Source organism: Humulus lupulus, chromosome 1, assembly GCF_963169125.1.
Source record: "Humulus lupulus chromosome 1, drHumLupu1.1, whole genome shotgun sequence".
Lineage (NCBI taxonomy): Eukaryota > Viridiplantae > Streptophyta > Magnoliopsida > Rosales > Cannabaceae > Humulus > Humulus lupulus.
In genome coordinates this window covers 276,398,600-276,470,688 of record NC_084793.1, presented here as the reverse complement: position 1 = coordinate 276,470,688, position 72,089 = coordinate 276,398,600, and the positions used below count along the sequence as shown (strand labels likewise).

Below are 72,089 nucleotides of genomic sequence, written 5' to 3'. Positions count from 1 at the left end.
AAACACTAAGAAATAACCAAAAAAACCCACTTCTAGAAACAGCGTAGCGCTACAGCGCCACTAAGTGGGCGCTATAGCGCTACAAAAAGAGCCAAAAGCGCCTAGACAGCCCAGGTCTAGCGCTATAGCTCCCAAAGGTTAGCACTACAACGCTAGTCATAAAACCTTCAGCACTCTGATTTTCTTCCTTCGATTTTCCCCAAACCAAACCTCTATAGAACCCCTCCAAACCTCAACCATACACCAATTTTAGCCTACCTTCATCTACATCTCACCTCACACAACCCAACAACCTAAAACTTAACCACATGCATCATCAAACACAGAAATAAAGAATTGAACTCAAAACTCATAAACTCGTCAGCAAAATCCAGAACTAACCCAGCAACTAAGAGGATCAAGCTTAGAATTTTCTTACCTTTGATGGGGAATTCAACCCTAGGCTATCCTCCAAACCTTCTCAGCTTTCAACTCCTCAATTATTCAAGCTTAGTTCCCTCAACTTCCACCAAAAACCATGTTTTAGAAATCCATTCCAACAAAACTCAAGAACAACCTTAAAACCTTACCTTAATTGGGTGAGTAACTCCTGCTAAATCCTCAAGCTTTATCAAGGACCCTAGCCCCAAGCTCCAGCCCAAGTTCTCTCTGAGTTACAGCTCTAAAACTCCTCAAGAAATGGAGAAGAAAGACCTAACCGAGAGAGAGAAAAGACTCCTTGTTTTCCCTTCTTTCTTTCCTCCTCCTTTTCTTTCTTTTTGCTTTCCTTCAGCTTCTCAAACATTCTACATATTCCACTAAGGCTAAAAAAAAAAAAAACTCTTATCCCTTATTAAACCAAATGATCATTTTGCCTCCCATTAAAATCTAAACCTTAAAACATTCTAAGGGCATTTTGGTCATTGCTCCCAATTCCTGCTAATTCCTCGAGTGTCCCTAATAATTGCCGCTGCATCCCAACACCTAGCTAATCAACACTTATTTTCCTCAATGTCAAATAGCCTCTAACATATTTCCCAGATTCCCAGAAATACCCCAGGCTCCCCCCCAGCCGGGTATAAATCCCCGCCGTGACTTTTCCGCTAGACCGCTCACTAAGATCGCCTCGAGTCACAAGCTACAAATATATCCTAATAATAATGTGGTCTCAACAATTTATCACAAATATTTACATTTATGCCATCAACGGGCCAAAATTACGAATATACCCTTTATAACTTAATCAGGGCCTACATGCATACTAATACTCATAATCATGCATCTCATATATCCAAATAGTTATATAAGCATGCTTATCACATAATCATTCATTTAATCATTTAAATCACACATAATCTAGTAATGCCCTCCCGACACACTAATCAAGGCCCTTAAGCCTTATTAGTAATTTTAGGTCGTTACAGTGGCAGTGTCCAACTGCTACAAATGCTAATTCTCGGTCAACGACGTCAGTCAAATGCGTTGACTGACACAAAATGAGTATTTTGGTGTAGTGAAACGTCGACAACAATTATTGATTATGATAATAATTGAATCTGAGCTTAACTAAGATATTTCCGAGCTCACTCTCCAAGAATGAATATTCTATTCCTGGAAACAGGGAATAAAAATGTTAAATAATAATAAAAATATTCTGAATACTAAGAGTACTTATAATTTTTGGGATGTAAATATAACTTTATTTTTTGGTAAAAATATTTTCAGTTTTGACCAAAATAAGCTTTTACTAAAAATTGGTGAATTGTGTTATTTTTTATTATTTAAAATAACAAAAGATTAATTTTAGCTTTTTTTTAAAAAAAAAACTTTGAGTTAATCTTTGAGCTAAAATCGAGACAAAATGGTACTTTAAAAATATATATTAATATTTTTTGACAAAAATATATATATATATATATTAATATTTAGTACTTTAATTAATATGTTTTAAATCTAAAAAAAATAGTATTTTTTTGTTCATGGTAAAAAATATTATCACCAAAACTATAGAAAATATAATTTAAAAATAATTTATCATATCTAATGATATTAATCAAATAGTATATTTTTCAAAGAAACATAATGTTAATGAAGCCAAAATAGAAAGGTGAGAATGAACATTTTGACAAAATAATATATATATATATATATATATGGACACTAGCTGCACGTCAATTTAAAATTGATGATCAAGTGTCCAAACATACTACTGATTAATTAATGTACTAATTACTTGAGACATAATAATGCCATCTTTTGAATCAGCTTATTCTCTGAGAGACCATTATTAATAGTAAATCACGTGTATCAGGTGAAGTTGCTAGCTGCTACCTCTTTTTTCTTCACTAACTCTCCCAGTTATAATACATACTTTTATGAAGGGAACAGTTTAATTAGTATTAACGTCAAAAGCACGCATTAATAAGATCATATGTTTATTCATTATATCACTGCATAATTAATCAAGTGCCCAATTAATTTGAAGTAAAAATCCAAGTTTGAATTTCTTTTTCAATGTTTCCATTTGTTTACCACTTGTCGGGTACTTCGGAAATCAATAGTTTATAATCCTTGACTTTAGACTATATATTATATTTATACAAATATATATAATATTCTTAAAACTAGGCCTATTTGCAGTGTTCTTACATTTGAAACTCTACAATCATTACCATTTACTTTGAAATGAAAAAGATGAACGCGATGCTGTCAACGTTATAGTTATAAATAATTATAACAATTAGATCTTCATAATCTTGTTATTTGGCATTTGCCGGCAATCGAAAGCTACACTTGACATATACAAAACAAAAATAATAGTCATAACATATAAATATACAATACATATAAATAATTAGTTGCAAAGGCAGTAGTTGAATTTAGAGGAAACACACCATATAAATTTCAGCAAAATTAACAATAAAAAATATATAATTCTCATTAAATGATTAAATCATTTTGGATCTTCTATGGGCTAAATTTTTATTTGGATTATTTATTTTAAAATATATTTTTTATAAATCAAAATAATCTCTTGAACTCGATTTTGAGTTAAAAATTAAAAATAAAATTGTGATTGACTTTTTTTATTGTTCAATTTTTATTTTATTTTAATTGACAATTGTAAAAAATATTTATTTTTTTTATAAACAATAAATATTTATAGGGATTGAATTGATTTTTAATTTACTATTATAGGGTAATTTTATACAAACATTTTTTTTTAGAATGTGTATGATATTTTTTTAGAAAAAATATAGGACGTTTAATTAGAAAGAGTGAGAAGAGAACGAAAGAAAGGTTGTATGTATTTTAAAAAATCTATTTTCACCAATTATTAATTCTATATTATTAGATTTTTCTATATAAAAATAAAATAATTATGCATATTATTTATTAAAAATTAGAAATTAAAGTTTTTAAATAATAAATGTGAATTTTTTTTATAATAAAATCAATAAAATATGAATGTTTAATACAATTTTAAATATAAATTTGTGAAAAATTAATAAAAAAAATTCAACAAATTGAAACGTAGAAATTTTTTATATCTTATGATTATTCCAATGATAAAATTTATTATTGTGTTATATAACTTTTAGAGATTAGAAAATTTTAATTCAAATGATGATAAAAATTAGGATGTGTTAATAAGGCTAAGGTTTTAAAAATTTAAAATAATTTTGGTCATTTTACTTAAGAAATAATATAAATATATATATATTAATGTGTATTTTTTTAAAACTTATGAGGTGTAAATATAACTCATTTTCTTAATTGGTGGACAAATACAATTTTAAACTTATTTATTATATACGAAATATTAAAATGGTATCAATTAAACAATAGATTATTAAGTTAGGTTTCAAGACAAACAACATGATTCTAAATTAAATAGTATATTCTGTGATGTACCTCTCGAAATGAAGTATTTGTAATCTTCATGCGCAATATACAACAATATTCATGCGTAAATAGCCAAAAAGAAAAAGGCATTATTGGAATTGGTGCAATTATTCAAGGCTTTGAGAGATTTCCATTAGATGTTTTGTCAAGCACAACTACTAGGACTACTATCTCCTAAAGAGGCTGAAGTTTTGGCACTGTCTTATAGTTTATTATAGTAATGCGTAGAGCTTAACTTTCATATTGCTTTTGTAGAAAGTGATTTAGAATTGGTTGTTCATTCTACTCTTTCTCCTGTCTATATGTTGTATTACAATGAGGTTGTATTCTTAGGAACATTAAATCATTGTTATTTGTCTTTCTAGTTGTTTGCATGTCTCATATGTATTGCATATTTATTATATTGTTTCAAATATGCACTACAGATAGAAAATGATGTTACATGGTTGAAAGAAATATCACTATGTATTATGAATTGTGCACTTAAAGATTCAAATCAATGAGTAATGAGTTTTTGTCAAAAAGAGAAAGGAAAAAGTGGTAGATGATAATGATAAAAGACAGCCAGTCTAAACAAAGTACTTATTTTAAAATTTGACGTTTAATCCACATATACCACATTAATTATGTATAAAAGTAGTATTAGAAAAAACACAAAGAAAAACGCAAAGAAGCCTAGAGGTTTATAAATTTTGTTGAAAGTTTTCTTTTACGGGTGACCCATGACATTTTTAAAGTTTTAAGTCACCTGTGTTGTTTTACTTATTACCAAAAAATAAAGTTAATATTGTCATTATATGCTATTACTTTTTTTTAGTTTTGTTTTAACATAAAACTGAAATCTATTCAAATAGAGTACTTCGTATTGAATATATTATAAGAAAGAAATCTAATAATTAAAGAAGTTGATGTTAATACATCTCAAATTCAAATTACATGTTCAAAAGTGTACATTATTAAATGTTCTTCCTCAAAGTACAAAAAGAACAGTATTTATTTTCTTAAATTCATATTATTACGTGAATAATATATATATAAGGAGCGACTACAACACATCTTATTTTTTTATAATATCATTGCATCATTTTTCTATTTTCAGCACCTGGATAAATATAATTACAATTTTTTTATATGACGGTATACATTAAAGCTATCTAGAACATACTACAAATTTTTTAAGAAATTCCGAATAAATTATAGTACCGAAAACAGGGTCTAAACTATCTGTTGCACGCTTGCATGTTTTTTGTGTACACGTGTATAATTTGACAGTTTGAACCATTTTTCGACTTCGTAAACTATTCAGAATGTTTTGAAAATTTGCAGGATATTCTAAATATCTACAATCTACATCGTCATATAAAAAAATTTGGGATTATATTTATACAGGTGCCGAAAATAAAAAGAGAATGCACCGGTATTACAAAAAAATGGAATGTGTTGTAGTCATTCCCTATATATTAGTTTTTTCAAATACACATTAAATTGATTTTAGATCTTATTTAAGTGTTGTTTGTGCATATTGAAAATGATTAAAATCTTAACGAAGTTTTTTTTGTTCTACGATATTTTGTAATTTGGAAGCCCTTAATAGTAGAATCAATTAATGTTAAAAAAATTGGAAAAAATTCATCAATTGCTTGGTGTCGTTGATTGTCTTATAATTTGAACTTGGTGACAAGAGCTACATTAAATATGTAGTTGATGAGCTATAAGGTTCTTTCTCTATTATGAAGCAAGTTGGCGATGAACTACGAATAAAAGGTTATGGAGAAATATATATATATATATATATATAGTGACAAAATCGTTGTCATACATAATTGATTTATACTTAATTATAAGCACGTTTTATTGTAATAACAAGTGAAAAAAAAAATACATAGAAATTGGAATTGTGCGGTGTAGTCTGATAGTTATGTGCTGTATTTCACCAGTTGTAGTTGAGAGAAAATATTAGTATAATATATTATAATAAGTCATACAGAAATTTTGGATTTAAGATGTAAATTAAAATAGAATTAAGTCATATGTATAACTCTAATTATAATTATAATTTATATTATTTATGAATAAAATTATTTATAACGTGTCATGAGACTTAATTTGGAGGACTACATCTTATCTTTCATAAATACATATAAAAAGAAAGAATTATATCTTAAATTGTTCTTTTTGTTTATAGTTGTGATCGATTGATCAGTTGTAAGCGCATATAACCTGATCCTTTTTCTATAGTTCTTAAATAGTTGTCCTCTATTTCTTCGTCAATGTTAGCATCAATAATATGCAGAATTTATTGATAAATTAACAGAAGGGTCATATATAATCTTAGTGGCCTTCTTTAGTGGCCGGGTCGACGTGTCTTATATATAACTATATATATATTTATATATATGAGTTATTTATATGAGATGTCATAGTTTAAATCTACTTAATCAACTCTTCAGCTGTTATAAGATTATATATATAATCCAATCAGGTATAAGCACCTTAAAATTTTCATTAATTAAAAAATAGAGCGTTAATATTTGACATTTTAAAGTGTCCAACATCATATGAGGTAACACCATATGATTGGTTAATGATACTGCATAATATTTATTAAATTCAAATAAGTGCAATATAATATTGGATTGCATCAATAACAGTATGTCACCTTCTTGTGGTATTGGTGACCGACGGTCCTTAGCAATTCTCTTAAAAATATATGATTGGTGTGTCACATGGATATAGTGGATTAATATATATATATATATATAAATGTTTCGTAATATTTAATAGATGTTTCCATTGCTTTATCAATACAATATTTCTAGACCCAGAAAAATCAGATTATGTTCCCAGAATCCATACAATCCTGATGTGCATTCGGAATGGATCAAGTTGAACTTTGTTGTTTTGTCACAATCTTCAACAAAGAACAACGTGAACTCTATGGAAAAAATAAATAAAAAAATGTGAAAGAAAAAAAAATAAAAACAAAAGGAAGAGACCATAAATTAAAATATTAAGGAAAAGAAAACAATAAATTATTTTCAAAGCATAAGCCGAAGGCACATATTATAAAGAGGAAAAGTTAAAACCAAAAGAAAAGCAGAGAATATATATAGTAGTGATCTGCATTTGTATTTTCTTCATACTCGATTAAAAATACCATTTTAACTCGACAGGAACAACGATAGATGAGTAATTTGAAGAGACCCTCAAAACCCTGCCCACTTCGGAAATGATAGCACGTTGGTAATTGAATGTGGTCAAAGGGTCAACTTAAAAACAAGAGGGAAAATTCCAAAAAATAAAATAACAAAACTAGGAAATTTGACTATTGATGCATGATATAAAGCTAAAAAAAAAAAGCATGGCATTGTTATTTTAATATTTTCCTAGATTCCTAAAATATCGCTATTATAAAATTTTCTCTATTTTTCTCCTATTGTCTTCTCCCTCTCTATATCTCTCACGTTTTCCCTCTCTATCTATCAAGCTCTCATACAAAAAAAACAAAAAAAAACAAGGTAGCCATCATTATCTTAATCTATACTAATTTTCGAGCTTGGATTTCAGGGGCAAGTTGTGAATCTTTTCAAGGCAAGAACTTCATTTTGGATTTCAGATATATATATATATATGTATAGGGGCGAAAATCGAATGGGTAAGTATATATTTGTTATATGTAGTGAGGAAACTTGTTTATCTACATTGTTTTTGCTATTTCGAACAGAACTGTGTATGCCTTCATGTTTTATTGTAATTTTTCACTGTCGGAATGAATTTTCGTTCATTTCTTGGTTTTTTTCTGAGTTTTTGTCTGCTTCGATGAGACTCGATGTTCTTCGATGGACCTCGATAAAACCCTCATATGTTTATATTAATTGGCTACCTCGATATGCCTCAATGAGACTCAATGGTCCTTGATGGACCTCGATAAAACCCTCACGCATGTAGGGAAAATGACTACCTCGATGAGACTCGATGGACCTCGATAAAACCCTCACACATTTAGGGAAAATGGCTACCTCGATGATACTCGACAATCCTCGATAGAGGCATGGAACTTAATGTATGTAGTATATGCCTCGATTGGCCTCGATGGGGCTCGATGGGTTCATAAGAAATTTGTTGGGCATTCTGCCTCGATGTACCTCGATTGTACTCGATAGGTCTCGATAGGTTGACCTCGATAGAAATCAATTTTTTGTTGTTTTATGTTATAGTTTTAATTTTTGACCCCTTTTTTTTATATACAAATTCGACTGTTTCCATATTTGTTATATTCAATGGTGTTTGGGAACTGGAAAATAGGGATTGGATTTTCAGGGATGCTGAAAATCAAGTTTTAACTTTGGAGAAGGGTGTGACATATGAGCAACTGCTTGACATTCTGTACGATGAGCTTGAAGTGGATAAATGTGTGCGTGACTTGAAAATTGAGGTACTGTCACGGGCTGGCTATTTGGGGATTCCAACTAGACGGAACGTGCGGCACTTGCAGACTCTTCAAGCTAGCAAGTCAGCCTACAACACACACCCACAGGCAAACAAACTCAGCGGTTAGCCACATACACATCTCGGACATGCAACGGGCAATAACGAAGTATGAGCAAGCACAAAGCAAGTCATTCCTAGGAACGTCCACACAACACAAAGCACACAACAAGGCAAGTGGCACACAAAGGCCCAACGAAGGTAACAAAAAAGTAACACATAAGCAACAAGGAAGTACACAGGGGCAAGTATGGATAAATGTTATTTCATTAGTATATAGCCTTGATAGGGCAAGGGAGTACACAGCTTTGGCCCCTATCTGCTGATGGCCATGGTGCTTCCCTAAGTCACCAGGTCACCTCCCCCTAAGGAGCCTTCTAGGGAAATAAAGTCTTCCCAGGAACATATATGATTTTTGTCTGGGAGACATATGCAATATTACAAAACTGCCACTACCCTATCCCATGAGGTTGCTTGGTGCAAGACTTGACTAATGATCAAGCACCAAGGCATGCTCATTACAAAATGGCCCCATGTGGGTGTGCCAAAGGGGCAGCACGCCACACTCTCCCCCACTTAATATTTCGGCGCCCTCGACGAAGTAGCTTGTAGATCTTCAATCTTCTGCGTGAGCTTCTTCAAGTCTTCCGCCCTTTCCCAGCTGATTTCGTCATCAGCGAGCCCCTTCCATTTTACCAGATATTCCTTATGCTTTTTACGGTCAGTGGTGACCGTTCTTTCCGCCAGGATTTCTTCAGGTTGACGCTTGCTCCTTGGCTGAACACTGACTCCTCCTCTGGTTGACTGGTTGCGCTCTGGATTGGCTGGATCTTCATGATACGGCTTCAAGTTGCTGACGTGAAGGACCGGGTGTATCTTCATCCAAGCGGGTAGGTCGACTTTGTATGAAGTTAGGCCAACTTTTGAGATGACTGAGACTGGACCCTCGTACTTGCGGACGAGTCTGATGTCTTTGTCCCCTCGGAATCTCAACTGTTCAGGCCGCAGCTTGATTAACACTAAGTCACCTGCTTTGAACTCCAGTGGTCTGCGCTTCTGATCTGCCCACTTCTTCATTCTTCTTGAGGCTTTCTCTAGATAAGCTCGGGCAATCTCTGTTGTCTTCTTCCAGTCTTTGGTGAAGTGAAAGGCTCGCGGGTTCCGACCGCGATATTCGTCCACTGTGTGGGGTAACAGTGGTTGCTGTCCATTAACAACTTCAAAAGGGCTCTTATTCGACGAAGAACTCTTTTGAGAGTTGAAACAAAATTGAGCTACATCGAGTAGTTGCGGCCAATTCTTCTGATTGGCATTGACAAAGTGGCGCAAGTACTCTTCCAACATCTCGTTGAATCTTTCTGTCTGCCCATCTGTCTGCGGATGGTAGCTCGAGGAAATATTCAGTTGTGACCCCAAGAGATTGAATAATTCGGACCAAAACGTCCCCGTGAATCTTCCATCTCGGTCACTGACTATGTTCTGGGGCACTCCCCAATATTTGACAATATGTTTGAAAAATTGTCTGGCTGTCTCTTCTGCCGAACAGTACTTCGACACTGGGATGAATGTTGCATACTTCGAGAATCTATCCACGACCACCAAGATCGCACTTAAATCTCCTGTCTTCGGAAGACTGGTGATAAAGTCAAGCGACACGCTCTCCCACGGTCGGCTTGGGACTCGCAAAGGCTCTAACAACCCAGGTGTCTTGTTCCTATCGACCTTGTCTTGCTGGCAGACCAGACATGTCTTGGTGTACTCCACTACATCGTCCCGCATTTGTGGCCAGTAGTATCCCTGCTTCAAGAGGGCATGGGTTCTCTGCCACCCTGGATGACCTGCCCACAGAGTTTCATGACACTCGCTTAGTAATGTCCTTCGCAAATCTCCAGCTTTTGGAACATACAAGCGTCCCCCTTTAGCCCACAGAAGGTCATCCTCCACCCAGAACTGGCGAGTCTTGCCTTCTTTTACGAGCTTCAGGATGGTCCTGACAACTGGGTCTTTTTCTAGGTTTTCTTTAATGCGTTCCTTGAGTGGAGTGTTCACCACGCTAGCCGATAAACTAGCCATGATCTTTAGAGTCGCCAACTCCACTTTACGACTCAAGGCGTCAGCTGCCTGGTTCAAGCGTCCTGCCCTGTGCTCAAAACGGAAGTCGAATTTCGCCACAAACTCCTGCCATCGAGCCTGCTTAGGGGTCAGCTTCGGCTGAGTAAGGAAATGACTCACAGCTGCATTATCCGTCTTCACCACGAACTTTGACCCCAGCAAGTAATGCCTCCACACTCGCAAGCAATGTATAACTGCGAGGAGCTCCTTCTCCTGGGCAGTATACCTCCTCTCAGCTTCAGACAGCTTGCGACTTTCGTATGCGACTGGGTGGTCCTCTTGTACTAGTACCCCTCCCAGAGCATAATCTGATGCATCTGTCTGTACTTCGAAGGGCTTGCTAATAGTTGGCAAGGCAAGAACAGGATCCTTCATCATGGCTTCTTTCAAACTTCTGAACGCTTCAGCACACTTGTCAGTCCACGCCCAAATCACACCCTTTTTCAGAAGCTCGGTCAAGGGTGTCGCCCTTCTTGAGTAGCCGTCCACAAATCTTCTATAGTAGTTAGCTAGGCCCAAGAAGGAGCGGAGTTCTTTCATGTTTGTGGGGGCTTTCCATTCCTGGATTGCCCTCACCTTCTCCAGATCCATACGAATACGGCCACGTTCCACCACGTGGCCTAAGAACTTGATGCTCTCCTGTGCAAACGAGCATTTCTCTCGCTTCACATATAGCTGGTTCTCTCTCAACTTCTGAAACACTTGAGCCAAGTGTTCTTGATGCTCTTCTATCGTGGCGCTATAAACCACGATGTCATCCAAGTACACCACCACGAACTTATCTAGATACTCGTGGAATACTTGGTTCATTAGTGTACAGAAGGTAGCAGGTGCATTTGTCAACCCAAACGGCATTACTCGAAACTCAAATGCTCTGTATCGAGTAACACACGTAGTCTTTGGTTCATCCCCATCTGCAATCCTCACCTGATAATAGCCCGATCTCAAGTCCAACTTTGTGAAGTATTTAGCTCCACTTAGCTGGTCGAACAAATTAGCGATTAGAGGAATGGGGTATGTGTTGCGAACTGTCACCTTATTGAGAGCCCTATAGTCGATGCACAGTCTCATGCTCCCATCGTGCTTCTTCTGGAATAGCACCGGTGCGCCATATGGCGCCTTCAACGGTCTGATGAAGCCTGCCTCCAATAGCTCTTTTAATTGCTTCCTCAATTCTTCTAGCTCAGGGGGTGCCATTCTGTATGGCGCTTTTGTTGGAGGTTTCGCTCCAGGCACCAGTTCTATCTGGTGATCAATCCCCCTCTTTGGTGGCAAGGCTTTGGGGAGTTTCTCTGGCATCACATCCCCATACACCTTCAAGACCCTCGTAATTTCTAGTGGAACAATTTCTTCCACTACTTCTTCGAACACGGTGGGCACAGCTACATAAGTTGGCTCCTGCTTCCTCACACCCTTCTTGAACTGTAAAGCTGATAGAAGCTTCACAGTAGGGGGTGGCTTCACCTTTGCAGGTACCATTGAAGGAGTCTCTCCCATTATGAGTAAGCTTCCAGTGGCAGGAATTGGAATGGCACCTTTCTCGGTTAGAAAGTCCATTCCCAAAACTACATCGAAGTCGTCCATATGGACGACCACCAAATCAGTCTGCCCTTCCCACGTGTCGATCTTCACTTTTACCCCTTTAGCCACGCCAGATGTGGCCAAGGCTTTGGAGTTGACCGCCTTCATGCGGCCTGCATCTTTCTCCAGCTTTAGTCCCAGTCGCTTTGCTTCGAGTTCAGAGATGAAGTTGTGGGTGGCGCCAGTATCAATCATCACGCTTTTGGCAGGCTTGCCATTGATAGCGGCATCCACGAACATTAGCCCTTTCCCCAGGGTCTTCTTCCCTTTCTCGCCATGCTTCTTGAGAGCGTTCAACAGGCGGACAGCGCCCATGTGCGCGTACTCTTCTTCTTCTTCCTCTTCTCCTTCACCTTGTTGTTCTTGGCCAATGAGGGCATTTATCTGGCCCCGGAATTTGCATACTGCCGACTTGTGTGGGCCTTTGCAAATCCAACAAGCTAGCGGCTTCTTCCCTACAGCAGCATCTGTCCCACTGGAAGAATTGGACTCAGCTGTCCTCTTCTCTCCCCCACTCTTGCCCTGCCAGGACTTCCCAAACTTCTTACTCCCGACGCTACTTGAGCTGGCTGGAGGGGTAGCCTTTTTCGGCAGGCTACTCTCCGGAGTGTAGTCTGTTAAGCGTTCGGCAGCAGCTTGAGCGGTGGCTAGATCAGTCACCCGCTGTCTTTGAAGTTCTTGCTTGGCCCACGGTTTCAGTCCCTCGAGGAAGCAGAAGAGCCTGTCCACTTCGGACATGTCTTTAATATCGAGCATCAGTCCCGAAAATCTCTTTACATACTCTCGGACTGTCCCGACTTGTTTAAGCTCTCGTAACTGGTGACGAGCTATGTAAGCTACATTTTCTGGCAGAAACTGCGTCTTTAATTCCCTCTTCAGGTCCGCCCAAGATGTGATGGTACACCTGCCATTCTCTATATCATCATATTTGGTCCTCCACCACACTTTGGCATCCCCCGACAAATACATGGTAGCCATGGCGACCTTTCCATCTTCCGAATCGGCCCGCACGACTCTAAAGTAATGTTCCATGTCAAAGAGGAAATTCTCCAAATCCTTTGCATCTCTGGCCCCATTATAGGGCCTCGGCTCGGGTACTTTGGCTCGGCCATATTCCATACCTATCGGCCCTATTGCAGGGGCATTCCCAACCGCTCGCATGGTCAGGTTTACCTTGGCAGTTAGCTCAGCCATTTCTTCTCTGAGCACACCGACTGCCTCCCTGCAATCTTCCGTTGTGTCATTTATTGAAACTTCTTGTTCCCTTAGCATGCGCTCCAATGCCGTGATGCGCTCTTCCCACCGAGGGGAAACAGAAGTACTTGTTGGAGTGTTTCTTTTCTCCAACGCGATAATTCTGGATAGAAGAACATCATTCTCCTTCTCCAACGCAGCTATGCGATTGTATGCATCAGACGAACCCGAGTCCTGACTTGCAGAGGAAAGATCCCTGACCCTCTCGTCCAGGCCATCTAGTTCCCTTACTCGCTTCTCAAGAGCTTCGATCCTCTGAGTGTTGCTCACCATAGTGTGTTTTTGCCAAGCGCTTTCTAACTTGGCTCTGATACCAACTGTCACGGGCCGGCTATTTGGGGATTCCAACTAGACGGAACGTGCGGCACTTGCAGACTCTTCAAGCTAGCAAGTCAGCCTACAACACACACCTACAGGCAAACAAACTCAGCGGTTAGCCACATACACATCTCGGACATGCAACGGGCAATAACGAAGTATGAGCAAGCACAAAGCAAGTCATTCCTAGGAACGTCCACACAACACAAAGCACACAACAAGGCAAGTGGCACACAAAGGCCCAACGAAGGTAACAAACAAGTAACACATAAGCAACAAGGAAGTACACAGGGGCAAGTATGGATAAATGTTATTTCATTAGTATATAGCCTTGATAGGGCAAGGGAGTACACAGCTTTGGCCCCTATCTGCTGATGGCCATGGTGCTTCCCTAAGTCACCAGGTCACCTCCCCCTAAGGAGCCTTCTAGGGAAATAAAGTCTTCCCAGGAACATATATGATTTTTGTCTGAGAGACATATGCAATATTACAAAACTGCCACTACCCTATCCCATGAGGTTGCTTGGTGCAAGACTTGACTAATGATCAAGCACCAAGGCATGCTCATTACAAAATGGCCCCATGTGGGTGTGCCAAAGGGGCAGCACGCCACACCGTACACATGCCTCACACAATATGTCAAACCTATCGTTATAAAAAATGATACGCATGTGCCTGCATTCATTGGGTTAGCATCGAAATCTGTAGAGAAACTGATTCCTCTATGTGTGACATTGGTTAAGAAGGGAGGTATAAGAAATGCATCAGCCTCTCCCAGTGTTAATAAAGAAGTTCGATTTGAAGAGAATATTTCTCTCCCATGTCATGGTTTGAAAGGAACTCAAAGTGAGTTTGGGACATTTGTTCCCGAGACAAATCCAGACGTTATAGTCCATGATGATATCCCCGTTACAGATCCGCCATATTTTCATGACACAATAGAGTACAATCCCTATGGCTATGATACTTATGTCAAAGACGATCCTGTTGCTGATGCAACAGATCTTGGTGGGCCAGATTTTATGGCAGATTTACCAACATAGAGTTAAGATGTTATGGTAGTTGAGGAGTGCATAATAGAAGATCGGCAAACACTTGGGACCAGCAGTAGTCGTCCAGGTCCAAGTAGAACTAATGATAGTTTTAGATGGAGTTCTCCATTGGACTTAGGTGAAGATCGTAGAACATGGAGTGCTCCCATGTTCACCAAAGAGGATATAGATGCCTCACATCAACAACATTCCTCAACCGGCAAAGCTTCAGGAGAATTGAACCTTGGCAAATTCTTTCAAAACAAGGTTGAATTGAAAACCAAAGTATCCATATTTGCGATGAAGAATAATTTTGAGTTTATGGTGAATAAATACGAGATTGATGTGTGGTAGATTACCTACAAGGATCCTGATTGTGGTTGGAGTTTGACGGGTAAGAAAAAAACGTGATCTAAAATGTTCGATATTACTGTATACAATGAAGTACACACTTGCTCACAAGAAATTCAAGATAAGGACCACCGTCAAGCATCACCATGGGTTGTTGGCCACCTAATCAAGAGGAAATTTGCTAACGATGGTACTCGGTACATGGCAAACAACATAAGGGAGGACATGAAGCACCATTTTGGGGTCGAAATGAGTTACGAGAAGGCATGGAGATGTAGAGAAAAGGCTCTTATGTATGTCAGAGGGACACCTGAGGAATCATACTCCAAGTTACCTGGATACCTGTGTTAGTTGGAGCATAAGAACCCAAGTACAATTACTGATTTTGTAGCAGAAGATGGTTGTTTCTTGTATTGCCCTCTTTTCCCTCGGTGTTTCATGGCGTGGATTCTAGTACTATTGTCTTGTCATTTGTGTGGATGACACATTCTTGAAGAATAAGTATGGTGGCCACATGCTCTATGCTATTGCGTTGGATGCAAACAACCATGTGTTTCCAATTGCGTTTGCATTGGTGGACAGTGAGAACCATAACTCTTGGACTTATTTCATGAGAAAATTGAAGGAAGCCATAGGGGACGTTGACAACCTAGCTTTTGTATCAGACATGCATAAAAGCATTAATCATGCTTTGGAGCTTATGTTCCCAGATGCCTATCATGGTGCATGTTACCACCACATTTGTATGAATATAGTGTCAAAATTCAAAAACGGACCACTATCAAGACATCATGGGGTATGTAGCGTATGAATTTCGAAGAACAGTCACAAGTTCTTTGACAAGATTAAGGTGATTGATCCCCTCATTGCTCAATATCTTCAGGGAATTGGTTTAAAAGGTGGAGTAGCGCTTATTTTCCTGGAAACCGATACAATATCATGACGAGTAACTACGCAAAAAGCTTTAACAATAAAACCAGGGGGGGGGGAGCTTTCCAATTGCCACTTTCCTTGAATTCATAAGATTCACTCTCCAATCTTGGTTTGCCGATAGACGTGAAAGAGCTGCAAAAGCAACAACTGTGTGTATCACCTGAGATGGGAAAGGATGTGAAGTAAATAGGTGAGAAAGTGATTTTACTGGATGTCCAAGTCCTTGGTCATCATGAATTTCTTGTGGTCGATGGTAATGGTGATGGTGAGGTGAACTTGGCCACAAAATCATGCTTTTGTTGCATGTTCCAAACCATTGGGATACCCTGTGTACTTGTTTTTTGCTACAATCAGAAAAAGAAGCATAAGCATTTACTCAATGTGTTCCCCTTACTATAGAATCGAGGCATTGAGGGACACTTATAAGGAAACTATTTACCCTGTTGGGAATGATGATGAATGGGTAATCCCTTATCACATCAGAGATATGGTTGTTGGCTTCCCCGTTGAGAAAACCCCTATCGGAAGGCCCAGGAAGCAGAAAGTGGGTAGGCGAAAGACAAACCGCTATGCTTCACACGGTGAAAATATCGTCAAGCCGCGTAAGTGTAGCAGATGTGGTGGTAGTGGGCATAACAGGAAGTCATGTAATAATTCAATTGATTTTGTTGCATTTATTATATGCAAGTACCTCTCCTAATACTTTGTTGGTTTTGATATAAATAAGTAGTCTTTACAAAACTTTTCCTGACTGCCATGATAGGATTCGAATGGCCTCGATTGGCCTCCAACACAGTAGTCAGTCTGCCTCGATAGGCCTTAATCTGGACCCATCGAGACCTATCGAGTCCTATCGAGGCCTATCGAGGCAGATTTGGTCCATTATTATTCTTGACCTGTTGTGGCCAATCGAGTCCTATCGAGGCATATATCGCTATGTATTATTCCGGACCTATCGAGGCTGGTTTGTTTAAGTATTATTTTACCTATCGATGCCAATCGAATCCTATCGAGGCTAATTTGGTTAAGTATTCTTTTTTACCTATCGAGGCAGTTCGTTTGACCCATTGATTTTTGTCGAGGTAGACATATTCTGTGAATTTAGTAGTTTTTTATTTAATAACTTTATCAAAAAATGATGTTCGATAAAAAAACCATATACAAAGCTAACTATATACTATACTATACAAGAGGTGTATCAAGAAAATGTAAAGAGCATCAAGGTGAATACAAGAAAAAAATAACTTTAACATTCATATTTTAAAAAATACTAATTAAATAGGGAAATACATTGTCTTAGTCTGAGGACACTCCTCAAGAGAAATACGACAATACGAGAAAGGCTTTGCTTTCTGCTCAGGATATGTCTGGAGCTCATCATGGTTGTCAAACATGCTAGAACACCACAACAACGAAGGCAACAATAAACACCAAGGCTTGATCACTTCCTCCAATAGAGTCAAACTAAGCATGCTATGGTTAGAATCATAAATGTTGATGCACCACAATGGAATGGAGACTTCAATGGTGATCCAATTTGCAACTTGCTCAACGTGCAAGGCAAAATATACTTCACTCACATTGTGCTAGGATGCGAGGAACTGATTATCATCGCCCTTCAGCATTTTCAGCACATTGTCGTCCATGTATACTTAGTGTCGATCTCTTTAAAATGATTCCAATGGCCTACGCACACTTGAGGGAAGGTGGTTTTCATGATCGCAGCATCTTGCAGAAATGTGACATGATAAAAGTGGCGCCGGCGGCGTAGCATGTGCAGAGCGGCATCAATAGGCTGTAAAAACATGAAAATTCGTTAGTACCATCAACATATTTTATGATTGAATTGGAAACATAAATGTAATTTACATACCGAATCCCAAAGCCAAGTTTGAACCATTTGCAACTGCAAGAACCATGCCACACCGTGCGTCCTAGTATGGACGTTCTAATCCCTCTTGTTGTCGATCTTCTCCATCATCCACTTTTGGAAGCTTTTCTCTTGCTGCGGATCACACTTCCTCAAAGGTTCAGTAACTAGCCCTTGTTTGTCTACTCTCATCCTCTTCGTTGGGTCGGTGAAGTCATCAAAACGCTTGGGCCTACGTTTCTTCCTGACAATCTCAAGGTCAGCTGCCTCCTCAGGCTGTAGTACTCGTACACTAGGACTGACAGTGTAAGTGGCAACAAGAGATGTTTGGGCCTATGGAATGGAGGGTGGATCACCGGGCTCGTAGTCCTTGGGCAAGATATCAGACTCTGTATCTGATTTTAAATGGGTGCATCAACCTGAGACCACTGAAATCAGTTGCGCCAACTGAGCCATGATCGTAGTCTAATTCTGAAGTAAGGTTGACAGGCCCTCTTCAACCCTCTTGAGCCTTTGCATCAACTGCTCATAATCAGGCTGAGCAACCTGACTATAAGAAGGTGCACAGGCCTGTGAAGTGCCCTTCTCAACCCCCGGGACATCCTTCTTAAAAATAACAGCTTCCTTTGCATCCTTTGTCAGCTTCTCTACCTTCTTCTTAGGCACTACTTCCTCCACTGCAGTCCCAGCCTCCACTACAGTTGAATCCAACTCAGGGAATAACCTGGAATCAACGTCTGAGAGACTATTGCAGTAGACTTCCTCACTGAGACGTGGCTTCAGCATGGAAAATACCACTAACTACATGGTCGAATAACATGTGTCAAATTTTTTTTAATAAAATAAATTATTGATCAATTAATTTATGACATTTAACAAGATAAAGTGGAACTTACACAACGCTTGGGGAACATAGGAACCAACTAAACTATCAAAAGAGTGATATCGGTCTTCGTAGCCCAGCTAAGCATCCTAGGAATCTGGTTCCCACTATTCTCACCATACTTACTCCCGATAGCTGGCATGGCCTCAAAAGCCCAGTACAGAAGTGCGGGGGCATAGCCATATATACTTCGACTCCTTCTGTTTTTTTCTTGAACCCTCCTTCTTCTTCTCCTCAGAATGCTTCAATTACTTATGCATGTCCTTTTGAACTCCTTTAATAACCATCTTGAATGACAACTTCCCCCGTGGATATTTGAAAAAGAATTCAAGATCCTCAACCATCTTCAAGGAATCACTCTATATCTATGTTGTTTTCTCTAGAGCATTCAGTACCCTCTCTATCAAATAGCACAAACCCAGTTTAATGCATCTTCTGGGTTTGTCGAGGCCTTCGAAGCATCTTTCAACTAGCTGAAACTCACCTTGGAATAACCATTAAAGTATTCTTGGATGACCCGATCACTTGAAAGATGCTCTCTCAACTCATCCGGGGATGGGGTGTTCCCAAAATTTAGCCCGGTGACTAGGGCAAACTCTGCAATCCCAAATCTGCAAAGAGTGTTGCCCAAGTAGATTTGACCCTCTTCAACCTTCTTTCTTTCCACCTTCCGCAACATAAGTTGATGTAGTATAACCCCATAAAAACTAAAGAGCTTAGCCTTGAAGAATTATCCCGATGGGCATGCCTCTGCCCATTCAATTAGCTCATGCCTCTTAAACTGATCTATAAGGGTTGCCAAGTAAGCACTACCCCTATAGGTGACACGACCAGGAAAGTGCTTCTCCAATGGGAAAATGAAATGAGGCATCTGAAATAAAACAAAAAAACATGTTAAAAATACAATTTTAAACAATCTGGTAACTATCGAGGACCATCGGGCCATGTTGAGGCCCTTGAGGTTTAAATAAATAAAACAACATATAAACTATCGAGGCCTATCGAGGCATGTCGAGGTAGCACACAATATTGATGTTGACCATTACTGTCGAGGCCTGTCGAGGTCTATCGAGGCATAGGTAAAATCAGAAAATACCCAATTCCATCGAGGCATATCGAGGCCTATCAATGCCCATGAAAAATCATAAAATGCATAGTTTTATCGAGGCCAATGAAAATCATAAAAATGCATAATTCTATCGAGTCCTATCGAGGCCTAAAAAATATTGATGTTAGGCACCATTGTCGAGGTTTATCAAGGCAATGCAAAATCATAATCTATCTAACTCTGTCAAGGCCTATCGAGGCACATGCTAAATCAGAAATATGACTTATTCTATCAAGGTCTATTGAGGCCAGAATCTAACAGATACTACCGAGGCCTATCGATTTCTATCGAGGTGAATAAAATTTAGAAAAAAAACCTAGATTTCTTCATACCCCATCCCCGATCTATCCTATAAACAAAAAATTAACAAATAAATCAGGCCCAGACAATTTATTGCGGAAAAAATAAGTAAATCCCTCACCTTTGCCTATTTCGGGTTGTTTAGTCGATCTTGTGGGTTTTCTCCCCTACCCGCCTACTCTGGCAATGGTTTGTTGCCACTTTCTGTGCTACCGTCGTCGTGGAAGACAAAGCCACAATGAATGCGTGAAAGACTGTGCGAAAGGAGTGAGAGTTTATGGAGATTTTTGTTTCGGGACCGAGAATAGAGAGAGTCTAGATAGTGGAGAGAGAAAGTGAGGAACAAATGAGAGAGGTATTTTTGGAATTAATGTAAATACTAGGATCAAATGCATGTGTATACAGTGGGTAAGGTATTTTTGCTATGGTACCCCATTTAATGCATCAATAGTCAAATTTCCCTATGCTAATTAAAGAGTACCCTAGGGTCTTTCATATAGTATTATGTTTATTATTGGCTTTTATTAAAATATTATATATTTATAATAAATACAAGTTAATACTAAATATTGTATTATATAAAAATATGCTATAATACACAATTAATTTATAATACAATACATTACAATACAATACGACATTATACGACTATCAAACGCACCCACCATGTTATGTTGAATCCCAATTTCACAATAAAATCCTCAAATTGTGCACTGTCCACCAATAAAGATACTTTTGGCGACGACATATTTGAACTTTGCTAATTCTCGTAACTTGAAGGCCTCTACTTCTTTGAACACATGAGAATCAGTAATTGTGACAGTTCCAAGCCAATGATTATTTTTTTTTTCATTTAATTTTTTCAAGATCGTGAAAGTAAGGAATATGTAATCCTATGAGGTCGATCTATGAGTCTGTGACCCATAATTCACACAAATGTGAAACGTTTTTTTTTGTGGGATATACAAATGTGAAACTTATAGGTGAATATATAAAATGATATCTAGTTAGCATATATATATATATTATATATTTGTTTTAATAAGATGTCTTAAAGGATTCTCATTTCGTTCGGAGTCATCAATTATAAATTTATGTTTAAATTTTATGATTGCGGTTAATTAGTTAAATTGTTTCTAATGAATCTAGTTATCGATAGGCTGGCCGGTCTCTTGTGGTTACAAATGGAGGAGTATCCTAATTAAAGATAACAGTCTAAGCACTACAACAAAAAGTATTTTTAGGGGCGACGCGTGTCGGCCATAATAACCATAAAAGTCACTCCTGATGTGATAACCTTGATGTGTCGCCCTTAATAAAATGCGTCTAATGGTGTACATTAGGGACGACTAATGGGTCGCCCCCAATATTACAATATCAGGAGTGACTGTGTCGTCTCTAAAAGTTGAGATGTTGCTCCAAATTTTTTCACATGTGGCATAACTTTTGGTCGATGTGTTGCCCTTGTATGTCAATAGTCACTCCTGATACTTTTTTATTAGGGGCGACACCATCGCTCCTAATAGTCGCCCCTATTACTTTTTTTATTTATAAAAAATAATTAATTAAAATATAGATTATTAATTAAAATTTAAATAATTAAAAATAGATATATTAAAAATAAAAATATTATATTAAATGTTAAAATTAGTTAATTAAGATAACAAATATCCATATTATTAATATAATGTAACAATAACTAACAATAATATAAACCTAGTCTCCTAAATTAGCTACCTCGTCCTCCATATTGTCTTCTTGTTGCAGTTGTGATGGCTACGGCGGCGGCATCGGCCAGGGATATTTGGAAGGTAATGTGGACGATCCTGCTCCATACAGGTAGGAATACGACGACTGCGACGACAGTGGAATCGGCCATGGATAATGTGATGGTGTTGCTCCGTACATGTGTGGAGGTGCCATAGGTTGAGACGGGGCTGCCACATACATGGAAGGATAGGTTAAAGCTGGAGGTTGAGAAGACGAAGCTCCTGAAATATTGTCAATATCAGGCATAGGCGGCATTTGAATGTTTGGTGGACGAAATGAAGGTGGAAAAAATTGAGACAAGAAATTAACTTGGTTAGTCAAATTCTTTAGCTTATTCTCCAAATTTTCTATATGTTCTGATGAATGTTGAGGAGGAGCTTGAGATTCACTTGAGTGAGAGTGTTGGGTAGATAATGACCCCGATCCCTTCAATTTGCGGCCCACTCCTCGCTCATGTCCATGCCTTTGGCCCAATACTTTTTGTAGCACCTCCACCTTATCAACTATTGTCGAACCACATTATTGGAAGCAGCAACGGATGTTTGCTGAGTTTGTAACTCAAAACCAGCCTTCAGTTTTTCCTGTTTTCATAAAACGTTAGACACTAACAATAAATATAACTCTATGAATATTAAAAACATAATCTTTGCGAGCATCGTCGTTCACAAAATCATTTGTTGTTTTCTTCCCGTGGTATTCCTTCCATGACTCACACTACAAAAATGGAAGATTTTGCTAGCGCAAATTTGTGCTGGCAAAATTACCCATATTGCACCGGAAAAGGTCAAAAATATTCTTCCGACACAGTTCAGCGCTGGAAAAAGTTGCCAGTGAAAGTTGTGTTATCCCCAAAATTTGAATACGATGACGTGGCAAAAAAGGTGACAAGTGGCAATAAATGGCTGGGTCAAAAGTTTGAGATTAATCTTGTGATATTACTGACATGAAAATTATTTATCTGGTATGGAAGTGATCTGACCGACCTGATAGAATTTCTGTCCGACTGGTAAAGATTTTTGACTGACCAGTCATCTGTTTTGATCGACCAGTCAGTTGTTTTGGCCGACCAATCATCTGTTTTGGCCGACCACTCAGTTGTTTTGGCCGACCAGTTAGTCGTTTTGGCCGACCAGTCATCTGTTTTCACTGACCAGTCAGTTGTTTTGGCCGACCAGTCATCTTGGAGTCAAGTGTATCCGGTCAGTTAAAAGTTTTACCTAACCGGAAGGGTGTTTTGGCCGACCAGTCCCACTTCAAGGACTGAAGCTGGCCGACCAGACAAATCATCATTATGCATCGGGATTTCAGTAATGACTTCAGCTAGAACTAGTCATACCCACAATGGGAATCTCTCAGATTATCCCAAGGAAATTACATATTGTTGTATTTTAAAATTTATTATTATTTAAATATTGGTGAGACCAACTGAAATATCCTGATTATGTGGGATTTCGATTTGTACGATCCTGAGCCTATAAATAAAGAGCACATGGTATCATTGAAAGGATTTATATTTTGATTTTCCTGAGAGAGTATTTGTATTCTGAGAGAAATATTGTATTATTTTCATTTACACTTAAGAAACTCAGTTGACATAGGTTTATCTGATCTGAGTGTAGATCCATAAATCACAACTCTAAGTGGATCAGGCTATTACCAACATATTGGGGCTGAACCACTATAAAAATTATCAGTGTCGTTCTTTCTCTTGAAGGTTTATTGTAGTTTTGACGTTTGCTCGTCATTGGCCAAAATCGTGGTCAACATTTTTGGTGCTTTCATTGAGAGCCTGAAGAGAAGAAACACACGACTATCATATCAAGATGGCACCCAAGAATACCAATGTGGCATCCAAAAAGTCAGGCGCGTCAAAAGAGCCTGCCATATCAGAAGGTCCTGGACCGCAGAACCCAGAGACTGAGCCCTGGATCTTTCTCGAGGAGACCACTCCAGAAGTTGAACAACTCTAGGAAGTAATAGGCGCTTTCCAAGAGGAGATGATGCAATTCAATGCTTGGTAGGAGTCTTTTGCTGAAGAGATGGCCAGGCAGAGAGCTGTGTTAGAGCAGCAAAGGCACGATATGGAGGCCAGAAGCGAAGAGCTCAGACAGCGATAGGAGGAAGGCGACTAGAGACATCGTGAAGCAGCACTTGCTCTAGAAGCGGCTACCCAATTGGCCCAAGCCAATGCTCAAGCCGCGGCATAAGCAGCCACCCAGGGAGCAAGAAATAATAATGTTGGTCGGAGGACCACTGACAGAGCCAATTCTTGGGGACGGGACAGAAGTAGAAGTAACCCCCCTAGTCAGGAAGATAATGGGGTCCAATCCGAAACTGCCTCGATGCAAAGGGAGAACTCTAGAACCCCCTCCAGGAGCCACCGATCAGAAACTTCTAGATCAGGGAGTCACCGATCGGGCATTAAAAAGACTCCACCCAGGCAGGATCAGACCAGGACTCCTCGAGATAAAAGGACTTCACAGTTTAAAGATGGTCATGGTCGTGATGAGGCTGATAGTCATCACACCGATCAGTCAAAGGACAAAGAAGACAACAACCCACAAGGAGGAAAATATTATCCGGGACGTACCGAAAAGCCTCCACTGCACCCCAGCCAGCAGCATAGTTGGAGAGAGCAAGTCCCGCATAGTAAGCCCTCTGAAAAATCAAAAAGTACGGTGTTCGATCGGGCAGGAGAGCATGCCTCCCGAAAGGATCTAAGGGACGTTATCACCAACAAGAGGAGGACCGTCCCAGTCGATGGGAAAAATCTGAACCGCCCTGCCAATCAAGTAGAAATACTTGACGACACTGCACCAGATGGTATTGCCCGACCAGGCGGTCAAGACCTTGGAACTTCGTCAGTTGCACCAGCCATCTAAGCCCAACTTGACATGCTAACTGCTGTAGTGCAAGGCTTGTCAAAACGACCTTCTGGGATGGATGCGATAGACCACCAGAGTGGCAGCCCATTTTGTGCCTGGATTGGAGTAGCCTAGACGCCGGCAAAATATAAAGCACCGGTGCTGCCACTGTATACAGAAAAGGCAGATCCCATTAGGCACGTTGGGAAATTTTAGGACCAAATGGAGCTGCTCGGTGTAAGTGACGATTACTAGTGTAGAGTCTTTCCAACCACATTATCCGATACTACCCAAAAATGGTATTGGAAGTTCAAGCCAAATTCCATTACCTCTTGGGAAGCATTCAGAAAAGGAGTTTTGTAGACAGTTCAGCACTGCCCGAACTCCACCAGTTTATGCCAACCACTTGGCCGATATCAAATAAGGAAAAGATGAGTCTTTAAAGAATTATATACAGAGATTCTTGAGAGAAGCCAATAGAGTAACTGCTGTAGGATACGAGGGAAAGATGGTTGCCATATCTGCTGGGATAATTTATCGGAGCCCTTTGTGGGATAGCATACATAGAAATCCAATTTCAACACTTCAACAATTTCTTGACCGAGTAGACAAGTATATGAAATTGGACGATGCAATCAAGAAAGAGGAGAATGGCATAAACAATCCGGGCAGATCAGCTGACCCTCCTAAGAATGGTGGGAACAATCAGAATGGTGGAAAGAAACGTGGGAATAACGGGTCTGACCACCATGAAGAAAAGAAGGCTAAGTTGAGTTCAAACGAAAAACCAACCAAGTATGAGCCTCAGTTCACTAATTACACCACTCTCTGGATTAGCCGAGTTAAATATATCTTGCTAGTCATGAGGAGGTTCCCCACAAGAAACCCCCACCCATGAGGAAAGATATATCTAAGAGAGACATGAACAAATTTTGTCGGTTCCATGGAGATTATGGCCACGACACAAATGAATGCAATCACCTCGAGATAGAATTCCTTCTCCGGTCAGACAAGTTGAAAAAGTACCGGGCAGAGACACCCCAAGGAGAAGGAGGTAGCAGCAATCCTGGCTTCAAACGACAGAGATCTCCACCCTTGCAAGTCGGCCCTGTGGACTTTACATTAGACACTATATGTGGATATCCAAATTTGGCTGAAGACAGTAACAAAGCAAGGGAGAGGTATGCCCAGACACTTCGAAAAGAGCGGGAGTGCTAGGATCAGATTTGGTGAATGGAGCTTGATCAGGAACCACTGGAATGCCAAGCGTCAATGGATATATTATTTCTAAATGCCGCTTTCAGAGTGGTAGTTTAATTTCAAGTTGTTTAACTTGTTATTTAAATTTGGTTTATGAGCTGGTTATTTGCTGACCAGTCATCTATTTTTGAACATTTTTTTTAAGACTCGTTATTAGACACGTTTTGTCCTTTTTTTTTTTACGAGTAATAAAAGAGACTACGCACAGCGTGGTCGATTCTTGCTAGAAATGTGCATGTGTGTTAATTATTTGAACAGTGTTCAACTGGTCGGTAAAATCGGACAGTGTTCAACTGGTCGATATGTTCAAGCAGTGTTCAACTGCTCGAGTATTTTCCATATATTCTATGTGTTTCACGAGTAATTAACTGCTCGAACAGATGCGGTCAAGTAGCAAGTGACTAAGGATCTTTCAACCCTCGATCAATTGGGGGGCACATGGGGTATACTGGTATATAATTTAACACAAGCAATGAGAGCACGAGTTAAGATATATGTTTTTAGGCTGACTTGTAAATTTTCGAAGTCCAAAAAGGCCATTAAGCTAACTTGTTTGACAAAGCTTAAGTAACTTGGAATTTTTAAAAATTTCAAGTTAGAAGCAGATATTCGTGTGACAATAAACATTATGCTAATAAAATGTTAGAGCAATAAGATTGTGAGAAAGTATACTTAGTATGGACTTATGAAATGTCTAGAATTTCTAAGTTAGAAAACTAAGTACTCATACGAAATTATAAGGCATACATCAGAGTGACTTTACTATTCACAAAAAACTTATAACCTTTTTAACTCTAAAAAGACTTAGAATGTTTCAAGTTAATAAAGAAAAGTAAAGTATAAATGCATGAACCATAAATTTTTGTACAAGCCCAAGGAGCTAGGAGGCTGGTGCATCCGAAGAGCCTGGTCCCTCCAAGGAGGCAGGTGTCCGAGGAGCAGCTGCATGGTGTCCGAGCGGTTGGGGTGGTGTCTGAGAAGTTGAGGGGCATCTGAGGAGTTGGCACATCTGGGGCTGCATCCGAGCGTGATGGTGCTGTGTTTGATCAGATGGGGCATGTCCGAACAACCTGGAGGGTGCGTCCGAGCGGATGCTGGCAGCGTGTCCGAGCAGATTGAGCATGTCCGATCGGCTGGGCGATGGTGCTGCATCCAAGGAACAAGGTGTATGTTCGAGCGGATGCGTGCATCCGAGGAGCAGGGTGCGTGTCCGAGCGGAGGCATGTGTCCGAGCAGTAATCCGTGTGTTCGAACGGCTGGAGGTGCGCATCCGAGGAGACAGGCACGCCAAGGAGCTGCTGCAGGTGCGCATCCGAGGCGCTCTGTGTATCCAAGCATCCAAGGAGATGCGTGCCGAGGGGCCAGTCATGCTGATGGCTGATGTTTGAAGAGATTGCATGCCAAGGAGCCAGGCATGCCGATCGGATGGAGCATTCTCAAGGAGCTTGGCACATCCGAGGCTACATGTCTAAGTGATGGTGCCCTGGTGTCCGAGTGATGGTGCCATTACATCCGAGCAGACAGTGGCATACCCGAGCGGCTTGGGGGCATGTTTATGGTGCCCTTGGTGATTCTCAAAGAAGATGATCGATCGACCATATACATGCTTTCCCAATAGATTATTTTCGAGGGGACAACAAATCTCAAGGGCATGGGACACAAACATGTTTTTCTTATTCATGAGGTACTACAACAAGATCAAAAAATGGAATTTGAAGAATTCAAAAGAAAAGTTCAATCGTGGGTTTACTACAAAAGTGAAAGTTACTGACCAGATGCAAGCTTTTGGATGACCTCAAAAACATTTTGCTAGAGAAAAAAGTTTATCATACGAGTAAATCATATAATAAACTTGGGGGGAAAATGTTATCCCCAAAATTTGAATACGATAACATGCCAATAAAGGTGACATGTGGCAATAAATGGCTGGGTCAAAAGTTTGAGATTAATCTTTTGATATTACTGACATGAAAATTATTTATCTGGTTTGGAAGTGATCTGACTGACCTGGTAGAATTTATGTCCGACCGGTAAAGATTTTTGACTGACCAGTCATCTGTTTTGACCGACCAGTTAGTCGTTTTGGCCGACTAATCATCTGTTTTGGCCGACCAGTCAGTCGTTTTGGCCGATCAGTCATCTTGGAGTCAAGTGTATCCGGTCAGTTAAAAGTTTTGCCTAACCAGAAGGGTGTTTTGGCCGACCAGTCCCACTTCAAGGAGTGAAGTTGGCCGACCAGACAGATCATCATTATGCAGCGGGATTTCAGTAACGACTTCAGCTAGAATTAGTCGTACCCATAGCAGGAATCTCTCAGATTATCCCGAAGAAATCGCATATTGTTGTATTTTAAATTTTATTATTAATTAAATATTGGTGAGAGCAACTGAAATATCCCGATTATGAGGGAATTCGATTTGTACGATCCTGAGCCTATAAATAAAGAGCTCATGGCATCATTGAAAGGATTCAGATTATGATTTTCTTGAGAGAGTATTTGTATTCTGAGAGAAATATTGTATTCTTTTAATTTACACTTAAGAAACTCAGTTGACACAAGTTCATCTGATCTTGAGTGTAGATCAATAAATCACAACTCTAAGTGAATTAGGCTATTACCAACATATTGGGGCTGAACCACTATAAAAATTATCAGTGTCGTTCTTTCTCTTGAAGGTTTATTGTAGTTTTGACGTCTGCTCGTCGTTGGCCAAAATCGTGGTCAACAAGTTGCATTGAAATACTTTTGTCGTTGTTCTATAGAGCGCCGGCAATAGTCCCCCCAATTTTTTTTAGAAATTATGTAATTTATTTTCCATATTTAATTAATATAATTATAATTTTTATATTTATTTATTAATTGATAATTAAGTGAAATTAAAATCAAAATAACTAATAGTTAATTAACATTAAGAATTCAAAACTTTAAATATTAATTTTTCAGTACAGACTCTTAAACACAATAATTAATAAATTCAGTATAGATACTTAAACACAATAATTAAGAAGTTCAGTACAAACAAATAACACACCACAAACAAGAAGTATTATTAATTAAACTAATAATTATCAAGTTCAACACAAATAATAAATATACTAGAACCTAGAGTCAAGTGGTACTAGCATGATCATCATCATCAAAATCATATTGAGTTGGAGGTGGCAAAGCTGGTGTTTGAAAGAACTATAGAGGATACTGGGGAAGCGGGGGTGCCGGTTGTCCAAGGTTCTGCTGTGACCACAAATTAGCCATTTGAGCCATCCAGGCTTGTTGTGTCTGAAAATAACTCTGAAATTGCCCATGCTCTTGCCTTCGACGTTCCTCTTGTTGCCTCCACCATTCCTCCTGTTGCCTCTATTGTTCCTCAAGTTGCAAGCGAAGTTGAGTAATTTCTTCTAGGTTATATTGTGTCTGACTGGAACTCGAACCAGAAGAGATACTAGTCGCTCATTTTCCACCAATAGCCTTCAGTCTTGGTTGTTGGCTATATCCTCTCGTGTGACGAGATCGCTGACCTAGTACCTCTGTGATAATGTATAGGTCTCGAGGAGCAGAGGTTGGTTAAGCATCGCAAGAAGAAGTAGACTCAGTAGTCGGCACTTGTTGGGAATTGCGAATCGAACACATCTTCTCCTAGTAGTAAAAATAAAATTTGAAATCAAGTTAGAAATATACATAAATAATGTATTAACTTACTAAATAGAATTTTAACTTACATATTTATTCTTTGTAAAATTATTTCGCCAATTTTCACTTTTGTGATGGAATTTGTCGAAGGTATCAATGATACTTGGAAGCTGCCCAGTCTCCGAATTAGCCTAGTTAATAAATAGTGTAATTAGAAAAATGATAATAGATTTAAATATTTAAAATAAATGATAATATAATAATTTACCTGATCATGAAGGTGAACTACAATAGACTCTGATCCCCATCCTCCTTCTATTGGCATTTTGCTCCGATTTGCAGCATTTTGATTAGAAAGTTTCTTCAAAAAAATATTATACAATTTATTGAGGATTTGATTTTAAGAGTAATTTAGTGTAATTAAAATTTGTTGCTTAGGGTTATTTGTACCTGATGTTTTTCGGTCGTCCAATATGCAATCAGAAATTCCCAATCCTCATGGGTAACTCCTGTGGTCGGACTCTTACTTGTTATCTCAGCACCCATATCCTCAACTTTTTTCTTCCATACCTTCTTCAAATTTGGTCTATAATCTCGAAGACCCTTCATCATGGTACGAGCAAGCTCATCCAAGACTTTGACATTGTCTTTTGGATAAATAAATTTGGTTTGCAAAATATTTAAACAGTGAAAAAATATCATAATTTCTAAGAATATAATATGATTAATTTTGTGAACTTTGAAATGAATATAATAGATTTATTACGTCCAATATTTCTAACACTGCCTGGATTTCTATTGCAGGCACTTGTTTCCATTCAAGACACTGAAGTGACACGGTAGTTCGAATGATGAATTTGTAGAAGTTTATGAACATGTTTATGGATAGGTGTCCTAGTGTCTTCACTGAACTCAGGAGTCAAATGAGTAACTTTCAACTTACATAGTTCCTCCTTAATTACCTGGCCAGTGTAGGCATCTTTCACCCTCTTTTTCTTATTAATGGTGTTACTTGCACCCCCTGAAGAACTAGGAGCACACATACTACAAACACAATGTATTTATTAAAATATGATATTGAATTAGCAAGGAAATATTCATTGAATTAACAAGGAAATATGCATTGAATTAACAAGGAAATCAATAATTCATTTCAAAATATGAGTTCAAAATTACAAGTCATCATCATCGATTTCATCATTAACCAATACACAATTGTCATCACTATCAGTTTCTACATCCACTAATTCTTCACTATAATCCTCATATTCCCCTAGCATTTCATCTTCAATATCATCATCATCAACCAAAAAGTCATCTGAAATTTCTCTTTTGCTCATGGGAATTACATCATCAATTTCATGAACTTCAATTAGGGCGACATCATCACGTATGTAGTCAAAATTTTCTAAGTGTGGATGTAATGACCCAACTACTCTAGACTTTTGGACCATTAACGAAACTATACATACTAATCCTTAATAAATCTTACATTGCGAAAATACCATAACTTTATTAGGAAACTTGTAAAAATAAGAGTTACTTACATAAAATACCAAGTAGGATATGAGATCTCACTGTTTTAAAATCAAAACATTATTTAAAATAAAAAGGAGTTACATAGCAAGTGCGGAAAAATTACACATAAACCCATAAATAAAAGACTACATCCTCGAAAATCGAACTCTCGACTCCTTGAATCCATTCACCACCGATACACATTCCCCAAGCATCCACGAACCTTACCGCCACTAAAGCTATTTTCCTGCACATATAAACAAAAAGGAATGAGCCTAATGCCCAGCAAGGAAAATCTACCACATAGTGCATATACATAAATTCCATAAGAAACATAAAAACATAACATAACATAACATAACATAACATAACATTATACTTATATCATACACATACTATAATGGCCATTATTACTTGGGGTCCCATAGACTAAACAAGTCATATGCCCATTAGATTAGTGGGGTCCTACTGGCTAAGTAGGTCATATGCCCATAATCTATTTGGGGTCTTGTTAGTCATATGGGTCATATGCCCAAGCCTACATACATATATACATATCATAACACATTTAGTAACATAAAACATAAGATAACATAAGCATATAACATATAGATTCTATCCTATTTTCCTTACCAAAGTTACCGGGATATGAGGACAGAGTTGGGACTTTTGGAACACTCCTAAAACCATATATAACAGGGTGAGTAGATTTGAAGAAAAAGAAATTAAAGGAATGGAAGGACTAAACGTGGGAGAAACATACTTACCAAAACCTTTTTGCTCAAGAACTTAGATTTCCTAACCAAAATAAAGATTAAGGTTAGAGGCTGAGTAGAAGACTATGAGAACTTAAAATAAGATAATACCAATGAACTAAGGTTTAGAAATACCTTGAAGACTTGTAGACCAATCTAAACCTCGAACCGAAATACTATGAAACCTTACTTCCCCAAGTGTTTGATAAGCTTATGATGATCAAGCTTATGATTTCCCCACCCAAGTATTTAACTCTCACACTCTCCTAGTAACTTGCAGCCTCTGAACTTAGAGTAAAAGGTGAATAATGGCTGGGTACTAGGTCCTATTTATAGAGTTTAGGAATGAAAGGATCTTAATTTCACTTGAATAAAAATAATGGCTTTTTAGGTGAAAATAATTTGAATAATCGTTTAGCAGAGGCTGAAGACTCGTTAAAAAAGGTGCTGGACTTATCAAGAGGTTGAATGGCTGAATGGAAAACAAATTCAAAAACTTTCAAAATAAGCTGAAGGAGGCGATATATCGCCCCCTGTAGGCGATATATCGCCTGGGCCAGTATGCCCGAGGCAGTCGTGCATCGTTTCGTGTTTTCCGTTTCTACATGCTGCGATATATCGCCCCCTATAGCTGCGATATATCGGCATTCGCTAATTATTTAAACACGAAATTACACATTTTTAGCTTAATTCAAATTGAGTAAACAGCCTTGACTAAGCCCTCAAACGTATTCAAAGCTGCTAACTGACCTTAGAGCATTCAAACTTTACCCTTATTAAATTTAATCCTCAAAATACTTAATCCTTAAACACCCATACATAACATGTGCTTAAAATCCTATTGGTTCTTATCTAAACCTTATAGTATAATAAATATTATCCTTAATATCAGTTATATTAATCAAACCTTAGTTTAAAATTAATATTCTTAAACTATAGGTTAAACTTAGAAAATCTACAAGTATTACTACGAGTGTCCAAATAAATCTCGGTCTGAACCAAAAATCCACAGTTATAAAGATAATACTATAGATACTATAATACTACTATCTAACTAGCTAAGTAAAGTTCTTGGACTCTACAGTGGAAGTTGTACAACTAATTTAATTCTTGATGAGTTGTTTTCTTGGAGTATTGGAATAGTGTCCTCCGCTTCATCTGGAAAATCCCGAACATTGTGTGGGATGTAAGTATTTACGAGCCTCCAAGCATCGCCATTTTTCTAATCATTGATGTAATAAATCATCTTTGCTTGGGATGCAAGTATCAACAGTTCATTTTGACAACATTCATGATTGACATGAACGTTAGTAAAACACAGGCATCACTTTCAATCCTACCACCGTTGCCATTTGTCTCAAACCACTTACACTTGAACATTAGAACACTACATTCTTTCAAATAACTCAATTCAATCACTTCTTGAAGGACACCATAAAAATTGATACCATCTTCACCATGCACCATAACACCACTATTCTGCGTTTTATGATTTATGTCTCTACTCTCAACGAGAAATTTGACACCGTTGACGATGCATCCCGGATAGGAATACACAGCTGGATTTGATGGGTTCGCAATGGAATACAACTCATCAGACACTTGATACAGACTAATTTGCTGAAGATGCTGAGGTTGATTAATCTACAAAGTGAAAGTTGGGGGGTTAGGGAAGTTGATTTATTTGTGAACAGGTACAAGAATATTGGAATGTAATTTATGTACTTACTCAATTCTTTAACCAATCGGGGAACTCATTTTCTTGCCTTTTGTCAAGATTAGAATCACCCCTGTTCTGAGCTCGTTCATATGCTCACTACACAGAACAATTTCAAACTATAAGATATCGACTCTCAACGTATAAAAAGTATCAACACTTTAAAAGCAACAAGGCTTACTTGACATAATTCTCGATTTCTGTACAATTGTTCAATATGTACCACTGCGCTTTACGCTTCAAATCTTTTGGCATTGTATAAATTGTTTTGGCACCAATACACCGTCCCACAAGCTTAAATATAGAGCACTTGTGATTTGACTTGTTTGCGATGACATCATTATTTCATTCTGGTCAATTAAATCAATTTTCCACACCTCGAAAATACCTAGAACAAAACGTCATCGCCTCGTTAACCACATATGCTTCAGCAATAGAACCTTCTGGACGGGCTTGATTTCTAACATATTGCTTGTCATAGACATAGAGCATTCAATGACGTACATCCACCTAAAGTGCACGTGTCCACCTAGAATTTCTTCTTTTGGCAAATGCATAACTAAGTGAACCATGACGTCAAAGAAAGCTGGTGGAAAAATTGTTTCTAATTTACAGAGGATGTCTATAATATTTATTTGCATACTATTGAGATCATTGACATTCAGAGTCATGCAACATAGTTGCTTGAAAAACACACATAACTCAATGATAGTATCTCGATTTTCTTTCTTCAAAAAATTTCGGATACCAGTTGGCAACAATCTCTGAAACAACACATAACAATCATTAGACTTTAGGCTGGATATCTTACCATCTTTCTCGCTAAAATTTTTTGACAAGTTCGTAGCGAAGCAATCTATAAACTTCACAGACTTGATAAATTTGAAAAAATCACAACGCTTGTCAACACTGAGCGTGTAACTAGCTGGCGACTTGTTCCATTTCCCATTTTCAGCTTCATACAACCACAACTCTTCACGAATTTTCATGTCTGCCAAATTTCTTTTTTTTTTTTTTGTCTTTAGACTTCCCTTCAATACTTAGAAGAGTCTTTAATACACCATCATAAACATTTTTTTTATGTGCTTCACATCAAGAGTATGCCTAAGTGAGAGATTCTTCCAATAATTGAGTTAAAAAATACACTCTTCTTAGACCAATTAAGCTCGATGTCAAAACGTTTACGTTTGACACCCCTAAATTGATTGTGTTTTCCAGAAAATTGAAACTGTAGATGCTCCAACTAAGCCAAAATAACATTCCTTATTAACTCTGGAGGCGGAGCTCTTTTCTTCTTCTTTTCATCAAAGTATTTTTTCCTCCACTTTGCATCACTCATTTCAAGAAAGCTTTTGTGCCCAATGTATCCATCTTTGTTGCGTAAGCCAACAGATGGAGTGTGTTCATTGCATGTTGGACATACCTTGTACCCTATTGTGCTCCACCTTGACATTGAAGCATATGCTGGGTAATCATTGATAGTCCACATAACGGCGACACACATAAAAAATAATGTCTTGTTGTAAGAATCTCGAGTTTCAACGGGTATCTCCCACAATTGCTTAAGCTCGTCAATTAACGGTCTGATAAACACATCAATGACTATTTCAGGTGCAGAAGGGCCTGGAATCAAAAGAGACAACATCACGGACTCTACTTTCATGCACTTCCATGGTGGTAAGTTATAAGGAACTAAGATAACCGGCCACATCCTATTGGAGTTGCTCATATTGCCAAATGGATTGAATCCATTAGTAGCAAACCCTAGCCTCACATTTCTTGGTTCAGCTGCGAAAGATGGATATAGGTGATCAAATTGTTTCCATTCTTCACCATCCATAAGATGCCTAAGCACACCATTTTCTTTGGATCTCTTAGAGTAATGCCACCGCATATCTTCTGCTAAATGTCTACAACTGTAGAGCCTATTCAATTTCAGGGTGACCAAAAAGTACCGCAACACTTTATGAGGAATTCTTTTGTCTTTACCACTGTTGTTTTTCCATCTGCTTTTCCCACATACAGGACAAACATCCTTCTTCTCATTCTCCTTCCAAAAAAGTGCACAATCATGCTTGCATGCATGAATTCAGTCGTAACCTAAACCAAGATTACGCAACTTCAACTTCGACTCATAAGGAGACTTCAGTAATTTCGTTCCCATAAGAAATAACTCAATCAATATACTAAGAAGTTGATCGAAAGAGTGATTACTCCACCTATTCAGAACTTTGTAATGCATCATTGTAACGCCATCCTAATCAAGGACCGTTACACTGTGTACTTTAAATTGTGTCAGACTTGCTAATCAAGTCATTTGGTTATAAACGTGTAACTAAGATTAACGTCGAAGGTTATGGTTAAAATTTTAATTCAAAGTAATTGTTGACTTTTATTTAAAAAGTTTATACATACATGGGATCCCAAAATTTTACAAACAAGCATTTAAAAGGGTGTATCAAAATTTACAGCCGCCGACCTAAGCGGCAAAACCAGGGCTACAACCCTAGTTCCTCTGAGATATCCTTGGTCGTGGTTGTAATGCCCTGGTTAGCTAAGACTGTCACACTGTGTACTTTAAATAGTGCTTAACTTTCTAAACGAGTCATTAGGCTATAAACGTGCATCTAGGTGTCATTAATCGACCAGGGTTAAAATCTGGGTCAAAAGGATTGGATATATTTTACTAAAAACATTAAACTGTACATAGGATCTCATAAAAGTGTTTACAAAGTTGTTTATAATCCAAATTGGTCATTACAGTTCAAAAGTTACAATCTTCCGACCTAAGCGACAAAAATAGGGTTAAACCCTAGTTCCCTTGAGAAACACCTTTGCCGTGGTGGTCAAGCGGAGAAAAGCTTTTCTTTCCCTTTACCTACACCACATGGCACCCATGAGCCAAGGCTCAGCAAGAAAATGTATTATTTCATGTATACAAATAATAATAAATGATCATAAAATCATTCTGGGGTCCTTCGCTCTGGATTGTTGACTATTAAGTCGTTCTGGGAACCAGCGCCCTAAATAGATGACTAGTAAGTCATTCCGGGGTCCTGCGCCCTAAACAGATGTCTAATAAGTCTCTCAGGGGTCCTCCGCCCTGAATAGATGACTAATAAGTCTCTTAGGGTCCTCTACGTAAGCCATTTGAGATTCCAGTCACCTGAGCCTTTTAGCTCTGGCTCTGAGTAACTAGCTTTAGTCTAGCTAAGCTCTTTAGTTTTGTTCAACTAATAGGTCGATCAAGCATTTAATGCTCATGTTGATTAGATTTAATCATTTCAGCCTGCATTCAATACGCTAATGCTGGTCCTGACTCATAAGTCAACTCCATACGATTAGCGCTCAGCACTATTATCAATCATGACTGATAAGTTAGAGCGTCTCGACCAGTACTAAACACCATTGTTGTTTATGACTAATAAGTCAGTGCCATTCACAAGTAAGCAACACTGCCAGGCATTTACAATGCAACCAATGTCCATATATAGAGTACTCAATATACCTCATCAATAATCATGTATGTCACATAATGGGTGCACACTACAAGAAAAAATGCTTTTAATAACACCGAAAATGTGTTATCAAAACATACAATAACACTTTATGATGTGTTAAGACCGACTATGTTATCGTAGGTCAAGGTACTTTACATAACACTTTATCAATGTTATACAGATGTGTTATTGTACTGTCAACGATAACACACTTTCTGTGTTATTTTAATATATAGATAAGTGTTTAATTATGTTATTTATAGTCGATTATATAACACATTTCAATACTTATAAATTTGTGTTATACTACACTTTAGTATAACACTTTTTTTGTGTTATACTACACTTTAATATACCACATTTTTTGTGTTATACTACACTTTAGCATAACACATTATTTATGTTATATAATGAAGTTTGCATAACACAATTCTTTGCATAAAAAATGTTATTGTAATAGATATTATATTACAATTTTCGTATTATTGTTATATTTAGATATGTTTAAATTCTCATTTTATATTTTATTTATATAACACTAATTTATTCTATTATATTTTAATTTTTTTTATATAATTAAAATTAGCTATCTAATATATACTAGCATCATCAAATGAACTTGATTTTCAAATAACAAAAAGTAAGAACATTCAACATTATATTAACAATCCACAAATTAGTTTAAAACATTCAACACTGTCATCAACAACAAAATGTTCTTTAAGTATTCAAGGAGTCTAAAAGTTACTACTTTCAAGGAGTCTTAAGTATCATTTTCTACTTCGCTTGTCACATCTGCAAAATAAACAAAGAAATATTTTATTGTTATTATCTAGCATCACAAATTACTTCAAGAATATTGTTAGAGAATTTTGGAAAAAATTCAAAAAAATTGAGTACTATTAAATGCTAGCTGACTTACCATAGCAACAGCACCAGTAGTGCAGCAAAATCGTCTTAATTCAAATTTTGAACTAATTTTCAAAACCATAAGCCTGCAAGGAAAAAGTCCGAAATTAAATTATCAGATATGCTAAGAAAAATCTTAATAAAATAATAAAAACTTGAAATTTTTTGACAAATTTCATAAAAGATCAAAAGCATTTAGATATGTACAACAATGACAAGTATGTTTTGAAAATTAGTAAGTTAATCAATAAAAAAAACACAATAGAAGGTGATATACTTGTAGCGCTCATAGAAATGAAGTGCCATCTCCCCAACTGCTGCTCCACTAACAATTACTTTGGCACTGGAATCAGCAACTGCCTTTATAAGCTCCTCAACTTTAGCTTCTTCAGTTTTCGCATAATTTTCTAGCTACAAGATATTAAAAAAATATGAGAACTACTTCAAGGCCCATAATACATAAAAATGTCAAGGATAACATAACACGCCAAGATATTAAGAAGCAATTTTATATCAACTGGAGCAAGAACAGAGCAAAACAGTATTCTCACGATGGTGTCATTTGGCATTCCTAAGTCAGGAATACCCACCAATATCATGGAAAAGAATAGAATTGCAAGCCCAAAACTGTCCAGCAAGAAAAGCTTTTCTTTTTTTAATTCATCATTCATTAAGGAGAAAATATGAACTAAATAACCAAAAGAACCCAGAAAAATGGATGCCACTAAACATTAATATGAGATGAAGGAAAATTTTGCACAATACATTAGTTACGTGGAGGATCAAAATTAGCCACAACAACAAAGGCATTGACAAAAAATAAAAAGAAAGAAATAAAGAAAATAAAATAGAAAATAACTGCTAAGTATATTGGCTACCTCGTGAATAAGCAAGCCAGAATAAGAAGAGAAACGTTCATATAACAGCAAGCAAAAAATATCCATTTCAGAATTTTACCTGGTTAGCACTATGAATCAGAATTTCTCCGGTCTCTTCACCACTGGAGGTTCCACCATCCACCTCTTCATGGGTCATAATATCAAGCAAGATTTTAATAGGCCTACCATGATCAATTCGAAGTTTCAAAAGAAAAGCTATTACAGTGCTTGGGAAATTATGCAAGAGAAAAAAATAGAAGTTCTAGAATTAAAATTGGTAGTGTTAGTTCAAAACAGAAAGACAAAAAAATCCAAATAATTAACCACATTTTGAACCTAGAAACACTTCGATGCCTCCTGTGCAACACCATATACAATACATTATGCTCTGTTCTCTGTTTTTCCCAAATGCAGAACTTTCTCTCACTTTATATATATATATATATATATAGTTCAACAAAAATTCTCTAAAGTGAAATTACAATATACCAACTATTGGAGTAAAAAAGAACAGCTTAAAAAGTTAGCTCCATTGGTATAATCAAAACTTACAACTGAGTCAAGTTTTGGTATTCTCCAATATTTGGTGGAATTGAATCAGAGATATTGTTATTCCTAAGTACCTTGCAAGGTGTATTAACTAGTTTACATTATAATTTCAGAACAGTGAATAAAGAAAAGAGAATTGTGAGCAGAAATCTTGTTGTTATTCTTATGAGTACCAATATGATGCATATTCATTAAAAAGAAAAAGATAATATACTAATCTGGCACTTCATTTTTAGACCAAGTTACAAATACCAAATTGCTTCTCATAGATTGACCAACCTATATTTTTCATTATACTGAAAAGATGGGAATCAAAAACACTAAAGACCGATTTACTAGAAAAATGATAAAAATAAAAATATTTTGTATCCATTCATGATAAGCACCCAATTAATGAATAAACTACATTTATACAAAGTAAAAAGAAAAAGGAAAAAGACTCACATCTGGAATGACAATCTGAGCATTAGAGATCTCAATCAGTGGGGCATTAGATGAAAAGCTTTGATTTCCAGCGCTGGCAAATTGAACAAGAGGAAAATGATTAATTTTTATTTATTCTCTGTATAATAAAACTATTATTCATATGGTATTGAAAGACAAATATTCTGGTTGCCTCTTAACTTTTTTAACAGAGACAAAATAAAGAAAAATACTCATTTACTATTATATATAGGTGTGCCAATTCGAACTGTGCAAACGATTAAGGCACAGGAGATTATTAATACATAAAGAAACACACAAGATACCATTGATGTTTTCATAAGACAAGCCATACGATTCATAAAAAAGGAACAAGCAGATTAAAACAAAATAAAACGTGAAATTGCATAAAGTCGATGATATAACTTGATAATTTGCAACTTGCAACAACATAGTAGCTCAAAATAGTAAATGGCTGACTAACATTTGTAAAAAAACAGGAATAACCTAAAAAGTAGAAAATTTATCTTGCATATATTCAAGTAAACCTTCCAAGTAACTTGTCACCATGTTCTGAAAAAAAGTCCTAAAAAATCATAAAAATAGCAAAAAATTATATCGTAAACATGGTCCTTAAATTCCTATAATAATTAATCAGTGGTCCTAATAATGCACACTAGCAAACACCTCATTGCTGATGGAAATAAAATGCATTTATGTGATGACTCGAAAAAGCATAAGGGACATTCGCTTTTTAATTGAAACATAAATCATGAAAAATGTAATTATATTTCCATTTTCATCATGAAATGTTCAAAAGTAGGCCACTTATGTGAAATTTTGAACTTATATTACTCTTTGTACTATCAGCTTCATGATACAATATTCATGTCAAAGAAAATGATGCCTCTTGTGCATACATAATGACTAAAAGATAATGTGAACACAGTTCCATAGGTAAGTAAAACACATTAAATATTTTTAAACATAATGGGTAAAGATAAGTATTTAAGTGGAAGCTGTACTCGAGTGAACTAAAGGGTGAGATGAAAGGGGATACTATTTTAAATCCTTCTCATAAAAAATAAATGAAAGAGAATACATGCCCAATGGACATAGCTAATTCTCCCAGCTGCTTCCACTTTGATTCACTTTGGGCTTTGGTAGCAATTTCCTGAAAGCCAAACAAGCAAATTAATTTGTAAAGAATAGAACTTAGATATCATTGTTGACAAGGAAAACTTTATTACAGTTGCTCATTAAAGAAAAGCTCCACTATAGGTGCATGATTCAGTAATATTCCAATTTGTCCACAATCTTACATTGAAAATAAAAAGATTGTACCGTTGCAATCTCAAGTCATCCCAGCTGTATGGCCAGATCAAATTTGTAATCAGGATCTGTAGCCACTTCTAGCGCATCATCCAACATCCCTCGAGATTCCAAAAAACGAGCAACACTAAAAAGCAAAAATAGATTCCATGATATTATCAGTTGCATTTCAGAATGCTTTCTATCAAGACATAGAAAAAGAATGCATTTGTATGCAAACAAAAAATCCAGGAAAGACATCATGGGATGGGGATAAATGTCAGTTCAGTGGACATATTCATCAAGATAAATTTGGCTGTTTTTCTGCTCCTCATTCCTTGTCTCGTGCAGAAAAGGATGTTATAGGGCTTCAGTTCTACAGTGCAATTTGTGCAAATAAATATTTGCTAGTTGAGATTTGTCTACTAGATTTGTATTTGCTTATTTCTTCTCTTTTTCTTGGATGAGGAGCGTTTCATTAAAAAAAAAGTGAGATTTGAGAAAAATCTTAATCCCTTATGTACAGAACCTGTGAATGAACATCATATGGAAACACTTGAAAATAATAATAATAATAATAATAAAAATAAAAAGCCCACTAGAATAAGGATTTAACCACTAAAAAATTGATTATAGTTTCTCCATGCAAGCAAAAATCAGAAATCCCTTCAGTTCACATCCAAACTAAAGCATCAAACCATAAAATATGGTGCCACACATATCGGTCAGACTAGAGATATATATTAACCAAGTAGCTGAAGTAATAATTATTAACAGAAATTTTCAAATACAAAAACCTATACTCCTGCAAACTATCACATATCAAATTTTGAATCAGCAATAAGCATATTTGTTCATAATAATTAGACTTTATAATTCAAGCAGGTGGTAAAATAGACATTTAGAAAAAGAGGCAAAGGAAAAGAATGCTAAATTTAAAACAGTTGAGCTTCCTTTATGCAGAAGGACAAGACATGGAATCATAGTTTAGGATACCATGGGTATAGGATGCTGCACAATAATTTGCCTATGCAAGCAGATGTTACCTTACCTATTGTGATGTTCTGGAGGAATGGTTGGTAAAATTTGATTTGCATGATCTAGATCTCCACGCATCACAAGAGTTTTGTATTCAATCAAGCTGAGAAGTAAAGTGTATCCCTTGACACTACAAAATGAAAGGCTCACATTAACAATTAAAATCAATCCCGAAAAAAATATTTCCAGAAAAGCTAACAATAAACACTCACTTGAAGTCTTTATCAATAAGATAAACCCAACTTTGATTGGCCAGATATCCCAACAAGTACATAGGTCGGTCCAGGTGGCACATAGTTGTCACCTGAAATATCACATTGCATCAAAATGACTTTACAATCACAACCAACACTAAATAAAGATGTTGCTGAATTCAAAAATTGTTTACCTCTCCGCCAACACAGTAATTAAGACGCCAAGAAGTGTTAGTATAGATGAAACAATCGCCAACCCAAATTCCTGTTCTAGCACGCTCATTTATTTCATAAAGCAGCTCAAAAGCATCCTCGACACCTTGTTCATCAACTGAACTTCCACTGTCAAAAAATGATGATACAACATCACGCTGCCAAATAGACAACATTAATTTAGTAATGTGACACACCAAGCTTAAGGTACTTCAATATACAAAAAGCTTAAACATATTCTGAGTGCATGTAGCAAAGATGTGTTCTTACATTGTATTTTAGTATGTAGAATGATGACTCACTAGCTATTGCCACCAAATCACCACTAACCGCCAAATAAACATTCTAGAATAGTAAAAAATAAATCACAAGTAAATATTAGTGAACATGACAATATAGCCAATAAACCACTGACATAGTGAAATATCAAATGGTCAATCACACTTTCACATTAACATCGATCCTCCTAATTAATCTGCATTCAACCCAGTCATAAAAGCAGATGAAGTCATTTGAGCACATTGCTAATAATGTCCCTCCATACATGTGCTCACATAAGAATGTAGGTCGAATATTTTTCTTCTTCTGAAAAATGCCATTTCAGTAGAACTCCATTAATGAATAATTTGTTTATCATCCACAACCATAAGACTCATAGCAATCTCAGATTTCAATCCTCTTCCAAATTATGCATTCAAAAGGGTCAAACCTGGAATGTCTTGTTAAATAATTTTATCCTTGTTGTACTTTCTCTAACTGCGTATTCTCCATCTGATGACCAGGCAAATTCCAGTGCTGAGCCAAAGGATATATTTCTCCAAGCTAAGGCTGTATATATAATGTACTCGCCATCTCCACAAACAACAACAAACCTCCCATTGGGATTGTGTTTTAAGCTCTGACACCAAACGAAAAGTAAAACACCTTCATATTTGGTTTAAATGCAAAATAAGTGAAGCTAGAAACTAACCTTCTTTAGGTCATCTCTCCAAATTGCAACTATCTCTGACACCTTGCTTGGAAGGTAAGATCATGCCATTAAAGCTGCTTCAGGTATTCGGTTACGGTCCAACTCACCACCCTCAAACAACTTCATATAGAAGCTAGTCTGAATCAACCAACACAAGAAATGTATGTTAGGAGAAGAATTGCACCTCAAGAAGATATAATAAATAAATAATTTAATTATAGAGATTCACATTTTACCAAAATTTCAAGAAGAAAGAAGAGGGGGCTCGGACCCCTCTGCAAGACCGAGCCACCTACGACCTCTCTGCGAGACCGAGCCACCCACCCCCTCCGTGAGACTGAGCCACCCACCCCCTCTGCGAGACTGAGCCACCCACCCCCTCTGCGAGACTGAGCCACCCACCCCCTCCGCGAGACCGAGCCACCCACGACCCTGAGCCTGTCGTTTTCACAAGACCCACGAGCCCTTGTCATTTGCGCCGTTTGCCGATGATAGGGAAGGTCGGGCTCCATAAAGATAGGTGAGAGAGAAAGAGGGAAGGAGAGAGGTCTGGTGGGAGAAAGAGATCCGAGAGAGAGGAAATGTGCCTCCTATATCGCCTTCGAATGTGGTGTAGCCCTTCCCAGGATTTGTCTTCCGTGAACGGGAGTGAGAGACTGAGAGAGATAGGTCTACGGGAAATGGGTCAAAGGGAAATGGGAAATGGGTATGCCATGAAAAATGAGACACGGGAGAGTATACCAGGAGGAGAAAGATTGAAGAAAATGAGATTGGAAATGGGTATAGGGGAAATGGGTACACGGGAAAGGGGAGTTACTGTACACGGGAAAGATTGGCGCTTTTTTATTTTACTTGCCGCCTGAAACTTTGATAATATACCATAACTCTTTTTAAATAGTATTATAATGATGTGTTATGGTAATGGGTGTTTGGTGTAGTGGCAGTTTTATCACCTCAAGTTCTAGCGTAAAATAAATAGGGAATGACCCTTGAGAACGTTCTGTCCTTAGGCCCCTTAGCGATCACCTAATCATAACCAAATAGGAAATCCCATCAATAAAATGAGTAATAAAAGGTTCACGGACTAAAAACCATCCCCGGGACCTTGAATACTACTGAAACGGTTAGTAGATTTGATCCCGAGCCTTGAGATTCAAAAACCCACTCTCAAAACTGACTAAAACCCAATCTGGCACAAAGAGGATAGGCGGGTCGCGACCTGCCCCCAAGGATCGCGGCGTGCCCCCAAGACAGAGAGCCCCTTGTCTGGGTGCCAGGGGCGGGCCGCAACTTGCCTGTGAGGGTTGCAACATGCCTGCCAGACAGAGCCCAGGAGAGGCTCTAGAGTTCATTCAAGTCGCGACTTGCATGAACTCAGTCGCGACTTGACCCCGCGAACCAAGCTTCCCTACATTTTCCTCAATCTAAACTAAAAAAAAACCTATCAAACCAATCCCAATATCACAATCAATCGTCAACACAACATTATCACTAGTTTAGTAGATAAACCCAAGCTCTATAACACTTAAAACACCATCAAATACCCAATTACACAATCAAACTCTCAACTTACAAACCACCTTAGAAACAAAGCAAAATGAGAGATTTAAGCTTAGAATCTTTACCTCAGTTATGATTTAAATCCCTTCAGTTACTGATCACGATCCTAAACCCTCAATCATCAAATCCTTAAGCTTCAATTCTCTAGTTTACTTCAAAATCCCAACCGAGAGAGAGAAAGAAGTAATCGAGAGTGAGAGAAAAAGAAACCTCTGTTTTGCCTTAGTTTATTCCACAACCTTCGTAGCTTAAGCATATCTAATAGTCAAAATGATAGAAATTCCTCTAGGTCCAAATTAATCCTCAAAGCCACCCAATGGCATAATTTTCATTTCCCACCTATCCCATTAATCATAATCAATAGCCTCCAATTCCCGTTACTCCCAATATCCTCAAATAATTAATAAATCATATCTCATTACCCGCTCATTCCTTGTAATGTACTAAGCGCCAAATTACCCCTAGGCTCACTTCGAGACCAGTAATTAATCTCGTTATGACCAAACCGCTAACTTGCATCCTAGGATCGTTGTAACGTCCTACTTCCTTAGAGTCGTTACTAAGTGAGTTTAAAACATGCAATTAACTCGCTAATCGAGGTTTTAGGTAAAAAGTGTAGCTAAACTGTAATAAAAATCATATAACTGGAAAATGTACTCAATCGTTTAAATTATAAAGCATTTATACATTTGGGATCCCATAATACCGTTTAGAAATATTTACAAATCAAAATATTTACAAGAGGGTCGCGCTCACCAAGAACAATGTCGCGGCCCGAACCTTCGAACCCAGAAACATCCCCCATTTTCACAACTAAAACCAAGCCAATTTACCCCAAAACCAATGTAACAATTCAATTTAATCACCACAATAGTTCTAGAATGGTCCCAGCAACACAACCTAACAAAATGCTAGCTTAAAACCTCATTAAATCCCAAATTCAATCTTAAGAAAGACTAAAAGACTTAGGAAAGCTAAAAACTCAGAGAATAATCACAGAATCTAAAGGCTAAAATCCCAGTTCAAAGTTTACCTCAACCTCTGCTTGAATCCGCAAGTTCAAACTGAGCTAATCCCCAAGTTTAGAGCTCAAATTCCTTGCTGAATCTTCAATGTTTCCCTTGGTAAGTTTAGAGAAAATAAGAGAGAGAGGAAAGGGAGACAGGGCCGGTTTCCAAGTTTCTGAGTGTTTCCTAAGTGTTGTTTTACTTATCCTAGGTCATTTAAGTTACCTCCAAGGCTCGGGGTACCAGAAACGTCCATGAGGGCAAAATGGTAAATTTCCCCGATATTCCCAGTAAAATATCTCATGCTCGAAATACCTCTTGACTCGCCCCAAGTCGGGTATTCGAACCTGTTGTGACTTCCTAGCTAAACCGCTCCCCAAGACTGTCTCAGATCGTGCATCATAACTATATCACCACTCACACGTGGTAAAGATCACAAATATTGCATCTATGCCTTCAACGGGCTAAAATTACAAACATGCCCCTAATAACCAAGTGGGGCCCACATGCATATTTAATTCTCCAAAACATGCATTTTTAATCACATACTCATCAAATTCACATATTAAAATAATAAATCACTTATTGCCCTCCAGGCACGCTAATCAAGGCCCTAAGGCTTATTAGCAAATTTGGAACGCTATAATCGTCTCATGCAGAATAGCTCAAACATATCCACATCATAATGTGGTCTCAGCCATATATCACATACATTCACATAAATATACAAGTATGCCCTTAACGACAAAAATTATAAAATTGCCCTTCTAATAAGAAGTGGCCCCACATGCATGCAATTATCATCATATAATAATATAACTCACATAATCATGTATATAATCATATTATGGTATATTAAATCAATTATGGCCCTCCTGGCCCCCTAATCCAAGCACTAAGCCACATTAGGGAATTTGGGACATTACAGTGGTGGACAAGCAGCCGCATATGTACACGTCGCCACCGAAGCTCTCCAACTCATGACTGGTCAAGCTTTCCTTTTCCTTTATCTACACCACAAAGCACCCGTGAGCCATTGCTTAGCAAGAAAACTTAAGCATATGCATGAACATAAAATATAGATTCCCAGATACTTATCTAGCATGTCCAGCAGTAATAACCTAGTCATACAATCATTTAGTTACAAATGAATGGTCATTGGACCAATTTGGGGCTGTTGCCCTAAACAGTTGACCATAGAGTCAACCCCGGGGCCGTATGCCGTAGCTATGTGACCATAGAGTCACCTGGGGCCCTTGCCCTTAGCTTTGGGTAACTAGCCATAGAGCTAGCCAAACACCTTTGGTTTTCCAATGACCATAGGGTCATCCAACGTAATAGTACGTTGTTTATTTTGGCCATAGCCTTTCAACTAGCACGCAGCGCACTATTGTTGTCCTTGACTAATAATCCAAGCCCTGATCTAGGTATTCAAGTATCAATATAGAAATAGATATGGATAGGCATACCTCAACAAGATAAACACGCATACATGTTAATCACATAACATCATCAGGTAACCATAATCCCTAGCCACGCAATAAACACGCATGCTTATTTAACGGGGAAAATCCCTAGCCACGCAAACCATGCGGGCAATCATGTAACACTTATGGAGATATAGAATATTCAATTATATTTAACCAACGAGTGAAGTGATAACTTAAACATAATCATTCTCAGAGGCCCAAGCCTTATTCATAACTATTATTTATAGTTGGGCCAGGCCCTAATCACATATACCACGTATTGGGTGCAGTTTTCTTACCGCAGGTCTGAGTATAGCGTAAAATAAGAATGACCCTCGAGCACAACCCCGGTTCTGAGCCCCTAGCGATAACCTAGTCCCAACCATAATATAGGATTCCATAAAAAATGAGCAAATGAAGGCTTCTAGACTGAGTCCTAGCCTATGTGACCTCGAATTCTACTAAACTGGGTTGTAGATTTGATCCCGAGCCCTGAGGAAAAGATTACTGTCACTAAAACTCACCATTGTCAAAACAGCCATGGCGAGCTGCGACTTGCCCTTGAGGGTTGCGGTGCGCCCCTCAAGTCAGAGGCCCTCCTCCCCTGATAATTGACATGGTCTACAACCTGCCCCTTAAGGGTCACGGTGTGCCTCCCAAATAGAAGCCTCCCAAGGCCCTGGGTTCGATTGGGTCACGGCCTCTCAAGAACAGGGCTGCGACTTGGCCACGCGAACCCAGATTTCCTCCATTTTTCATCAGCTAAAATCCCAAAACTATCCCATTTCACTCTAAAACAATAATTCAATCCATATAACAGTTTTAATATCTTGCCAGTGACAAAACCCAACAAAAATCTAGATTAAAGACCCACCAAAAACCGAAATCTCATACTTGAGCCACAAGCTCAAGAACACCTCAAACTTAGAAAACAAGGAAGAAATCAACTAGAAGAGGGATTAAAGTAGCTATGAGTGATGCTCTCCTGACCACAACCAATTCCCGAATCCTAACCAAAGCCTTCAATTCCTTGGTTTCCAACCAAAATCTTCTTAACTTCTCAAGAGTAAACTTAAAACAGTTGAGAGAGAAAGAGAGAGGAGAGAGAGAGATAGAATTAGTTTGGGCATGTGAGGTGTTTGAGTGTTTATGTTTTGTTTCCTTCAGGCTTAAACTACTTAAGCTAATCCCGAGGCTCGGGGTACCAAAAACGTCCCTGAAGGCAAAATGGTCAAAATCCCTAGTATTATTTCCTAATCTCACTAACTCCAAATATATCATCGATTATTCATTCCCATTACGCGATAACCCGATTTAATGCTAAATACCTAAAATACCCCTTGACTCGCCCCGAGTCGGGTATTGGGTCCCGTTGTGACTTTCTTGCTAACTTGCTACCTAGGATCGTCTCGTGCCAAGTAACCCAAATAAACCCACATAATAATGTGGTCTCTCACATACATAACATATATATATATACAATTATGCCCATAACGGGCCAAATTACGAAAATTATCCTTCTAATAAGAAACGGGTCCACATGCATATTTAATATCCCTAAACATGCATAACTAGTTTTATTATCATATAACTCACATAATCACAATCAAATATATCAAATAAACATATAATTCTATATATTTCCATCCTGACCACCTAATAAACGCCCTAAGCCTTATTAGGTAATTTTGGGACGTTACAATCAGCTTCACCAACGCATTGAGGGGCAATTTCAAGGAACCTGGATAAAATTCAGTGCCCATTTCCTTAAACAGATCATCATACTTCTCATTCTGGGTACTATCATGGATGGGGGGGGGGGGGATCATGAAAAGATCCATAAAGTGCGTTGGTTGATTCATCAAAACTTAGATCTTGTCTTAGTAAGTCTACCAACACATCTGCCATCTCTTCTTCGTCATTCTCTACAACCTCCTCGATTGGGTTTGAAAAAGACTCCCCATGATAAAACGAAACCGTGTACAATGGTTGAATGCCATTTACAAACAAATGGTTCTTAATTTTTTGTGGAGTATGCAATTTAGTATTGAGACACTTCTTACAAGGGCATCGAGTAACTCTAGAAGAATTAAGGTGAGCTTCAGCAACTCCAACAAATCCATCCACACCTCTCCTAAAATATGCAGACCGTTTTGTTTGCAGTCATCCAACTCCGACTGTTTGACACAGTTTTCTATATAACAATTAAGTGAAGATCAAAAACCAGAAAAATGTTCATGTGTCCTATTCCACCTAGTCACTCCATCACTATCAGGTTCACAAACTTAAAAAAAATTGGATAGAGTTTCCTCTGTTACTATAACATTTCCCAATTTTACAAGTGTTTATCAATTCAAGAAAAAACAAGCACAAAAGATAATAAATTTTCTCCTTATATCTCACAGCAGACAAAGAAGCCCAAAACACACTTCACTATAACACACAAGTTATAAACCTTCTATTATCACTGCAGCACACAATATTTAATCTCATAACCTACTTCACTACGAATGAATATTTAAGATATTCAGACTCTTCTAACAGTTGAATAATATTATTAAAAAAATTCATATTCTTATTTCAAAAGTCAAATAAGATTAAGACATTCATAAACAAAAAATAAATATATTTCTTAAAACATTATTGTAAACCGAATCTATCTCATGCTATTAACTTACTTATTATTATACTAACATGTTATTACCAATTCATATTACCTATCTCATGCTATTCATATTACCTATATGATCATGTGATTCATATTACCTATCTCATGTGATTCGTATTACCTATCTCATGCTATTCATATTAACATTTCATATTAAAATTTCAATTCAACATAATAATAAAAATAAATTAGACATATAGAAACATACTTTTCACAAATGAAATTTGCGAATACTCCAAATCCAATGCAAACTTTGAAAAAAAAAATCTAATCAAATTTAAACAAAAACAAATGAACAAATTAAACCACAAATTCAATTCTAACCACAATCTCCTCTTTGACAAATAAAAAAAAATCCTAGAAAAATAAAATCTATTAATATTATTGACTTATTCTATCAATATATCAAACTAATCTATCAATATATCACATTTAACAAAATAAAACAAACTATATTGATTTTTAACAAAAAATTATAAACTATATTAATATTTAAAAAATATTATAAAAAAAAGTAATACCTAAGAGTAGGGGTGTAGATTGACGACAACAAGGTCGAAATGATGAAGAAAACTAAACAATGGTGAGGAAAAAAACCCCAAAAATGTGGCCCCAAATAATTTTATGCATAAAAATATTTGTTAAAGACATTTATAAACAAATAGAAGCAAAGAAAGAGAGATTTAGAGGGTGAAGAACTAAAAAAATATCAGTTAGAGGGACATACCCATTTGTGGAGGCGAAGGTTTTCACATCTATTGAAAGAGAAAGAGAAGAGAGAAAAGGGGATGAATAAAGGGGCTCGGGATTTATTCTGAGCGAATTTTGCCAGGGCATTTCACTACACAGTCAAAAGCTAAAAATGCGTTGGCAAAAGTCCTCACTTAAAAAATAAATGGAAGCACAATGTTTTGTATGCGACACACTTTTTCCAGCGCAATTTATTGCGTCAACAAAATGATGGGTTTCCCACCAAAATTTTGGCGCATGCTAGTGGGAATTTTTTTCAACCTTTGCCAGCGCCTTCCCGTTCACTCGCTGGCAAAAGTCAACTATACCGACGCAAAAAAGCATCGACAAACCGTAGACACTTTTTTCGATGCATTAGTGTACACATCGCCGGTCAAGGTAGTTTGCTGGCACGTAAACACAAACGTGCCAGCTAAAGCTATTTTTTTTGTAGTATCATTAAGGTCCGGGTTCGACAAAAAAAATAAAATTAACCCAAATGCTATAGAACATATAATTTAAAAGAACATAATTTTGATAACATTTTAACTTTCACTTACTCTTACTCTTTCATTAAGGATGATCGCTAGCGATTTTGTACTCTGCGTTGTAGAATACTTTTGTTTCTTCTGATTTTCCTTGTTCTTTACAGAGCGCGCAACAAAGTTTGGACTTGTAAATGACTGACAGATCTGCTTCCACTCCTCCTTGTAAACATCCTTAGTTGGGTTGTTTAGAACCTTGTCTCAATCCTCTAGTCATTTGTAGTATTTTTCAAAGTGTTCGTGTCTTATTGTTTTCCTATGACAATATCAGTCTTTCATCTCTCGATCGATACCATCTATACACTTTAAGAAATCCTTGCGGCCCTCTATTTTATAATACAACTATATTGAAAAATAAACATATTAAGAGTATATTTACTATATTAAGACACATTTAAAAAAGAATCGTTTAATATTTTTTTTACTTAGATCATGCCAAGGACTTGGACCTTGTATTGTTTAGGCACTGACTCCCAATAATCGAAATGTCCGGGAATTTCATTTTAATTTGGGTGCCCACAAGATGGAAAAAAGGAGTGTGCTCGCCCCCAACAACCTTGTACGTTTGCGGACAAAATGTTACTTCCAATGGTTTTCCATTTTTCTGCCGCCTCTCATCTAGATCTTTTCCAATAGTTGTGCCACGACTCTTTCTCTTAGTTGAGATTCCTGTATTTTTTTAATTAATATATACAGGATAAACATATTTGAGTGAATAAAAGAAAAAAAATTACTTGACTCACATGAAGTCGGGTTCCTATTAGGATCCGGTGGAGGATCACCACCAATGTCTCCACTGTGGGATCTAGCCACATCTACTGACATCTGCTAACACGACAGTAATTTAACCTATCTATTTTAATATTTAATTATTATTTATAATTAATTTTAGTTAGTATTATTTTAATTGATTATGTACTTTGAAATATGTTATTTGGAAACAAACTTTTTATTTCTCAATATGTATAATACTTTTACAGAGACACAAAACTAAGTAGAATAGTCACTCTCATCACTAATTACATCAACTTCTATCAGGCACATATTATTAGTATTATAATCAGTAAGGTCGACAAGCAATTCATCATCATCTTCTGCTTCTTCTACGCTATCTTCCATATCATATTCATCGTCATTAATAAATCCATCATCATACTGAACAACTGAAGAAGGTCGATGGGGCGTGTTGACTTGGGTCGCTGGTGCATTAGATTGTTGAACAACCAACTCTTCGAGATCCACAGTCAAAATAAAATTCGATGAGTTGGTCATGTACAACATCAACATTAGTAATCATATCTGAAGCATCTGGAAAGTCCCAAACTTGTCGATGATTCACTTCTTCGACAACTTTCCAATCTCATCCTCTAACGGGATCATCGATGTAGAATACTTGTCTCGCTTGGCTAGCTAGTATGAACGGTTCATCTTTATACCATTCACCACTAACGTTGATACTAGTGATATTATTTTCACTGATTGTTTTCTTCATCTTCGAATCTGTATTGAACCATTTACATTGAAAGAGTACCACCGAATAAGCACCACTAAAATAAAACTGGAGTATTTCTTCAAGTTGTCCATAATAGTTAAAACCTTATGTTCCAGAAACACACACTCAATTATTTTGTGTAATTCAATTTTGATATTTATTGTATGAAACAAATCGAACTCCGTTCACTATACATGCTTGATAGGAGTAGGCCAATAGTTCACCAAAACGTTTAAGGATGATATCCAATCACAATTGGGATACAACTCAGGGTCAATCTCATCGAACAACTTGTCATGATACTATCTCATTCGACTGCCAGACACACCATCTCAGGCATTTTTCGGTAAGATGAAATCGTCAACGACGACAACCGTCTCATCTACATCTTCATTCTCCTCAACTACCTCGTTGGCAACACTAGCTTCCACCTCACTGTGGTAAACCTGCTGCTGATAATTCTTTTGAAAACCCTTGTCAAAGACATGAGCCTCCACCATATCTATAATTTGTAGTTTAACATTGAGGCACCTCACGCACGGAAATTTAATTCTCCCGTCGCAGTCCACGTGTTCTTTTGCCATTTTCAAGAAGGCTTGGAGACCATTCCAATAAGCATCTACGATAAAAGAATAAACAACAATTAGACATTATTGACTATGTGTATGTGCCCTAATCCACATTTTCACTCCACTTCTAAAAAGGTAAAGAACCTCCCCTATTAAGATTTGTAGTATACATATAATTTAATCTACACTCTTAAAATGGTTTCATTTATGTAAAAAATTCGGCAGCACCTCCCTATGGTTCTCATAAGTGCGCACACTAAAATTAAGTTTGCCCACTTACAAGAACAAATAAGGAGAGAAATACTGAAATCTATACTAACGAAACAATCACTACAAGAAAAAGAACCTACAGCGACGAATTTTGGCGTCGCTGTAGATCAAGAAATCATCACTATAGGTATACAACAACGACATATCGTTGCCAAAACGGCGTTGCTATAGGTCTGTATGTGTAGCAATCTACAGCAATGAAAAAACACAGTCGTCGCTGTAGTGTTTTACTACAGCGACGACATGTCGCTCGGAGTTGGAAATCCTTTTTTCTGTTGGACTAGGATATTGCGACGACATGTCGTCGCTGTTGGTGGTTGCAAAATTTGAAATTTTCAATTTCAAAAACTTCTACAGCGACGACACGTTGTCGCTGTAGGTCCGTCGATCGCTCCATCAACAGTGACGACATGCCGTCGCGAAAGAGTGCGTTGGTTTATATGCCTTCAGTGATGACATGGTGTCGTTGTAGTGTCATGAAAACTCATATTTTTGTATTCAGCGTTCACCCTACAGCGATGACATGTCGTCGCTGTAGGTATACAATTTAAAAAAATAAGTATATATTTAATTATTATATTGGTTAAAATTTATTTAATAAAATATTAAATATTAATTAAATAAATAAATAAACCAACTTATTTAATTAAATAATAAAACCAATTTAACAATATCAATAGTCTCCAAAATGTAAAATAACAAAACATAAGTAGTATTCTCTCCAAAATAAAAAAAACCCCAAAATATTAATAATTTAAAAATAGTAATATAACAAAACTAAATGTCATTAAAATCAATTCCAAAGTCATTATCATCAGGCTGTTATGGTGGCTGTGGTGGCTGTTGTTGTGGTGGCTGTGGTGGTTATGGCTACTGTGGTTGTTGTGGTTGAAATCTTGCCATCATGGACTGTATCATGTTCATCTCCAAGTTGACAGGCTAAAATTGTGGAGGTTGGATGCTCGGATTTGTTGCTGGCAAATATTGTTGCATTTGCTGGAAGTTGTTGTTCTGGGTCATAAAGTCTTGACTGGAGTGTTGAATCATGGACTAGATTGTGACGGAAACGGTGATGCCTCTAATTGTGAAGAGGATCTGGTGGCGCTTGAGGCAAAGGTACTAGTTCCCTTCAACTTCCATCCATTACCTCGGTTGTGGCCACGACGTTGACCAAGTACCTTTGAGATGACTTGTGTCTCATTGACAGTGGCACTTCCTGCTTCAGATTCAAATTGAGATTGAGATTGAGATTGGGATTGTGTCTGGACATCATGCTGCAAGGCCTCATGCAGTTTAGAAACAAGACAATTAATACATAACAAAATTGAAAAATATACATAGATACAAAACTTAGAAAGTTACTTACATATGCATCCTTAGCATTCGTGTTCACCCATCCTCGTGTCGGATGATTGTGCATGTCATGGAACGTATCGATAATGCTGGGCAGTTCCTTAGTCTGAAGATTCATCTTAAGTAAAAAAAAATTTAAAAAAATCTCAGTTAAATATTGAAATTATTATTAAGATAACTTAAAATATTTCAAATTATCTATATATTTTTATTTACCTTCTTAAATCGAGGAGAAGCATAAGAAGTCGATACATGGAGACTTGGATACTTCTGTTTTGCTCTATTGGCAGCATTTGCCTTTGAGCGTGCCATGAATTGTGGAGTGCTGAAAAGGTTAACCAACTTCTGCCAACTCTCGTTGTCAATGTCCTCTGGTGGATTCTTTTTGGTTTTCTCGATATCATCATACCCTCCATGTTCATCAAAGTTTCTTTTCTTGCGACCTTTTCTATCCTTGTAGCGATCCTGAAACTCTCACTCAATCCCAGTCTCTATCAGTCGCCATTCAGGGAGAGCTCGGGGAAGAATGAAAAATTCCTTAAGATTTTTTAAATTATAAAAAAAACATTACATGTGAATAAGTCGATAAATTTACCTCAAGTTTTTGCATCAATCCAATCTTGTGCTCATCCAGAACACTCTGCCACGAGCCATAATATAACGGGACATGGTGACCAATAAGGTTGCTAATAAGTCTCATGAACAATGTCCCAAAATCACCAACTGCTTTGTAGGTTCCGTCCTTCAAATCAAATTGTAGGGTCAACGAACCTTTATTGTCGTTGACGAGCTGCTGCAAACTTTTGGATCGAGACCTATCTCTTCTTTTTGCAGCAACCGCTACATATGTTAATTAAACAATACAATTAAATTGAATAAAATAATAACAAATTTTCATTTATTGATAAAAGATAGACTAATTATATTATATTACCTATCTCACAGGAAGTAGGAGGAGGAGGAGGATCCGCTCCATCACTGCCATGAGAACGAGCAACAGTAGTAGACACATCCTTGTAGTTTAAATAATTATTAACTTAAACTCAGTTATAGTTGGAGGTTAATTACATAACTTAAATAATTTTTGTAATGCAGTTGAAACTATTGAAAAACAAACATTGCATGTCAAAAGTCATATATTGATTGAAAAGTCTTCAAATTAAAACATACACATTAAACATACAAATATGAATATGCATAAGAAAATAATATTCCTCATCAATGTCGATTCCTACATCATCATCTGTACTTTCTAAATCATCTTCACTAATTTCGTCATCATCATCGTCATTGATGAAATCATCATCCACATTCGGAACAGATCGAGACGTTTCCCCAATTATGCTGGTGTGACCACGTCAATCCAAATGCATAATCTCCAACTCTCCTAATTCCAAAGTGAGTACAAAACTTGATGAAGTGCTATCGTGTACGACATCAACCTCGTTATCATCATCGATACTTGGATAATCCCAAATCTTTCGATGATTGAATTCTTCTACTACCTTCCAATTTTTGTTTCTTGAAGGAACTTCCAAGTAGAAAACTTGTTTTGCTTGAGTGGCGAGAATAAACTAATCATTCTTATACCATTCAGAATTAATCATGATACTAGTTATGTTATTCTCAGTCACATTTTGACCCTTGCTTGCATCGATGTTGAAAGATTTGCATCGAAACAATACTACCGAGTAACCATGGGAATAACATAACTCTACAATCTCCTTAAGTTGGCCATAGAAAGTGAAACCATCGGTTCCTGGCACCGAAACTCCACTATTTTGAGTGGTACGTCTTTCGTCACGACTATGGACCAAAAACTTCACACTATTGACAATGCAAGCCTTGTAGGAGTATGCATTCTGATTGGACCCATTTGCTAAAGCAAATAATTCATCAGTACACTTAGTTGACTGTATTTGTCGCAAACGACCCATCTATAGAGTATGCCACAAAAAAATTCATCACACTATTGAGATAATATTAATCAATATGAATTTCATAAGAATTCTACAGTTTTCAAATTAAACCAGATAGGGAAATCTTTTTGAAGATTTATATTTCAATTTTCTCAAAGGCATTCACTGTATAGCACAAGGATTAACGTAAGATGATAGTTTGCCATGAATTAAATTTAATGAATTCATATATGTGTTCAGCAACTTACTCCATATATGGTTGGATTTCAGGGCAATTGTTAGTACAAACCACTCTGCTTTTCTCTGATGAAGATAGTCAAGGGATATGATTTTCTTTTTGCTACTTGGAAGACATTGTGATTCAAAAACTGACAACTGTCTTTAGGAATAACAATATCCGCATTTATTTCCGGACGATTAAATTTAGTCTGTACACCCTGAAGATATTGCAAAAAAAAAAGACATAACCCTTCACTATAGAACCTTCAGGGCGCACCTTATTTCTGACATAATTTTTCAACTTCTTCATATATCGCTCAAACGGATACATCCACCTCATGTAATCTGGTCCTCCGAGGATAGCTTCTTGCGGTAAATGAAGAATTAAATGAATCATTATGTCAAAAAAGGCTGGAGGAAAAATTAACTCCAACTTGAACAAAATTTGTATAACTTGATCTTCTGCATTCTCCATGTCCTTAACAACCAATGTACGAGAACAAATTTGCTTAAAGAAATTGCAAAGCTCAATGATTGTCTTTGAAATAGACTTATCCAAGTATCCTCGAACTCCTACCGACAATAGACATTGCATAAGAATGTGACAATCATGAGATTTCAACCCAACAATGTTGCCATCATTGTCAATTACTTTCTTAGAGAAATTTGAACCGAAGCCATCAGGAAGTCTAACTCCTTTTACGAACTGACAAAAAAACTGTCTATCATCAGGTGTGAAAGAGTACATAGGATGTGGTTTGATCAACTTCGTACCATCTTCCTTAAGGTGCAACTCTTTTCGGATACCCCAATTCTTCAAGTCTACTCGTGCATTGGTGGTGTGTTTAGATTTCTCATTCATAAGAAAAGTACTGAGTAAACTGTCGCAAACATTTTTCTCTACGTGCATCACATCTAAATTGTGCTTCAGTCCATGTTCAGACGAGTACTCAAGTTCAAAGAAAATACTATTTTTACTTCAATTAAGCTCTTTTGGATCTCGCTTTCTTTTCACACCCTCAAAACTTACATGTTTACCCGGAAAACGATCTAGAATATGTGTTAATTGTTTGAGTATGTCTTGACTACTGAATTTTCTTGGAGGATGTCCTTTTTCATAATTCTCATCAAACAAGCGACTTTTCCTCCGCTTATGCGTAGAAGATAAGAATCTTCTATGACCAACATAAGTCATCTTCCCAATTACCCGACATGAAGGAGTGTCTTCGTTGCATGAAGGACATGCCATATATCCTTGGCCACTCCAACCAGACAAACTACTACGGGCTGGAAAATCATTGATAGTCAATAATAGTGTTGCACGCATTCTGAATAGACTGTTCATTGCAGCGTCTCTGGTTTTAACTCCTTCATCCCACAACTCCTTCAATTCGTCTACCACAGGCCTCAAAAAGACACCAATGTCCTTCCCAGGTGATTTCGGACCGGGAATCAATAAGGTCAGCATGAATGATGACTCTTTCATACACAACCAAGGAGGCATATTGTACGTGTAGAATATTACCGGCCACATGTTGTAAGATAGATCATGTTACCAAATGGATTAGAACCATCAGCATCCAAACCTAATCGAACATTTCTGGGTTCTTTGGAAAAGTCAGGATATTTGGAATCAAATTGTTTCCAAGCACCCCCATCAACAGGATGGTGCATCACACCATCTTCTTTCGACTGTCCAGTACTATGCCAGGTCATATCATTTGTTATATCCCCTGAACCATAAAGATACTTCAGCCTAGGAGTCAAAGGGAAGTACCGTAACACTTTGTGGGTGACTTTTTTCCCCTTTGTGTCTTTGTCAACACATCAGCTCTCACCACATACATGACAACTCTGTTTTCGGGAATTATCCTTTCAGAACAAACAACAGTCGTACTTGCAAGCATGGATTGATTGATAACCTAACCCTAACTTCCTCATTTTTTTCTTAGACTCATAGAATGAAGTCGGAATCTTATTCTTCTTCGGGAATGCAAATTTCATAAACTTCAAAAGTTCATCAAAGGAACTATTTGTCCATTTATTCATAACCTTCATGTGCATCATCTTTGCCAAAAAGTTCAAGGAAGAAAACCATGTACAACCAGGGTATAACTCAACTTTAACCTCTTGATTAAGTTCATCAAATTGATTCTCTGCAATATTTCCACCACCATCTGAAATTCCTTCATTTACGCCTTCTTCGTTAGTGTCTTGTTCACCAATAACATCATTGCTGATGTCAATCACCTCATCAGTCACTGTAGCCACGTCGTTCACTACTGGAGGCATATCAACTTCACTATGGTAGGTCCACTTCACGTATCGCTGCATAAACTCATATCTATGTATGTGAGCCTCCACCACATCTAGTTTCTGATTCAGCATATTGACACACTGAACGCATGGGCATCTGACTTCTCTCGAAGCATTCACATGATTCTTGGCCATTTGTATAAATGCTTGAATACCATTCCAAAACTCATCAGAGTTACGTCGTTTATTAGTTATCCAACTCTTGTCAATCGTCATAACTGATTCAAGTGGAAAATAAGTTATCACAATGTGATAATCATAAAAAACTACATTTATTTGCTAATAATTTTATGAAATCTTATGAATAAATTATTAAATTTTATGAATATATATTATCAAATTTTATGAATATATATTATTGTTAGTTATGAATGTTTTATAAAGTTTCATTATATAATCAAATATTTAATTATAATTATTATTATGTATTTTAATAATTATTAAATTCTTAATATAATTTTCACTTTTTATTTTAAAAAAATAACAATAAAGTTTTATTATTTTAATTTTAACTTAATTTTAAGGGTATAAATAACTTAATTACCTATTATTAATTTAACATTAAAGATTATTATTTTAATTTCTACTTATTTTATAAAAAAAATATTAATAAAGTTTTATATTTGTAAAATTATTATTTTAATTTACACTTTATAATTATTATTTAATTAATTTTTATTAATTGCTTTAAAATTTATTAATTAAAAATTGTAATCATACTACTTTGTAATTCTTAGTTTTTCTAAATCTACAAAAATTTCGGCAGCATAATGACTATAATCTAGCCTATCCCAAAATTTAAAATATGCATGAAAACATATAAACCACTCGCAGAACATACATAAAATTTAATACAGTCATTTGAATTCACAAATGAACAACAAAAACATATTATAAACATATTCACAAATAAGACATTATTTATATAACCTAACTTATATATAATTCAAAACAAAAATTTTATTTAACCTAACATATATATAATTGAAAACAATAACTTATAATAAACATCTAAGCATATTAATCTAACCTACCACACAATTTAAAAATATATTTCACATTCACATTTATATACATATAAACATATTCACATTTATATACATATGCTTATACATATATTTAACATATCATACATTTTTTATTACATAACATTTAATTAAATTAAATTAACATAAAAAAAATTAAAAATCACAAATATAATTAAATTAACAATACAAATTCCTAAAATAAAAAATAAAATTCAACACTATCTAAAATAACCAACTACATAAATAAAAACATAATTTAACCATTAATCAATCACAAAATATTTTTAAAAAAAAATTACCCAAGGCTCAGGCTAGGGGATTATCCAAAGGCAAAGCTTCAAGATGATGATCCAATACACAAATCTGAAAAAGAAAACAACAAAAATGTCAAAACTCATTTCCACAAAATACATAATATACACATATATATTAAGAAAAAAAATACATATTAAGGGATATAATAGCAAGATAATGGGTTTAAACTTGGGAGAAATTGGCCAAAACGGGGTTGGGCGGCGTTGGGAGGCGGAGAAACCCAGAGGACTCTGTTGTTTTTTAAGAAAATAGAGCACAAATGAGGAAGAAAGCCTCTGCCTGGGGGTTATATCACTGTGACCTATAGCGACGAAAAGCCGTCACTGATATCAAATACACCGTTTTACTCAAACGATGAGACCCTACAACAACGACACGAATCCCCTCGTGTGCTACGTGTCTACTCTGCAGCGACGACATGTCGTCGCTATAGGCAGTGAAATTTGACTTAAATTTTTTGGCGGTTCACGTTCCCACTTTTATTTTGGACCCTATTGCGATGCATGTCGTCCCTGTAGAGTACAAAATAACTTATCAGTGGATTATATTGGACTTTACAGCGACGACATGTCTTCGCTATAGGGTGTGCCAAATAGGCAACCAACTCTAGGCAGTTGAGTTCCCTGAGCATCCTACAGCGACTACAGGTCGTCGCTATAGACAAACATATTTCCCTATTTTTTTCTTACGAATACCCTACAACGACGACATGTCGTCGCTGTATAGTCAGTTCCTGCCTAGAGTTGTTGACGTATTTCCCTCCAAATTCTTCATCGTCGCTGTAGGGTATTAGGAATTTGGAGGGCCAAAACGTGTGTTGTTGACGACCCAACAGCGACGACATGTCGTCGTTGTAGCTTATTTTTTAATATAATAAGAAAGAATAATTTTTCGTGGATTTTGCCTAATTACAACGACGACTTTGGAGTCGTCGCAATAGATGTCGTTGTAGAGTCTTTTTCTTGTAGTGAATAAAATGAGTAATAGATCAAATTATAGGTACACAACATATCCAAACTATCCATGCGGACACATACCGTCCTAGATAATTCGGAGGAGCATATTTAAGAGTCCTTACTGATTCAGCCTCTCCGAATGGGTCTAAGGCTTTTTGTGATTAAAAATTATTAAGAAAAAATTATCACTAAGTGATAATATATAAAACGTCTATCCTATCTTTGGTGATAAAAATTTTATCTAAAAGGGAAAAGCAACAAAAAATGAAATATTTTTTAATACTAGTTGTTTTATGATGTCTTATAAAATCTTATGATACCATAAAAAAATTATGATCTTTTATAAGTTCTTATTTTATAATGTATAAAATTATTAAGAGTTCATATTTTAATTATTATTTACTTAATTTAACTAATAGTAATTTGTTTTATTGTTAGTTTTTTATTTTCTTAATTAGTTTTTTTAATTTATTTTAAAATTACTAAATTTGTTAATATTAACTTAAATTATATTTTTTAATTTATTTTAAACTTATTAAATTTGTTAATATTAAATTTAATTATTTATCTCATTTATTAATTTACTCTTTAATTTATTTTGTTAATTCTAATTATTCAAAGTTTTATTTATTATTTAATTATTTATTGAATCCCTTAACTCTACCAAAATTTTGACAGCATAACGTCTATATTCTAAGTTATCCCAAAAAAAAATTAAAAGCCTGCAAATGACATTCAAAAAATTCCCAAAACATTGAGAATATATTATATATTTTTCTACACACATTTCGTCATGAAATTTTATCACCAAAAATGAAATATTTTCTCAACACATTTTATGATATCTTGCAAAGTGTTATGGTTTTATTAAATTCATGTTATAATATTTTATTCCAAACTTCAACCTACTTTATTCCAACCTAGTGGATCCATTGGAGACAGTAAGCAAACATCTAGTACTATCCACTTTTTCAAGATATTTGAAGAAATATCTTGAAAAAATTGGCAATATTAGATGAATACATTGGCTCAAATTACTATCCCCAAAGCATCCACTAGATGTATGTCTATGACTTTTTGTTATTATTATTTAATTAATTAATAATATAATTATTAAATTAATTGATTATTATTTAATTATGTTATTAATTACTAAATTAATATTTAATTATTGCATTAATATTTTTGTTATCCAATAAATTAGCATTTGTGACGTGGCAAATAATCTCTTGACACGTGCCTGACACCTGGAGCGTCTGCTAGAGTATCGACCAGGAGACACACCAGAAGCAGGACAGACCTGTTTTTACCACGACCAGACTGGTCGGTGGTTCCGCTGGCAAAGCAACATTTATGGAAAGATCTTATGTATCCCGAATTTATTTCATGCAATCTTTTGAATATCCCATGATTCAGGGGATAATATCTGTAACAATATTGGGCAACCCTCCATGGGCCTATAAAAAGCAAGAGATGGCTCATGGGAAGGGACCTTTTGGCAGCTAAAAAACCATAGAAATATAGAAATTATCTGTGAAAACTAGTATTGTTTATGAGGAGTGTTGAAACTCATTGAGCCCAAGCTCTCTGATCACACTTTTGTTCCCATATCAATATCATTATAAGTGGATGTAGGTCATTACCAGATTCTGGGGCCGAACCACTATAAATTACTGTGTTTTCTTTACTTTTGTCATTACGTTATTATCTATACATATTCGCCTATATCATTCATATTTTGACTCCGTGTCAGTTGGCTAAATCGAGGGTCAACATTCTGGTGCTTTCATTGAGAGGGCGACTCATCATTGTTGATAAAACTAATGGCGAAAGCAGGGAAAAAAGCTGCTCAGACCGCCGCCGCTGCACCGTCGAATCCGCCACCTCCTCCTCCCCCAGCAAGCATGGCGGAAGAAGATGAACCGCAACTAGATTTTGAAGAGGAGGAAATGGACGATGCGACTTTGAGGAGCACCTTGGGCACGTTGCAGGAAGAGCTGGCTAGTCTGAGAGCCAATCAAGAAACTGCCGCAGAAGCTATGGCGAGGCAGCAGCAGGAACTTGATCGTCAGTGGGCGGAGTTGAGCGAGAGACAGGCGGAGGTGGATCGCCGCCAGACTGAGGCCATGGCAGCCCTTGAAGCGGCCTTGCTGTTGGCCAGAAATCAGGCCGCGCCTGCCTCGCAGCCTAATCAACCTGAAACTGGGCCACCCCAGGGAGGTCCCAATCCTAACCCACCAGTCCATCCTTCAAGTCCACAAAGGCCTGAACAGCCCCAGATGCCCCATGACGACGTCCCACTGGACCCCGAGGCAGATCCACCATCCCACGCTGCTCGAGGTAATCCCCCGCAGCAAAGGCAGAATAGGGCCGAGCGACAGCCTCGTAGTCCTAGACGCCGCGAGAATGATGGGCCACACCAAGCGAACAGGGGTCACTACCCTCCTGGTAACAGGAGAGACTCGGAGTTAGGCTCTGCGGTCCGTGGATCCCAGCAGCATGATAATGCACGGGGACATCGCGACCAGCGCAGGCCACCCCCTAACGCTCGAGGTGTTTCTGCCAGAGACGGGAATAGAGGGAACAACCAGTCTTACCATAGCCAGTCAAAGTTCAAAGATGGCCACGGCTACAACGAGGCTGACTCAGGCAAGAACAATGCTGATGGGAGGAACGGAAATAAAGGTAGGAGCAGGAGCCAAATACCTCAAGATGATCAGCCAAATAGACAAGATGCTGGGGGGCAACCCCGACAAAATAATGTCTTCAACCGGCTCGGAGGTAGCGAGCAACGGAGAAGAGAGGAAGATCTAAGAGACATACTCAATGATCGTCGAGAGAAGCATGGTGAGAACATCCCCCCAGCAGCAGAGAACGTAGCTATTCCTACTGCCTTGCAAGCCCAGATAGACGCACTAAATCAGGCTGTGCAACAATTGGTCGGAGGAAGAACCTCTTATATTGACCACGATAGAAGAAAGGGCACTCCATTTATCCAAAGAATAGCCAACGCAGAGACTCCCGGAAAGTTCAAAATGCCCACGCTCCCGAACTTTGATGGATACGGAGATCCCGTCTCGCACGTGAATAAGTTTGAAATCCAGATGGACATTCAGAAGGTATCCGAAGACGCTCGGTGCAGGATCTTTCCTGCAACACTTTCTGAAGCCGCGCAGGAATGGTTCTTTAAGTTCCCACCTGCAAGCATAGTTTCCTGGGAAATGTTCGTAAGGGAGTTCTACGGACAGTTCTACGCAGGTCGTGTCCACCCGACCGAAGCAAACCAGCTGGTTGAGATCCGCCAGCAAGATGGAGAATCACTAAAAGATTACATCCAGCGCTTTATGCGAGCGGCAGCCGGAGCAAAGACAGTCGGGGACGAAGGAAAGATGATGGCTATAACCGCGGGAGTGAGACGCCGTTCGCCCCTATGGAAAAGTCTTCGTAAGGATGGGGTCAGAACCACCCAGGAATTCTTAGACCGAGCTGATCGGTATATCAAACTCGAAGAAGCCATTGCCGATGATGGAAAATCCTCGAACAAGGGCAAGAAGGCTATCGAACCCGCCAAAGCCGCCAATGGCACCAAACCAAATGGCAACGGCAAGGACAAAGGAAACGGCAACGGTAATGGCAATAATGGTGGGAAACGGCAACACAATGAGCCTTCCACCTCCGACAATAAGCGACCCAAGAGTAATCGTTATGAACCTAGGTTCACTAACTACACTGCCCTCGTTGAGTCTCGAGGAGAGGTATACCAGGCCACAAGCTCTAGCGTGCCCTACAAGAAGCCTGGGCCCATTCGAAAAGACATTTCGAAAAGAGACGCTACCAAATTCTGTCGTTATCATAACGACTATGGACATGACACTAATGAATGCAACCAGCTAAAAGATGAAATCGAGTTCCTCATTAGACAAGGACACTTGAGAAGGTACGTACGGGCCTCGGGAACTTCCCAACGAGAAGCTCCAGGTGGCAACGAGCAGACGTCCACACGCCAACGCTCGCCACCATTACAGCCTGCCCCCGTAGCCGGAACACTTTTAACCATCTGTGGAGGCCCACACCTCGCTGGAAATAGCGGAAAGGCTAGAGAACGATATGCTCAAACTCTGCGCCACGACCAGGACATCGAGATGATGACTGTAGAGGACCGAGCGCCGAAAAAGGCCCGCTCAGAGGAGTGCGGGATAACCTTCTCTGAAGGCGATGCCCAACACGTCCGGTTCCCACATTCCGATCCGCTGGTCGTGGATATCCAAATGGCCAATATGATGGAAAAAAGAATACTGGTCGATACAGGAAGTTCAGTGAACATCCTCTATAAATCAACGCTGGAACGCATGAAGCTGTCCGTGAAGGACTTGGAGCCCTGCAATCAAACCATATACGGCTTCTCTGGAGAAGGACTCGCTCCAGCCGGAATGATCAAACTCCCAGTGACAACGGGTACAGCGCCTGCTTCAAGGACATTACTCGCCACTTTTGTAGTGGTCGATTGTCCTTCAGCGTATAACGCCGTTATTGGAAGACCCATACTGGTTGAACTGAGGGCCATCATCTCCATGTGGCACCTAGCCATGAAATTCCCAACGGACGTAGGGGTAGGATGCGTTTTGGGAAACCAAAGGGAAGCCAGGGAGTGCTATAACGCCTCGATCACAAAGGCAAAAAGTGGAACATCAAGGAGCGCTACCCCAGAACGATTGCAGATGACGGAAGACAGCAAAACCCAATCAGGTGGAAAAGTCACCAAATAGGGTGTTGCCCAAAGTGAGGATATAGATTTGGATCCTCGCTTTGGGGATTTTGAAGAAAATGTTGGACCCGTCGAGGACCTGGAGGAGGTCCATCTCGATGAAAAAGACCCGACTCGAATCGTAAAGATTGGGAAGAATTTAGAGCCTACCGCGAAACAGGCGCTGGTGGAATTCTTGCAAGAGAACCAGGGAGTTTTCGCCTGGTCACATAAAGACATGGTCGGAATAGATCCTGCGGTGATCAGCCATATCCTGAACATAAACAAAGTCTTTCCACCGGTGCAACAAAAAAGAAGGCTGCTCGATAAAGACAGATCAAGAGCCTTGAAAGAAGAAGTCGAAAGACTTAAAGAAAATGGGTTCATCAGGGTGGCGTTTTATCCATCATGGGTCTCCAATCCGGTGTTGGTCCCCAAGCCTAACGGCAAATGGCGGACCTGTGTGGATTTTACAGACCTCAATAAGGCCTGCCCAAAAGACTGCTTCCCACTCCCGAGGATCGACCAGCTAGTCGATGCAACCGCTGGGCATGAGACCCTTTCGTTCATGGATGCGTATTCAGGTTACAATCAGATCAGCATGCATCCCCCTGATGAGGATCATACCAGCTTTCGGACCGATACGGGCTTATATTGTTACAAAGTAATGCCCTTTGGACTGAAGAACGCGGGTGCAACTTACCAACGATTGGTCAACCACATGTTCAAGGAGCTGATCGGAGTAAGCATGGAAGTATACGTGGATGACATGCTGGTAAAGTCCAAGAAGGCTGAAGGACATGTGAAGGATTTGCAAAGGTGCTTTGATGTGTTAAATAAGTACCATATGAAGTTGAATCCCCTCAAATGTTCCTTCGGAGTCGGGTCAGGAAAGTTTTTGGGATTTATAGTGAATTCAAGGGGAATCGAGGCCAACCCCGACAAGATAAAAGCCCTGATCGATATGAAGTCGCCAGAAAAGATCAAGGATGTCCAAAGCCTGACCGGAAGGATAGCTGCCCTTAGTAGATTCATCTCAAAATCAACTGACAAGTGCGTTCCATTCTTCAATCTACTTAGGGGAAATAAAATGTTTGAATGGATGGAAGACTGCGAGCAAGCATTCCAGACAGTAAAGGCTCATATGTCGCAACCTCCTGTCCTATCAAAACCAATGGAAGGAGAGACTTTGTATATTTATCTGGCGATTACCGAAGTTGCTGCTAGTGCGGTACTGATACGGGAAGAAGAAGGCGTGCAGAAAGCTGTTTACTACGTCAGCAAAAGGCTGATCGGTGCAGAATTAAAATACCCACCGATCGAAAGATTAGCGTATTGCCTAATTCTAGCCTCCCGAAAGTTGCGACCGTACTTCCAAGCCCATCCTATCACGGTTTTGACCGACCAGCCCCTTCGGCAGGTCCTCCAAAAACCTGAGGCGGCTGGACGACTGTTAAAATGGGCGGTCGAATTGGGACAGTTCGACGTGACTTATTCACCGCGAGCAGCAATAAAAGGGAAAGCCTTAGCCGATTTTATTGCGGAGTTCACCGAACTCCCCAGCAACGAGTTGTGCGAGAAACCTGAGGCGCCCATGCCTCAAGACAAGACTCCTTCGTGGAAACTATTCACAGATGGATCATCTAATGAATCTCACGCTGGAGCAGGAGTGATATTGATAACGCCCGAAGGGCATCGATTTCACTGCGCAATCAGGTTTGATTTCGCAGCGTCAAACAATGAAGCGGAATACGAAGCACTCCTCGCTGGACTGAAAATGGCCAGGGAGATGAACATAAAAGCGCTCGATATTTTCAGCGACTCTCAGCTGGTCGTGAATCAAGTCCTGGGAGAATATCAAGCACGAGGGTTAAAAATGATGGCCTACCTTAACAAAACAAAAGATTTGCTAGCACAGTTTACAAAATACACCCTCCAGCAAATTCCGCGAGACCAAAATTCGAATGCAGACGCCTTGGCCAAACTTGCAAGTGCCAAAGATGCTGACACCTTGAACATAGTCCCAGTAGAGAGATTAAGTGAACCGAGCATTGATGCAGCCGAAGCCAGCATGGAAATTCGAGTAGAAGATACATGGATGGCACCTTACATAGTCCCAGAAAGCTGTTTACTACGTCAGCAAAAGGCTGATCGGTGCAGAATTAAAATACCCACCGATCGAAAGATTAGCGTATTGCCTAATTCTAGCCTCCCGAAAGTTGCGACCGTACTTCCAAGCCCATCCTATCACGGTTTTGACCGACCAGCCCCTTCGGCAGGTCCTCCAAAAACCTGAGGCGGCTGGACGACTGTTAAAATGGGCGGTCGAATTGGGACAGTTCGACGTTACTTATTCACCGCGAGCAGCAATAAAAGGGAAAGCCTTAGCCGATTTTATTGCGGAGTTCACCGAACTCCCCAGCAACGAGTTGTGCGAGAAACCTGAGGCGCCCATGCCTCAAGACAAGACTCCTTCGTGGAAACTATTCACAGATGGATCATCTAATGAATCTCACGCTGGAGCAGGAGTGATATTGATAACGCCCGAAGGGCATCGATTTCACTGCGCAATCAGGTTTGATTTCGCAGCGTCAAACAATGAAGCGGAATACGAAGCACTCCTCGCTGGACTGAAAATGGCCAGGGAGATGAACATAAAAGCGCTCGATATTTTCAGCGACTCTCAGCTGGTCGTGAATCAAGTACTGGGAGAATATCAAGCACGAGGGTTTAAAATGATGGCCTACCTTAACAAAACAAAAGATTTGCTAGCACAGTTTACAAAATACACCCTCCAGCAAATTCCGCGAGACCAAAATTCGAATGCAGACGCCTTGGCCAAACTTGCAAGTGCCAAAGATGCTGACACCTTGAACATAGTCCCAGTAGAGAGATTAAGTGAACCGAGCATTGATGCAGCCGAAGCCAGCATGGAAATTCGAGTAGAAGATACATGGATGGCACCTTACCTGGAGTATCTGACAAATGGGACGTTGCCAGTAGATAGAAACAAAGCCAGAACTCTACAAAGACAAGCTGCTAGGTACATACTGCTCGACGGTGTTATGTACCGAAGAGGATATTCAATGCCACTGCTCAGGTGCATTACAACAGAAAAAGCCAAGGAACTCATGAAAGAGGTGCATGAGGGCTTCTGCGGAGATCACGCTGGGGGGCAGAGTTTGGCGAAAAAAATTCTTCGACAAGGCTATTTTTGGCCAACGATGAACGAGGATTCAATGGAGTACGTACAAAGGTGTGATAAATGTCAGAGGTTCTCCAAAATCCCACGAGCAGCTCCAAACGAGCTAAAGCAGATGCAAAGCCCGTGGCCTTTCGCAATATGGGGAATAGATTTAATTGGATCACTACCGACAGGAAAAGGAGGAGTAAAGTACGCAGTTGTGGCAGTCGATTACTTTACAAAATGGGTCGAAGCTGAACCACTCGCAACCATAACGACCAAGAAAGTTCTCGACTTTGTCATCAAGAACATTGTGTGCCGGTATGGTTTGCCCAGAAAGATAGTTTCAGACAACGGAACCCAATTTGACAGCGACCTGTTCACCGATTTCTGCGAAAGGCATGGGGTAATCAAGAGCTTTTCTTCAGTCGCACACCCCCAAGCGAATGGGCAAGTCGAAGCTGTAAACAAAACCCTCAAAGACACCTTGAAGAAAAGACTTGAAGAAGCGAAAGGAGCATGGCCAGAACAACTACCGGAAGTCCTCTGGTCATATAGAACATCTCATCGAACAGCCACAGGGCGTACCCCATTTTCGTTAGCCTATGGGTATGAGGCCATGATACCCGTCGAGATAGATCCCCCCTCACATCGGCGTTTAACGTATGATCAAGAGAAAAACAGCCAGCTAATACTGGAGTCTTTAGACTCAATTGATGAGATACGAGAAAAGTCTCAACTCCGAGTTGCTGCTTATCAACAAAAAGTCGCTCGGTACTTTAACTCCAAAGTTAAAGAAAGAAGATTCAACGTCGGAGACTTAGTGTTACGACGAGTCTTCTTGAATACCCGCGACCCCACTGCCGGCGTGCTCGGACCTAACTGGGAAGGACCTTACCAGATTGAAGAAGTCCTTCACCCAGGCACCTACAAACTTGCACGCTTAAACGGAGATCTCGTTCCACGTTACTGGAATGGAGAACACCTGCGCAAGTATTATCAATAAACAGCCCTTCTTAAAGGACTGGCTTGTTCAAATTTTCCCCATTAATTTTTACAAGTTTTGCAAAGAGGGTTAGCCACGGTGTATGGCTAACTGCTCGTATATAGATTCTGTTTTAGAATCATTCGTAAAGACATGATTAGTCCATTTTTAATACGAAATTATAAGGGACTGTGCTCAGCCAGTCGTTCTTGCCAAACTTTGTGAATTTACATTTACAAATATTTGTTCATTACGTGTGTTGTTTTGCTGTATTACAAGTATCATTTTTCCGCTCGAACAGTAATGTTCGAACAGGCCATGGTCAAGGCAAGTGACCAAGGACCTAAGAGCGCCTCGATCACTTGGGGGGCATATAAGGCACATCGTTAGCAAAGCATACTCTCAAGGTATGTAAACACATGAACAAAATGAGTGAAAGCATGCTTCAAGTACTTAGAGTATTTTTTCAAAATATATGATGCTAAAGTACTATGCTAAGTTCGGTCATACGGACAAACGTTATAATAAGTAAAAATATTATAACACCAAGAGTTAAGCTTTTACACCGCAAGCATTGCTGCTTGGATGTAATTGTTCAAACAAAAAGATTTACTGCCCGTGCAGCAAAGTTTAAAAAGAAATTATTGTCTTTACATTGCGACCCGTGGGTCGCGTGTTTAAAAAGAAAGAAGAACAGCTAAATAAATTAAGAGGCATGGGGGGCAGGAGGATCCTGGGCAACAACCTGGTCAGTCTCTTCCTCGATGGTTTCTTCGTCCAAACCAACGACGCTTGGAGTTGCAGGAGTCGCAGCTCTCGCCTCCTCTTCAGCCAGTTGAGCAGCGCACCGAGCCAACTCCGCAACTCTGACCTCCTCTGAAAGGTAGCTAAAGTCAGCACCCCGATTATGTTTCCAAAAGTTATAGAAACATCGGAGTGTCGCCCTCTTATACTTTTCCAGATTCTTGGAGTTGTCGAGCTCCGACTGCTGCAGCTTGCCCTCGAGAGTGGCAATAGTCTCGTCCTTAGACTTGACTACCCCCTCCAGATGCTTGATCTCGCGGAGATGAGTTTTATTGTACGACCGGTACTCTTCCCTCAGCTTAACCGCTGCATCTTTAGCCGCTTCAGCCGCAGACAGTTTGGTCAC

The 72,089-nt window shown here is 38.1% G+C and overlaps 1 protein-coding gene across 1 annotated transcript; it reads right to left on the bottom strand.

Moving 5' to 3' along the window:
• Positions 1-41,229: 41,229 nt before the first annotated feature.
• LOC133777589 (coatomer subunit beta'-1-like) lies at positions 41,230-52,414 on the bottom strand. The gene is made up of 10 exons (XM_062217284.1): positions 52,324-52,414; positions 52,146-52,258; positions 43,678-43,749; positions 43,351-43,539; positions 43,086-43,226; positions 42,912-42,986; positions 42,623-42,799; positions 42,447-42,538; positions 42,248-42,364; positions 41,230-41,344 (listed from the first exon to the last, which is right to left on the bottom strand). The coding sequence occupies exons 1-10, from the start codon at positions 52,412-52,414 to the stop codon at positions 41,245-41,247; spliced, it is 1,167 nt and encodes a 388-aa protein (XP_062073268.1). The 3' UTR covers positions 41,230-41,244.
• Positions 52,415-72,089: the final 19,675 nt, after the last annotated feature.

Excerpts from the sequence above, each read along its gene's own strand:
- LOC133777589 (XM_062217284.1), bottom strand. The coding sequence starts at position 52,414 with ATGTCAGTAGATGTGGCTAGATCCCACAGTGGAGACATTGGTGGTGAT. Across the intron at positions 42,800-42,911 it reads TCTACATACTAAAATACAAT|CGTGATGTTGTATCATCATT; the intron begins GTAAGAACACAT and ends TCTATTTGGCAG. Across the intron at positions 42,539-42,622 it reads ATTACTGTGTTGGCGGAGAG|GTGACAACTATGTGCCACCT; the intron begins GTAAACAATTTT and ends GTGATATTTCAG.